General features: G+C 42.9%; 1 protein-coding gene across 1 annotated transcript; it reads right to left on the bottom strand.

The window, feature by feature from the left end:
* Nucleotides 1-38,854: 38,854 nt before the first annotated feature.
* Nucleotides 38,855-69,251, bottom strand: GLTP (glycolipid transfer protein). The gene is made up of 5 exons (XM_063457076.1): nt 69,011-69,251; nt 50,492-50,550; nt 43,630-43,763; nt 43,197-43,347; nt 38,855-40,696 (listed from the first exon to the last, which is right to left on the bottom strand). Exons 1-5 carry the CDS (start codon nt 69,111-69,113, stop codon nt 40,514-40,516), a joined length of 630 nt encoding a protein of 209 aa, XP_063313146.1. The 5' UTR covers nt 69,114-69,251; the 3' UTR covers nt 38,855-40,513.
* Between the last annotated feature and the right edge of the window lie 2,838 nt (nt 69,252-72,089).

Here is a 72,089-nt window from a genome sequence, read left to right as displayed (position 1 = left end):
GCGATCAGAGCACCCATTCTGGCGAATAGGCATTCTAATCCCTGCCGAATTGTCTAAATGCCACACAGTCAAATTATTATTTATTTATTTTTACCTGACTGCTACAACAACCTTTGCCGAAAAGAGTTCCATGCAGTCAGGGTCCATCCTCACTCATTTACCAGGTGCAATATCTCCATGGCGAATATGAGCTCCCTGGTGCTTTCACAGAGCGATTGTTTAGTTATGGGAATAGAAGCTTCCCTCCAAAAAGTGCTCCTCTAGCTCGCTGGGAAAGGGGTGAAATGGGAGGTGCAAGATAACCTTGAAATCCTGAAACAAGTGGCTGGACCGGAGTTCCAGAGCGGGTTTAGGTTGGTCCTGCTAATAGCGTCTGGACACTTCGACTCTCAGTGAGGGGAGGAAACTGTCTAGGGGGGTAGGATCTTAGTGGAATATAGTCCTTTATGACTGAGTTTGTCACATCTACCTTTTGGGGACTCCTGATGTAGACCATATTCTGATTGCAAACAGTTGTCCCTTGGAATTGTCAAAACAAAGGATAGTTATAAAAGAAAACTGAAGGACTCTGTGCAATATGAGCACTTAAAGGGACAGTATAGTCACCAAAACAACTTTAGCTCAATGAGGCAATTTTGGTATATAGATCATGCCTCTGAAGTTTCACTGTTCAATTCCCTGCCATTGAGAAGTTAAATCACTTTGTTTATGCAACTCAAGTCCCACCTCCCTCTGTTTGACTTACACCGCCTTCTTAAACACTTCCTGTAAAGTATCATCTAATGTTTACACTTTATGCAAATTCTGTATTTTTTTTTTTTTTAAATCTCCTGTTCTGTTAATAGCTTGCTAGACCATGCAGGAGCCTCTTGTATGTAATCTAAGGTCAGGAATTTCTTTTTATAACTTTAAAAATAAGTTACATCTGATTGAAAATGAAACCATTCTGTTTTCATCCAGGCTGTGTCAGTCACAACCGATGGAGGTGTGGCTGAGGCTGTATGAACAGAAACAAAGTGGTTTTACTCCTAAATGGCAGAGAATTGAGCAGGGAGACCTGTACACACAAACTACTTCTTTAAGATAAAGTAGTTTTGGTGACTATAGTGTCCCCTTAAAGACGTGTATGAAATAAGGTAATATAAAACAGCTGCTACACATTATGTGAGTTTCTCCAAAAACGAAACGCATAAACATAGGTAAAAATTAGTGAACTAGTGGCTATAACTACCACCAGTGCAAACAGTGGAGCTTTACAAAGATAACATTTACCCTTATGTAATAAGGCATAGATGATGTACAGCAGAGGCTAAACTAAAGAAAGAAAATACAATATGGTGCAATGTATGCTGTAAGTATGGATGTAAAATATAAAGCTACACACTCGCATGTATAGAGCCAGGTAGGACAAGCTCAAGTCATGTAGGCAGATTTGTCCTCGAATATGACACAGACCTTAGTCTATCTTTCTCCAAAAGGACTCAGGAGAGGGGAGTCAAAAAATAGCCAGGAATGGTATCTCTAAGTGAAGTATGTTAAAGGGACTCTAGTGCCAGGAAAACAAACCCCTTCAGCTACTTACTTGAATCCAGCGCCAATGGCTCTCTGCGCTGGGTCAGGCTCCACCCACACTCCTCCCCCGTCAACATCAGCTGGCGGGGAAGAACTAATAAGCATGCGCGGCTATGGCTGCGCGCACATTAGACCTCCCCATGGGAACATATTCAATGCTTTCCTAAGAGGAAAATGTGACGTGGGAGGTCTATGAGGACGTCCAGTGTCAGCTAACCGACCAATATTTGGTTAGGATTCCGGAAGCCCTCTAGTGGCTGTCTCATGAAAACATTGCAGCACTAAGTGCAATTGGGGCACATCACCCAAACCACTTCAATTAGCTGAAGTGGTCTGGGTGCCTGGAGTGTCCCTTTAATGTTAAGGTGGCTGATATATACATATACAAGTCCCCTGCTCACCTTCTCTAGAGCCCTTAGTCTTAGCTCTAGGTATAACCGCTTGAGTATCACTTTGAGAGGACATAACCTTTGCTTGGATAGGAGCAGGTCTCAAGGATAATTTCCTTCTTTAGCTTAGCTACATCTATCCCTTATTAAATATGGGTAAGTGTTATCTTTTCAGCGCCCCACTGTTTGCACTGGTGGTAGTTATAGCCACTTAGTTCACTATTTTTTTTTTAAAGAAGGATAGTTGTTCATACCTTACTGGATATAAGATTGGTGATGAACTTCAGGAAAAGCCAAATGGAACCGTCTCAAGATATACATTTCCTAGGAGCACACATCAACACAAGAGCAAATTGGGTTTATCTGACAGAAGACAAAATCGACAGGTTAGTAAACCAAGTAAAATCTGCAGCAGTACTCTGAAGTATTCCGGCAACAGAATACATTAGCTTACTGGGAACCCTTTCCTCTACGATAGATCTTGTCCGATGGGCCCACTGGAATCTAAGACCAGTCCAGGAAAACTTCTTGAGGCAATTCATTCATGAGGAACAGAACTGGAATAAGTCCTATTTCTTGCACAAGAAGTAGGATTTCACTCTACTGTGGTGGATGAAAGACTTCAATATCAGGAGAGGCCTTCCAGATTGGGAAATTGATAATTTTTTAACTCTGCTCCCCCCCCCCCAGCCTTTCCCACTGGCATCCGATATTTCTAACACAAACTGGAATCTCAAATCAATCTTATAGGAATTTCGGTCAGTGCAAAAAGCCTTGACCTCATCAAACATTTATTGAGGAACAAATGGGTCAAAGTCCGGGTGGATATTGTGACTGCTGTGGTAGAAATCAATCATCAAGGGGGTCAAAGAGTCATAGGCTGATGCAAGAAACAAAACCAATTATTGTTTGGACTCATTTGAATCTAAAAGGACTGTCAACTATTCACCTGCCAGGCAAAGACAACAAGGTTGCAGACTTTCTGAGCCAGATATATAGATAGATAAAGAGAGTGGAAATTGAACCTGGATATTTTTCGGAAGATTTGCCAGTAATGGAATGCTCCAGAAATAGACCTGATGGCATCTTTCTCCAACACGCAACTTAAAAATTTATATTAAATTATATACAACCCAAGGGTTTGAGGTCCAGATGCTCTATCCCACAAGTGGGGATTTTATCTGGGTTATGACTTTCCCAAGAGTCCTCAAGAGAATCTATATATATATATATATATATATATATATATATATATATATTATATTTATTTATTTTTTTAAGGAGAGAAAGTTGCATTTCTGCCATTTTGGCCCAGGTGATTGTGGTTTCCACTCAGGTTTTCACAGATAAATCCATGGGAACTACCTGGACAAACAGAATATGTTACAAAGCCGGGTCCATCACGAAAATGCATCTCAATTCATGGAGGTTAAAAGACAAAGGTGTGCATACTATGCTCAAGTCCAAAAAGTCATCTACATATCAAGTATACTCTAAAAGTTGGAAGGCATACTGTGAATGGGCAACATCACTGAGGAAGGAAACATATTCAATTGAATCAGATCTGCTGGAGTTTCTCCAGAAGGGTTTAGACAAGGGACTGAACTTCTGTACTCTAAAGGTTCAATTGGCTGGCATTTTCATCCATTACTAATGTCCAAGGGGCCTTAGACCCTTTGATAAAACATTATATGAGAGATGTGCTTCGAATTAGGCCACCTATTACAAATTTTGTGTAGGCTTGGGCTCTTCCATAGGTTCTTCACAGTCTCAGTTGCTCATTTTGAGCCAATTGAATCCTCCTTTACACGGGATCTAACCAGTGCCCCACCTACTCTATCACAAAGATGGCCAAAAGGTAGATTCTTACTTGTCATACAACTCATGCCGTACAATAGATTCGAAAAGCTATCAGACTCTTTGTTATTCCATGTTTAATCGCCATAAGGGTATGGAGGCTTCTGTCTCAACTGTCAAAAGATGGATCACTTCTGCATATAAGCCTATTTAAAAAAAGCATATAAAGTGGCAGTAAAGTCTAATCAGGAAGGCATTAAGGCTCACCCCACTAGGGCTGTCTTGGCACCATGGACATCTTTGGTAGATACTTCTTCTGATGCAATTTGCAAAGCTGCAGTTTGGTTCTCCTCCAACACATTTGTCAAACATTATCGATTGGCTGTTGTTTCCTCAGCTTCCCTGTCTTTTGGAGGTGATGTTTTGAATTTTGCTATGTTATTCAAATTCATTTTTCAGTTAAGTTTCCATTGGGGTTTTTTATTTCTTCCCACCCATTTGAACTGTGGAAGTCCCATAGGTGCTACTGACATGGATTAGCCAGGAATCCCTAAATGACCCCCCCCCCAATCAAGGGGACTAGGGGTGCCAAGCCCCTAGTCACCCCCCCCCCCACCCAAATCAAACTATCCCCTACCTACCCCCCTCACCTTAAAAATAGTGAGGGGGAAATAAAATAACTAACCTGTAAAGAAAAAATAAACTTACCATTTGACGTCTTCTTTTTTCTAAAATCTTCTTTCTTCAGCCCACCAAAAAGGCCAAATAAAAAGCCATCATACCCGTCGCACTTTAAAAATAAAAAAATAAAATAATCCTTGTTCACCCTTCGAGGGCACGCCGCATACTGAGCTCCGCAGGGCGGGTCAAGGTTTATAAAGCCTTGCCCCGCCCTGCAGTTAGACTTAGAACACTCTGATTGGTTGGTTTAAGCCAATCAGAGTGCTCTGTGTTATTTTACACAGCGTGGGAAAATTCCAAAGAACTTTCCCACGCTGTGTAAAATGACACCGAGCACTCTGGGTGGATTTCAAGCCACCCAATCAGAGTGCTCTGTGTCATTTTACACAGCGTGGGAAAGTTCTTTGGAATTTTCCCACGCTGTGTAATTTGACTCATAACACTCTGATTAGTGGATTAAGTAACCAATATATATATATTTTTTTTCTTTCTTTTATTTTTATTTTTGGTCATTTCGAACAAATGAGTTTGACATCGCCGCCTTAGTGACTGGTATCTTTTCTGTGATTTCAAGCATTTGGGATTGAAGCCTTTCTGGACAGTTTTGCTGTGCGAGTGCTTGTTTCCCTCTACTTTAATGTTTTCCTCTCGAAATTCACCTATGCAGACTATAGAATGCTTTTATTTTGTAAGGACCGATAGGGCTTTCTTCTGATCCTTTGTATGTATACATAACCACATTAAGAATGAATAACATATTTAAAAAAAATAAATGGAAGAGGTAAAAAAAACAGCTTGAGCACTTTAATATTGAACATTTTAAGTGTTTTTTAACTTGGCCATTTCATCTCAAACATCTGCTAGTTTGAGTGGTAAATATATTTTGTTTCAGATACATATTAAACTTTACAGGAATACCAAAACAACTTTAGCTAAATTAAGTGGTTTTGTTATACAGATCATCAACTGCAGTCTCACTGCATAATTATCTGCCATTTAGGAGTTAAATCACTTTGAAGGACCACTACATACCGAAAAAGCATTTTAGCTTGCCCTTTTTCTGTGTGTGGATGTGCTCTCCTAGAATGTGTGTTCCCCCCTTTTTAATTTTCCCCTTTCTGCAATTTTGACCGTAAAATCCTGCAAAAATCCCATACACTGGACCATCCCGATACCACATTTAGAACGTTTAGTTAGACTGCTCACACCTCGCTAATGAGGTGTGAAAACTACAGACCGCAAGTGTCAACCACGCGGGGTTGCTCCGGCGCACGGAGCCCAGTGTGCCGGACCACCCCGGCACTCAGTTTAGGACGTTTACTTAGAATGTTCACAACTCACTAACGAGGAGTGAAAACTGCAGACCAAAAGGGAACAAGTGGCGCGTTCTTCCCCTGGGTGGCGGACAGTTCCTATCACCGAACGCCCACCAGGGGGAGCATTCGGCCCCCAAACCGGCCTGTGGGCATGGTCTTTGATCCCTGTGTCAGGGATCATGCTACCTGCTCCTAACAGAGCTATAATCACTCGTCACTCTCAAACCTGAGAGCTGCAAGGCTAGGCTCGTAGCTGCCGAGGTGAACGCTCTCTCCGGCGGGTACCTGAGTGTGGGTATCCACTGGAGAGAGGGACGCGCGCTAGCGGGGAATCTCTTGAGCTGTGAGTCGGTCTTGAAGCTGCAGGCCTCCGCTGACCGCTTGGGAGCCCGTGCTGACCAATGGGAGGAGTAGCACCCATTCAAACTGGGTTCGCACCATTCTCCTGGTTTGTCAGCACGAATGAGCGCTGATTGGTCGCTGCGGGATGCTGACGACCAATCAGAGCAGGAGCACGTGTTTAAATGGGGTTTCGCGCCCTTTCTTCAGATTGGGTGGCGAAACCCCATTGTCCCTGGGCGCTGATTGGCGTGAATAGGGTTTGCGCCTTTCAGCGGATTGGTGCCATCGAGTTTTGCGCCTAGCTTCGTATTGGACGGTGAAACGTCTTCCTTCCCTGAATGCTGATTGGCGCAATTTGGTTCGCGCCCCTTTCAGCTGATTGGTTGTTGCTTGGTTTAGGCGCGAAGTTTGAATTCGCCGGACTAAACAAATCAACACCATGGAACTAATTTCGGGGATGTACAGAGGCTCGAGCACTAGACTCTCAACGCTGATATATCTGACTCTGTACATCCGATCCCCCGCTTTTTGCAGGGATCCTAGGTTGGGCCGGGGCTTTTCATCAGTTTTAACCCTGTACCCCATCCCCATCCTGGGGCGTTGAGATTTCCATCTTCCAATGGAGATACTGAGAAAACCTGGACTATTGCTGGCTTGTGAGAACCACTGCGTTAAGCAATAATTGTATGTAATCATTGAAATTGGTTTATCTATAAAATTGACTCCTCAAACCATACTCTGAATTTTGGCCCAACATGTATAATTACCTTATGGAATAACCCACAGGTATCAGACAGACAGGGAGGTTTGCTTCCTCCTTCCATTCAGTCCCCTGCCTCTGCCACAACAAACCTCAGACAAGCATCTGTAGGAACTCCAGCTCCTCTACAGACCTCAGATCAGACATGCTCACGACTCGACACACATTCGTACTAGTGCACAGATTCAGAGACTTCTCAATGAGCAGCTTCTGAAAGGCTATTTTTCTCCATGAAGAGACAATTAGTCTTCTCCAAAGGAAAAGGGGAAGGCTTGCATAGGCTGCAGGTTATAAGAACTGCAGCTTTTGCAAACTTGTGGCGGATCCTGTCCTATCTTGTTCGGTTGCCCATATCTCCCTTTGATTTTCCTGAATGTAAACTTGTTTTCCCCTTTCATACTACTGAACACCGACCTCCCATTGGCTCATTAACTTCAAAAGAACCCATTAACTCAAGTGCTCTCTCTGGGTGGCCTCCATTCGTATGACCGAACACACGTGCTTTATGGAATGGCGGCCATTTTGTCTCCCGAACACAGGCAGTGGTACCTGGTTGTTGAGCGCCTGGAACTAATTTCAGATTTCATAGCTTGCGAAATCCTGGAGAAACTGTGCCGCTGCCTGTTCTGCTCACAGACAAGCCAGGAGAGTGCTTTTTTCTGGGAAAACACTTGTTTGTCCGAGGGGAGCATTTGCTCCTTAAGAGCCATGTGAAAAATGTGTTTGTATTCGTACAGAAACTCCTGAAAGTTGACCGGCCACTGCCTATCTCTCCCTGGAACTATTTTGGGCTACCACCTCATGACCGGCCGGTCAGAACTTTACAACTTGGGCACTCAGATCCAGGCTATTTGGGGAAATAAGACTTGTGGGGTTCCTGTGTAGTTGAAAGGTGGTTTGGGGGGTGTTCTTGTATGGTTCCCTGTAACTGAGAGATAATTGAGTTACCAGTCTTTGACTCAATTACCTCCCACACACAGGGACGCCTCTGAGAGGTTTGTGCTGTTTTGTATGGCGACCCCATGCTGGGGTCCGTGCATAAAAGGCCAAATGTGGCACAATAAAAATCTGTTATACTCCCAGAACTGTGTGTTGTCCAGTTACTGGGGGAATGGTCTATATTCACTAAGCAGCACTTTGTTCCAGCTCCAGAGGACTTGAGCGGAGATATTCGATCTCAGCATTGCAGCTCCGCTACAAAGCTCTTTTGGGATATATTCCCAAAGAACACATGCATGAAAATGCAGTCACATATTGGGGAATATCTACTAAACAGTGATCTTTGTTTTTAAAAAAATAAATCCGCCTTGAGTGATCCTTTTAATGGTGAATTTTCCAGATGTTGCATGCCCACCAACTTCAAACATCCTAGATTTATTTTCTTCTGCATTTCTTGAGCACAGCAGTACCCTACATATATTGAAGTAGATTGTCATATAGTTGCTGGTAGAAGGGAATACATGTTGCAGATGATAGCATAAGAATGCCCAGAAGCATTAATCTAACTATGCTAGTGTGAGAGAGGAGATAGGTGACATGAAAAAAATAAACATGTGTGAAGCCACATACTGTAGAACTAAGATATAGTGTGGACTGGATTTCTAGTAAGGTGGTGTGGTTGCCTAAAAGAATTAGCTGTTCTCAACACAGCCATAGCCAATGCCCCCTAACAGAAAATTAACGAGAGATTTGGTAATCATAACGTGGACCTACCTCAGCTTTACACAATGCCAGTTTATGGGAGCTTCTTTGATATGCAATGCTTTATCCAGGGTATCTTCACAGTTTCTATGGAGTGGTGTAATCAACATCTGCGTATGGACAATAGGTGCTTCCACCAAACGGCAGCAAGGCCGGTGTAAGGATTTTTGGCTACACAGGCAAAGATGAATTTTGTTGTCCCCCTCCTCCCAACACACAGAAACATGCATCATCTTCTCTGAATATCCATGTTGAATTTTTTACCTCCTTTTTTGTCTTGTGTCTAGTAATTCCCATAGGCTCTTTGTGTGTCTCTTACTTTGCCCCTTTGTGTCTTTCTCCCCTTTCCCAGTATTGTTTGTGTCTCCTCCTCCCCTTCCATGTGCATCTCTTTGTCACTCTCCCTGCCCTCTGTGAGTCTCTTTATCCCCTAGCCCTTTTTGAGTGTTTATCCCACTAGTTCCTTGTCTTATCTTACCCCCTCTCCATTCCTGTGTCTGCTCATTTCCCTCCTTGTAGCATTGCTGCTTTAGAGAATCTGTCATATTGTGCTCTGAGTCCCTGAATGATTGTGCTGGGGATTGCAATGGGTTTATTAAAGGGATATTGAAAGCTGTCATCTGCAACATAGAGTTTGGAAACCTTTACCTTTCTAGGCACAAAAGAGTGAGATAGGTCTTCATTGTTAACCATTAGTAGGCTTTGCTGGTTAGCTTCTGCCAGAATGCATTCAGAAGACAGTCCAGACTGTCAGTCCCAGTTAGATCACTCTCACTACTACAGTGTAAAGCGGGTGGAGAATGTTGACGACAGCGGTCCATCATTTTAGTCAACTCTCGCTGGTGAAAAGCCAGCCAATCAAAGCACTCTGACAGGCAATTCTTATGTCTCTTAATGTTGCGTTTTGGTACAAAGAGCTTGTCCCTTTTCTGTAAGAAGGCAATATTTACATAAAATGTATATATTTGTCACTAACAGGGACAGATCAAGAACCTATTCTCGGGAGAGGCACTAGAAGATTTAACTGCAATGTGGTGTTTGTGTGTGTGTGTGTGTGTGTGTATGTATATATATACACTTCTATGTTTGTTTATGTGCCACAAGTTAAAATTAAAATTGTTTTCCTCATAAGCTGTTACAACAAAACAGATAAGGATTGAATGTTAATCCCTTTCATTTAAAATAATGGTATTATGTTTCTTAAAAAGCAAACAAAAAACAGTAGAATTTGTCATTTGTAACGGAGATTGGATATCTTTGCACAGTATATCATGTCTGTACTTAATCACTTTGCTTAAAAAAAAAAAAAAAGAGCTTGACAAAAATATACATATTTGCATTGTTTGAGACATTGCAATGAGAAAGGTATGTCACAATTGCACACGGACAGTGCAGAGGAAGGAAAAAGACAAAAATATCTTTTTTCTTTGACAGGCAGAATTAGTCTTTCTTCTCTAAAACGGTTGTCCTTAAAGTTTACTTGTGGTTGAAGAAAGGAAGTCAGATTTTAACCCCTTAAAGATGGCGGCACAATAAATTCTGATCAAAACAAGTACCTGGAATTTGCACTATATGTCTGTTCAACCATAATTTACCTCTTTAACCCCTTAAGGACTGAGCCAAATGTGCAAGTTGTGATCAAAACAAAACCTGGCATTTGCGCTATATGTCTATCCAACCGTAATTCACCTCTTTCATATTAAATGCACCCCCCCTTATTATATATAATTTTGTTCAGGAGAAACAGGGCTAACATCAAATATTTAGGTATTGAACATCATTTTTTTTTTTTTTTAATTCCTTATTTGTTCTCAGCCCTTCTCCGTGGAGGGGGCATGTCATATAATGCTTAACAACATTTTCATGCAGAGAATATCCAATTGTACACAACTTTGTCTACATAACATCTGGTAATATGCTGGCTGGTGAGCTGAGGGGTTTTATGTGTTTAAATAATCGCATTAATCTGATGTGGGTGTTCCGTCGTGTGTATGGTCTGTGACCTGCATATTCCCCGTTTGCTAGGTAAGTATCCCTATTTGTGGGGTGCATTGCCTTTCGCGTGTATGCGCATGGGTCGGGGAGCCCCTGCCAGAGGGTCAGAAGACCAATTATTATGTATTGTGTGACGCAGAGAATGTCACATAGTAGGGACAAGCAGGAAAGTTTTTGTGTAACACGCGGAGGGCTACATACTGGAACTATATGCTAGTGCCCCGGCCTGTGGTCGATTCTTTGTGGCCATGCGGGTTCATAATGAAATAGGCTCATAGCTTTTGGGGCTAGTTTCGCCTCTGTTGTTCCCCTGGTTGTTATGAGGGGGCAGAGGTGGGGGGGGGAGTTCGGAGCCACTGTGTCTGCGGGCTGTCTCCGCTTGGTCAGTGCGTGGAAGGGAGAAACATATCCCAGCTTTGCAGGTTTGTATGCATAGAATAAAACAATCATAAACGAAATCGTATAACCAAAACTGGTGAACTATAGGGCGCCGGGCACCATTTAGGTTTTTTTTTTTTTGTCAATCTCTTTTTTATTGAGGCATAAAATTATATGGGATACAGAATAAAAGAGGGGAGACGATAAAGTTTCATACATAACGGGTATAGTACAAAGCAGTTCATATCATCTCTGAGTAACTTTCAGCCTCATTTTATATTAAGAAGAGTAGTTCTGGTAAGTTTAGCGTAGTAGTAAAAGAAAGTGGTTAGACTTAAGTGATAAATCAAGCAGCGTTATAACTTCAGTAACACTAAACAGGCTAATAATGTAGGTATACGTTAAGCATCGTTATCACATAAAGTGGTTACATGTACTCTCGAGCGTGACGGCCTCTTTTTTATGAAAGTTTGAACTGTGGTATCACACAGGTTATATATTTAGTGGATTATCATTTAATTGTCAAGCTGGGACAACAATTTAACTATCATATTATCAAAATTAGGTAGTCGCTTTGAACAATGTTAGATTAGCTTCATAAAATTGTAAATCAAATGAGAAACATGTCGCTCTACTGAGTGAGTAATGTGGTTTAGACATTGGGAGGTATAACAAGAGTACCAGGCAGCTTGGCTCGGCATTCCTAGGCAAGTGCATTAATTCACAGGCTAGTGGCATTATTCAAATTAAATGTCATATGAGAAAAAATAAAAACAGGCAGATCGCAATTGGGAAGTTAGACCTCGCGTAGTACAAAATACCTAAGAACAGTAAAACAAGATGCATAGACATGTCTTAAACATGAACTGGCTAAGGAGGTAGCCACATTAAGGGTCGCCTTCATGTCTTCGAGGCCTATTTGACTGCCATTAAAACATATGTAGAATAAGACATTAAACAATATAGTCCATTGCAACAGGTCAGCTTTCCGAAATATGCTGTGTCGTCAGGTCATGATAGTCCCTCTCAGCCTATTCCTCTTGGTGGCAGTTTGTGTACCTGTTGTAGCCGGGGGCCTCTGTCGCTGCAGGGGTATGTAGCAGCCGCCTGCCCGCCCCAGGTCACTGTAGAGGCCTGCATCTTCAATCCACCAACTTGATATCTCAGCGTGGCCGGGTTGTCCCTTTGTCGGGCGCCGCGCGCCAGTGCTGTGGTGTCGCTGCGTCCAGAGGCCGCCTGTCTTCGGCCTGAGGCCTTGGTGGGTGCTCTTGCCCGGTTGCCATTGATCCCATCAACAGGATCGTGGGCCCAGGGATCTGCCGGAGCCTGTTCTCCCTGGGTGTATGGCAGGCTACGGAGGATTTCCTCCTGTTGAGCTCCCAGCTCAGATGAAGGGTAAGCGGTCACAGCGGCAGCGTCTTCCACGTGGGCGATGCGGCCTGTTGGTGCATTAGAGCCTTGCGCTTGGTCTGTTTCCAGGCTGAGGGGTTGCTGGACGGTTCGGGCTGTCTGCTGACGCTTGGTCTCAGGCTGCCATGGTGGTTGTGGCTGTGCTGCACGGGATTCAATCCGGCGCCAGAACGCCGTACAGATTCTGTCGAAGGTTTCATTAAATCGTTTTTCCCATGCTGGAGTCTGTGTGTTCTCCTCCTCAGTCGCCATTTTAGGTCGTTGTGGGGAAGTAACCTGGGGGGCTGGTAAGTCCTCTGTGCTTGGTAGTCGCTGGGCCCCCAGGTGGTACCGGGATAACCCCCTCCGGTCCAGGGGGGGGGGATCGGGTCGGTTCGGTTATGGCACTCCGACAGCGGGTGGCTGAGAGACCGGCCGTGTCTCCCCTCCATGTGGTCCGCCTGTCAAGTAGGCCGCAGTGAGTGTATCGGTCGCGGTTCGTGGACGGTGCTCCCCTGCCACTCGTGAATGAGCCCCCTTCAGTATGGGGTTCCGATTGTAGCTTTTGAGCCTCTGTTTAGCAGTCGATGAGCTTCTTTTTTGCCGTTTTTGCAGTGGGTATATGAGGAGCTCCCCTCAAACACGTCCGTCGGCCATGTTAGCTAGGCCCCGCCACCATTTAGGTTTTAAACATAATTTAATATGAATAAAATATAAAAAATGGGAGAAAGTAAGATTTTTTTTTTTTACATTTTCTTAGTTCTATGTAACACTTTAACGGTGAATGTCAAAATACTGTTTGCTTTTACTGCAATAAAATACACATATTTGTATTCCGCGATGTCTCACGTGTAAAACAGTACACCCTATGTGCAGCCCTATGTGCAGCAGCGGCTCTATACTTGGTGAAGCCCTCTTAAACAATATATCTCATACATACATAGACATGTGCACATTCACATACATACACAGACACATACTGTCACATACAGAGGCACATACCAATATACACAGTCACATACATACCGGGTTATTTACAAAAATGAGAATTGTCAAGAATTCATAGTGCATTTCAAAGTGGATGACAGAATAGTCAAACTGGAAGCATTGCATTCCTGACAATTGTTTTAGTGAATAACCATGTCAGACATGAATTAACACTAGAGATGTCCCGAACAGTTCGCCGGGAACTTTTCGCCATCGAACATAGCTTGTTCTCGGTCGCCGCGGCGGGCGAACATTTGCGATGTTCGGTTCGCCCCTTATTCGTCATGGAGGTGGGAGGGTCTGGGAGGGAGGGTCTGCTGCTGATTGGCTGGAATGTGTCTGCTGACTGTGAGGTACAGGGTCAAAGTTTACTCAATGATGACGAGTAGGGGGCAGACCGAACATCGCATATGTTCGCCCGCCGCGGCGACCGTGAACAAGCTATGTTCACCGGCGAATAGTTCCCGGCAAACTGTTCGGGACATCTCTAATTAACACACACCATCACAATGATCAGACACACATCATCATGGACACACACACCAAAACACAGATATACACACATTAACACATTTACAAACATTCATTAAAAATGGTTACAACTACATGTTTGTTCGTCCACCCATTGTAAAGCGCTGCGTAATTTGTTGGCGCTATATAAATAATAACATCATAATGTATAGCAGGTTGGTTGGTAGGTTAATTGAATTGGTGTTCAGGTGTGTTATGTGACAGGGCAGATAGATAGTTACTCAGCAGAGTATTGCTGGTGTTACACCACCTGCACTCAGCAGCTCCTTTGCCCGCCACATACTGGGGGAGTTTCTATGGCTGGGAGGTTTTCCATGCTGCAATCTGAAGCAGCCACTCACTCTCCTGAGTCCTACGGTGTTCCGAGCTGCGACACTCTTCCCTGCAGCACCCAGTCATTCTAGTGCTTGGTCACAAATGTCTCCTCAAATGATCCTGGTGGTACAGTGGTATGCTATATCCGTTCCCTGGCAGTCCGGTGGTGAATAGCAGGAAGCACACGTCCTGTTGTTTCAAATCATAATACCCACTCCTTCACGGCTCCTGCTTTCAATGTTGTCAGAGCGCAGGTTGAGAATCTCTGAGCCTGTTCTTTGACTCACTAACTGAGTGCTGGAACCACGAGGGAGAGGATATGATCTGACTACCTACTACTGGTGCACACCAGTGGACCATCAGGAAATTGTTTAAATTTAATATGCTGGTGTTCTCAACTTGCGAGCTGTGTTGGCCGCTGGGCGCCTCTGTTGTCATGGCGCCCTGCGTGACCACACAGTTTGCACACCCCTAAGGCGGGCCCTGCTGACAGACACACTGACACACTCTCAATGACACACACAAACACTGACAGACAACCACTTACTTGACAGACACTTTCGCTGACACACACATACACTTACAGACAGACACACACACACTGACAGTCACACTGACAGACACCTTTACTGACACACAATCACTGACACACACATACTCTCACACACATATACACTCACTGACAGACACACACACACTGACAATCAGATACATTTACTGACAAAAACACACACACTCTGACAGACACACTTCCTGACAGACACACACACACTCACTCATTGACACATACACACTTACACAGTCTTGCACACACACTCACAAATTCATTGTATTGTTTGTTGCTCCTACCTTAAGGAGTCTTCTGAGTCCTCTCCCTGGGGTCCAGGGACTTTCATGATCTTCCTGCTCCTCTCTCCTCCCTCGCACTGTTTAGTGATGCGGGGCCAGAATTACGTCATGTTCCGGCTCCCGGCAACACCACAGAGGGCGTGCAAGGGAGCAGGAAGATCATTAGCACAGACAGAGCTCCCTCGCCGCCTGCCTCCTTCCACACTCAGTTCCAGTATAGTGCTGCAGAGTAGGCACCTGCCGTCTGGGATAAGCAGGTGTCTACTCTGACTTGCTAAATAAACGCCGCTCCGGGGGCGCCCTTATGTGGCCAGCTGGCCACCTGCTTGGCTCCCTGTAACAGCCCATCAGCCTGCTCTGCGCGGCACCCCCTACGTCCTGGGCGTGGATCAGCCCTGTATACATATTAATATATATATATATTTTTTTTTTTTTAAATTCTTTATTTTGGTAGTGCATTATTCAGTACATAGCTCGGCATGAACATGTTGTTAGATTGCGTTACTGAGTGTCATGAGTAATAACGTTATACATGTTAAGATTGCTGCACATTTTTTTTTTTTTATATTAGACAAGAAATGGTTATCATGGCAACAAAATGGTTATATTCATCGCTTATGGAGGGAAACTGCCATATGCTGCCTATTGGATACGATAGTGAGCATTACAACATAGCTAGCAATAGCAAGCATGAATCTTTAAAGATTAAAAGGTAAAGCTGATTAGGTAAAGGTGATTGCCACCGGTGTTAGACCTGTCTTTAGGCATGTCCCTGTCCCCTGAGTGCTGCTTATTCCATCAGTGTTCTGAGATAACATAACATAGGGGGGGCACTGCGTGGTCGGCAAGTCCAGGGCTGGGGTCAGCCATCTTCGTTAGGTGATGAGGTATGGGGGTCCGTGCTTGAGTCTCCTGGTGTGGGCGAGCCGTTCGTAGGTTGGTGGCGCCTGGTCATCGGCTTAGGTTTTCTGTGGGTGCCGCTAATGTGTCGCTTCCGTCGGCCTTTGTCCAGGCCCAGCCTCAGGGAAGTCAGGTGTGTGGTGCTTCTGTGGGCTCCGTTTGCCGATGATACCCTCCATCTCCTGCCCCGGCCTGTTCTCCGTGCAATCAGAAGGCACTTGCATATTTATTTGATTTCGCCTGCAGGCATACGAGATTGTGTGGCATTGTGCAGTTTGCAGTGCCGCCATTTTGGAGGCCTGGCTCGTGGTGCGCGCCTTCAGGTAGGTCCGGTGCTGGGCTTTGTAGGGTGATGATTCCCTCCGGTGGGGACCGGGATAACCCCCCCGGTCCATGGGGGGGGAAGCGAGGCCTGTGAGGTGCATCACAAGGCTGTTGCGTGGCGGCCAGGTTCACAAACAGGACGGCGGCCGTCCGTCCCGCTCTCCACCCTCGTAGGCCTCAGACCCCGAAGTCCCATATCGCCCATGGGGGGCTCCGGCACTCCCGATCTCGGGGTCTGCAGTGGCTCCAGCTTCTGCCCGGATGCTCGACAAGTATTCTGGTCGCTCAATTTGCTTCATTTTTTGTCATTTTAGCTATATTGGACCAGCTTGATCGGGAGCCTCTACGGCCTGCGACCGGTCAGCATGGCGGTCAGGCCCCGCCCCCTCAATATATATATATTTTTTTAAATTATATATATATATATATATATATATATATATCTCACTTAAGAGCATATAATAATTTTGCCTGTTTTTTCAACCTGTTCCCCCAAACTGGATTGCCAGGATAGGTGAGGACCTGGAGGCTCTGGGGCTCGCAAACCATTACAACTTTCTATGACTCCACAACATCTTTTAAGCCCAAGTAATTACGGATGGCATAGAATGCTGTAACGACATTAAGGGGTTAATTCATTATGATTATTTTTTTTGTCAAGACAACAATTTCATTAGTGACCATGTGACATCTAAAGTCTGAAACCCTGTTATGTAAGGATTTGTGGCATTAAAGGAACACTATAGTCATCAAAGCTTATTGAAGCAGTTTGAGTGTATAGATCATGCCGCTGAAGTTTCACTGCACAATTCTCTGCCATTTAGGAGTTAAATCGCTTTGTTTCCATTTATGCAGCCCTGCTTGTCCCCTGGCTGTGACTATAGTGTCCCTTTAAATTCAACAGTGAGATATCTACATGCTATCTACCACTGAAAGAAGAGTGTAATGGATCTCCTATACTCCGGCTGAGTATATCTGTTATAAATCTCCTGAGTCCCAAGTGAAATAGTAATTATAGCTCCCAGTTCCCCAAACATCAGCCTAGACTTGATGAAGGGTAGAAACAAATGAATTGAATTGTATTATGGCCAAGTGGCCCACTTATATACACAACAGGGATACAGTAAAACATGCCCAGAACACTCCCATGAAATGGCTACGAATTTCTGTGTCAGAGTGACTAGGCATAAAAACCTAAAATATTCAAATACATAAATATATAGGAACCCCTACAAATATTATATCCCTGGATAGCCTGGATCAGAGCGCCCAAGTTTTCCAAATAGTGCTCAGATCCCAAGAATACAGCCGAATCGCCAGCGGGGTCGGGGTTTGACCGACCACACATGAGGTGTCTGCCCAAATCCGTTCCAGGGTTTCAGTGGTAGCGGTCGGTCAATTTCACAAAAAAATTAACGGTTCCCCTGAGCATAGGTAGTGTTTGTTTGCCTTATTAGTGTGAAAAAAACCTACCGAACAGCGCTCTCCTGGTTTGTTGTTGAAAGAAGCAGACATTCATATACTTTCACCGGTGTTCGTGCAGTCGAGTGTCCGACTTGTAGTTCCAGCTGCCTGCGTTCGTGCGACAAGATGGCTGCCGTTTTCTCCAGCACGTGGTGCCAAGAATGGCAGCCACATAGAGAGAGCACTTAATTCTCTGGTTTTCTTTGATGTTTAATGAGCCAGGGTTGTTCGGTGTTCGGGAGATGGTAGTTCCTGAATGGGGAAATCATGAATGGAGTTCGGTAACAGAGTATTGAACATAGGAGGAATATATCTTGGACATGGGCAAAATAGTGGGTTTTGTTACAAAGCGTGATTATGAAAGGGACTATTCAAATTGCACTAAAGTGTAAATTGTCAGGAATTCATAGTGAATCTCAAATTTTAGACCAAAATAGCAATGCTGTAAAAAATTTCTAAACCAGTTTTCAGTTTATCTAGTTTGACTTAAAATCAAACGTGGATTTCCTAAAAATTCACACTTCGTGAATAATTTTTAAAGGCACACTATAGTCACCTAAACAACTTTAGCTTAATGAAGCAGTTTTAGTGTATAGATCATGCCTCTCAGGTTTCACTGCTCAATTTATCTGCCTTTTAGGAGTTAAATCACTTTGTATGTTTATGCAGCCTTTGCCACACCTCCCCTGGCTCTGATTGACACAGCCTGCACAAAAAAAACAAAAAAAAACTGGTTTCACTTTCAATCAGATGTAATTTATCTTAAACAATTTTATCCCTTGCTCTGTAAATTGAACTTTAATCACATACAGGAGGCTCTTGCAGGGTCTAGCAAGCTATTATCATAGCAGGGGATAAGAAAATCTAAACTAAACAGAACTTGCAAAAAAGGAAGGATAAACATTAGATGACTCTTTACAGGAAGTGTTTAGGAAGGCTGTGCAAGTCACATGCAGGGAGGTGTGACTAGGGTTCATAAACAAAGTGATTTAACTCCTAAATGACAGAGAATTGAGCAGGGAGACTGCAGGGGCATGATCAATACACCAAAACTGCTTCATTAAGCTAAAGTTGTTTTGGTGACTATAGTGTCCCTTTAAGTCATATGATACAACTGACATTGACCATTGAGATAACTGACATGGACTATTCAGTTGACTGAAACTGTTTAGGGACAGATCAGACAGGGCAATCTTGGTATCTATTTATCGTATGCTCTTCAAAAACAATAAAAAAAACAAACGGGTTCACTTGGAAGTAAATGACCTCTCAAATTACCTCTTCTAGATAGGTAATCAGCTACCACGCTCTGTGTAACTGCAATCAGGGTCGACCTTAGGGGTGAGCGAGCCGTGCGGCTGCACAGGGCGCCGTGGAGCAGGGGGCGCCCTGCGGCCGGCACCGCTCACACATGGCTGGCTACCCAGGTGGAGAATTTCATTATTCTCCACCCGGGATTAGAAAAAAAACCTCCCAGCATTGTGGCGGGGCTTACCTTGAGGTAGGGGCGGAGCTAAATGTATGGCGGGGGCGGAGCTAAAATGACGGCTGCATGGGAAGCAGGAAGGCATCTCTGCTTCCCTAAGAACCAGACCCAGGATCTGCCTGCACTGCCTTCACTCCTCCCAGACCATAAAGGACAGAGGTAACCATGTATGACTGCCTGTATGTGAGTGTGTGTGTGTGTGTATGTGCAACTGTCTGCCTGTGTGTTTGACTGTCTGCGTGCGTGCGTGCTTGCGACGGCCTGTGTGTGGCTGTCTGCCTCTGTGTGTGAGTATCTGTGTGTGACTGCCTGTGTGTGTGTGTGGCTGCCTGTCTGTGTGTGTGTGTGTGCGTACCTGTGTGTGGAGGGGGAGGAGGGCGCTGCAAATATTTTTCGCACAGGGCAACAATGGGCCTGAGGCCAGCCCTGGCTGCAATTAATATGTAGCAACTTAAAATCTCTCCTGTTACAATTCATGGTGCTGGAAATAATGCAGAGGATCTATTGCTAAATATTTTGAGGAGCAGAACTTCCTGACTATTAATAGTCTTTATATGAACTTGCGACCAGTTCAAATTTGTAGAGAATATGATTTGGCTCTCATTTTATTACTACCCCTTTGAAATGAAAGGATTACTCCAACTTCTATGACCACTTCTTCTTTTAGAAGTTGTCACGGAGCAAGCAATCTGTAAGTGCAGTGCTCCAGCTTGAACTACTGAATATGCAGGGAAATCTGTAATTGTGCCCCCCTCCCCCCCTGCACACGTGATTAAGGCAGACCAGAACTCTGTTTTCTGTTCGTTTTGTTTTTGTTTTTCTTGCTCTCTTTCTCGAAGTGTCATTAAAGATATTAAACTCTGCACTGTGATATCTAAAACAGGGGCAGAGGCTTGGTAAAAAAAAAAAAAAAAGAAATACATACAACAAAATGATTTATTAAGATGTTGTTGGAAACATGCATAAGGCAATATGCTTTGGATTTGGTTTAGCTTAAATCACAAATGACTTAAAACCATAGTATGGCAGGGAATTATGGGATTTGTAGTTCCAACAATATCTGGGTAGTCCCATGATTTTCCACATAAAGAAAATTAAATTTGTACACGCAATCCGTTGGCCCATATTAACCAGGCCAGGACTGGCACATGGTCTCTCCTATTTACAAACCTCTGTGCAGTGGGATAAAGGTTAACAACCCCAGGTAAGGGCTGAACAGTCATCCAATGCGTCGTTCTCCATCGTGTGGTCTTTGAAAAAGTTGATTTCCATATTTATTTTTGCCTCTGGTGCCAGAGGGGTTTGTTAAAGGAACACTATAGAATAAGGAACACAAGCACGTATTCCGAACGCTTTTGTTTCCTAGTCCATAATTACATTCAGGGCCCCAGCCTAGTAACCTGTAAATCAAATACAGAAAAAAGGACTTTTTTTTTTCCTGCCCTGAGACTCCTATGCTGCTGCCCACTCCTCCTCCTGCAATGTCATCCTAGAGGTGTTGCTTCCTTGAATGTTCAATCAAATGCTCCTCATAGAGATGTAGAGGAGAGTAACATGTCCAATCAAATGCTTTTAATGGGGAAACATTGTATCGAATGCTGCTCAATGCATTTATATGAGGAGATACTGATTGGCCAGGGCTGTGTTTGGCTTGTGTTGGCTATGCCCCTGATCTGCCTCCTTGACAGTTTCCTATGGGAAAGAAGTGTGATTGGCTCAGTTCAACACTGCTAATGGTGTCAGGCAGGCAGACAGATCAGGGGCAGAGCAAGCAGCAGCAGACTGGAATAAAATAAAATGTTACTATATTTAGGGGGGCGAAGGTGGGAGGGAGGTCAGGCAAGCTAGATGCCATTTTTAAGGCTATAGGGTCAGGAATACAAGTTTGTGTTCCTGACCCTAGAGTGTTCCTTTAAAGGTCTGTTAAAAAAAATCAGCCCTTGGTGGACAAATCCAATGTAATTTAGACTTCTAAAAGTATTTAAAGGTTTACTCCAAACTAAAAGTAGTGTTTTCATTAAACACAGTTTTTGTTTAAATTAACAAAAAAACCTGCTCTAATATATATTTTATGATGCAAAATCCTAACATATTGGAAATGTTACATGTTAATATGATTGCAAAGAGCATTTCTGCACTGTAAATCTAATCCACGAGGTCCAGTGACTAGCTCAGCTTTGCAATATGGCTGGGATTATTTTTTTTATTAATAAATCCAAACCATCTGGTGTACTGGGCTGACGTCCAGCTATAGTGCAGAATGCAGAGACAGTGTTTTCTGCTTTGTGAAGGTGATAAATACAGACCGTGGCCAGTTGTTTAGTGTGAGCGCCTTATTGGCCAGTGCGTGAAAAGAATGAGACTTTAAGATGACTAGTGATAATTTCACTGTTAGAGTCTTTACAGAGCTGTTCTTTCGGTCCATTTAGGTCAGGAATCGATGTACTTTTTTCTTCGAGTTTGCAGCACATATTTTAAGGGTTAATAAGTGTTTAGAAGTTTAGAAAAATACCCCTCTCTGTCTCAGAGATTTTGCCTTCAGGTGGAAAGGAGCAAAGTGGAGTGTTAGTGTAGGACTCATCTGAAAGGTTTTGTCTTATATGTAGCAGGGGAGCTTACACTTTAGTTTAGCTTTTTATCACACAGCCATGTTACAGTGCTGCCGCCCACAATGTGTTCCCTATTAATGGTTAATAAGTGTGTAGTAGTTTAGAATACTACCCCTATCTGTCTCATTAGAGATTTTGCCTTTTAGCTGAAAGGAACAATGTGAAATGTTAGTGTAGGACTCACCTAAGAGGTTTTATCTTACATGTAGCAGGGGAGCTTACACTTTAATGACCATTGAAGTGATTTTAACCCCTTTAAAGGTTTCAGAAGTGAAAGGCCAGCATGACGTAAAATTTCCATTGTGTGTTCTTAAGGGTTTTAAAAAGCCCTCTAGTTATTCACCTGTGCATAGGAATTTGATTATTATTTTTTTATTGTATGTATTGGGACTAATCTGTACTACAGTCATTGCTGCTGGCCAGGAGGAGGACAGTTTGAGTGCAGGGCTTAATTTGTATGCTTATATTTTAAAGTTTGCAGAAGTAGAGTGTCATGCCAAAAGCATGAGTTGGTGTTTGATGTATTGATATATGTTAAGAGTTGTTTTTTTTGTAAACCTTGCGATGACATTTATTGTGGTCTTTGATCCGGCACCAGGCCTAGACCATAAAACATCTAGATAGCATCACTAGAGCTGAACACAAGGAATTGCATAGAGTGGGTGTTCTATCAAATTTCCCTACCTGTGAAAATCCCCTACCCTCGTCACTTCCGGGGAGGGGAATCAGCTGGATCCTGTGCTGCACATGCGTGCTAGCACTCCTGCTACACCTCCACAGCAAGGTCCTGGAAGGTAAGTAAAACTAGTTTTACACTTTCATTATAGTTAGTGCATTCACTAAGCTTAGGACATGGGACATTTAGGGTTAATGTTAGGGTTCAAATTAGGGTTGGGATTAGGGACTTGTTCATATTTAGTGCTATTTCACATTAGGGGAAAATCAATAAATTGTGCTTTTTCACACTTTATTTTTACCCTTACCCCAAGGGTTAGGGTAAGAATAGAGTGTGAGAGAGGTTAGAATCACTTACCTAACCCTAATTTGAACCCTCACTTAACCCTAAATGTCCCGTGTGCCTAAGCTTAGTGAATGCACTAACTATAATGAAAGTGTAAAACTAGTTTTACTTACCTTCCAGGACCTTGCTGTGGAGGCGTAGCAGGAGTGCTAGCATGCATGTGCAGCACAGGATCCAGCTGATTCCCCTCACCGGAAGTGACGAGGGTAGGGGATTTTCACGAGGTAGGGGAATTTGATAGAACATGGGCAATAAACTGCCAGACCAATCCCCTCTGACCCCCCCCCCTCCCCCCACATATAATGAAGGTGCTGGACTATCCTTTGGTCAGCAACTTCTAGGCGACCTATACCATCTAAAACTTCCACAAGAATTCTATATGGGGTAAATATATGTAACACATTTCTTGTGTTTTCTCCTATTTTTTATTTTATGTACTGTTTTGCAATTTGTTGTCTGTATGTCATTTACTTCTGTATTTTGTACTCAGCACTGTGAATCTTTTTTGTCAGATTAAATGTTTACTTAATCAGCTTGTGTCTCTGTTCTCTATGAGCTTCACTCTCCAGAGGAAAGCTCAGGTAAACATGTTACCAAAAAGGGTTAATTATATGTGTTTGATCAGTAAAAGTAGATCTGTGATTCTATAATTCTCCTGTGTGTGGGGTAACCTAAGACGCCCGGGTTTAAAGTCTTGGTGTTGGCAGTAAAGTGTGTACTAGGTGGTTAGTGTAGAAGGGATTGCAGGGGTTAATTGAGTGGTTGCTGGGACTAGCAACAGGTAACCAGGGGTCTGGTGTCATTAACCCTGTCACTTCCACACTCTCCCCACTGTCTCGGCTGGGCCTATAGCCCACGCTCGTCACATAGAGATTTGGTTGGGGGTGGGTAATGCATGGAATTAACAGGCTCCCAACAGTCTTGCGTTAGTTCCATGGTGCCCCGCAACTGGGGGCACAAAGGAATGTTCCAGGGCTTCACAGTGTGAGTGCATCTAATCAGGGCTGTATCTACCGCGAGGCAAACAAAGCACTTTCCAGGGGGCAGCAAAAAAACGCCACCCCAAATGCCCAGACTAATGCCTTGCTTGCCTCATCTTATGGGGATTCAAGAGCTGGCCGGCAGGCCACCTTTGGGGCCCCCCAGGGCAGGCAGCCAGTTGTTTCCCAGGCAGGCGGCGAGGGAGCACTTTCCCCTGAGCTCTTCCTGCTCGGCTTCCTCGCGCGACCCACAGTTATGCCGGACTATGACCACTCAGGCTCCCGGCCTCACTCTGCTGCGTGCGAGGGAACCGAGCAGGGGGATTTCACAGCTCCCCCGCTAAGCGCAATCACCCACCTGCCTTCCTGCCCAGAAGCTCCACTGGACCCTAGGTGAAAAATCCACCTAGCTTTCCCAAAAATAGGGAGGCTAGGTGGGTTAAATGAAAAAATCAATAAAAAAAAATAAGTGTGTTGGGGGAAAATGTGTGTGTGTGTGTGTCTGAATGATTGTATGTGTCTGTCAGATTATGTCAAATCAGTGAGCGAGAGAGCGTTAACAGGAAGAGGTTTGGTCTTGGCAGGAAGGGATGGGTAAATTTAAATTAGGGGTTGCCTGAGATCTGTCATGCCTAGGGCAGCACTCTCTCAAAATACACCACTGCATCTAGTATTGCGCATCTAATACTGCACATCCATTGCAGCGGGCACTAGGTACATACAGGAAACACTTCAGCAGCACTCCCTGATGGTTCCTGAAGACTGGGGGCTAGATTAACAGGCCCACCCCATTATGGGCATCTTCAGTAAAATTGATATAGTTATTGGCAGTGTTGCCTGACAGCTCTGCCTACCAATTTTCCAATTTACCATTTTCACTTATCCCAATTTAAAGCAGGTACACAGATTAAACAGACTGTAGTACAAATAATTATTCACATACCTTCACCCATGCACAGGGTCAGTCACATGCATACACCATTCCCTGGATGCGTCACTGGCAATGGCCATAATGGACAGGCCTATCTGGAAACGGGGCAAGCTAGCTATCTGAAGGGCTTTTCAGCCTGGTACTTAGCACAAAGCTCTCTCTGCATGCTTCTAGCACTCACTGCTGCCCAAGGTCAGTTCCCTTGTGGCCACAGGTCTGGGACACCAAAGAGCATAATATGGATGGCAGGACAGGACCCCGAAAGGGAGACGGTCATTCTGAAAGTGAGACTGCTAGGAGATCTGATAAATGAAGTGGGGGCAAGTGGTTTGGGTAGATTGAGGGCACAATCCAAGGTACACCGGTCCATTTGTTGCATTCAGCATAAAAACAAACCGATTATTTTAAAACTAATAGGGGTTTTGTTGTGGATGAATCAATTAGATTAAAGGTGGGTGCAACAAATGCATGAATATGTCTAATCTGTGGTATCGTGTAGAGGATCAGATTAGCAATGCACACCACAGTTCCCATTTAACATTCTCCCCATGTACAGGTTGGAGTTGCAGGTTGGGTTAGATGTTTTCCCATATACACCCATGCTATTTTGCAGTAAGTAGTAAATAGTAGAATTTACATGCTGCAGGATTCCAAAACAAATGCATTGCCTTATAGGACATTAAAAAGGTCATAAGAAAATTAGGTCTGTGTGGAAGCCATTGCTATTTGCATGAGGAGTTTTCTCCATAGCTGTCTGCTGAGCTGGGTGGAATGTTGATTACCTAGGGACACTCACCGGTAAGTGGGCATGCATTACATTCTCATAGCTTGCACATATGCCGGCAAGTGTCCCTGGAAAATATATTCAAAAACGTACACCATGCCCTCCAATGCTCCAAAGCCCAAGCGTAAGTTTTAACCACCCCACCAAACCATTGAGTTTAGCTCATCCCCAAACCACACCCTATACCAGGGATAGGCAACCTTCAGCACTCCAGATGTTGTGGACTACATCCCCCATAATGCTCTTACACCCATAATGCTGGTAAAGCATCATGGGAGGTATAGTCCAAAACATCTGGAGTGCCGAAGGTTGCCTATGCCTGCCCTATAGCATCCCTTATGGCCAACTCTACAACATTCTGTGAATTGCATTATGACACCATATCTTTGAATTAATTCAGATTATTATCTAGCCTTATATGTACAAACTATTCCTGCTGTATTGCACACACATCATTACCCAGTGTATCCACTGCATTACAAGCCTACAACCACAGCTTTAACTCAACACTGTATGTAGCGGAGTGCAATATTCTGAGTGCAATATATCTCCGCTGGTATATCAGGTATATCCACAGTCAGCCCTGAAAAGTAAGGCAATATCCCAATCCTCCCAATAACCGGACGAAACACAGTTTGGGAGTCAACTAACTCGCTTTATTCACAGGCTTGTAGATTTATACAGTTCACCATGCAAGGGGTTTCCTGACAGAAGTTTCAGGGCATTTCTCCCATAATGCAGTGTAATTCTCCCAGGGTGCATTGCTACACGAGAGGGATACTCCCACTAAAATGGACGATTAAGTGGATTATCCCCTCGTGTAGCAAAACTGACAATTCACATTAAAATCCGTTTTATACGGTACATTGACATAACCGAACGTTCGGTAGATAGCTGGGGTCTGAGCGCATCTTTTGTGGAAATACCGCTCAGATCCCAGCTGAAATGACCGAACGCCGCAACAAATACAGTTTACCTTGAAGTTCCCCTTAATCTGCCAATTGCATCTAGGGGAATGATCCTACCGAACACCGGGCTCCCGAACGGTCTGGAAGTCCAGCGGTGTTCGTGTCGTCGAGTAGCCATTTTCGGTTCCAGGCGCTCGACTACCAAACACCGCTGAAGAATAGCGAATCCAAGATAGCCGACCGCCGCATGGTCGGTAGCTGAACGACGGCCACCTAGGATAGCCTCTAATTACCGATTGCAACATTGTTGCAATCGGTTAACAAGCGCCACACGCCTCTAAGTGTGTGGTTTATCAGGGGAGCCCGTATTCGTTCCACGAACAGCCCAGATAGCCGCTGTTCGTCGAACAAAGTACTTGCATGCTGGTAGCTTACGGCTGCCAGCATGCGAATTACCATAGCCTAGATACACAGTGAAAACACATATAACACACAGTACAACCTACAGACAACCTTTCCTATATTATAGTCCAGAAGTGGCTAGGTTTGCCACAATGCTCCCCCAGAAACAAGCCGGCATACACAGTCTGATCCCAACGGATCGGCTTGGGGATGTCCGGGAGAGTACTCACAGATCACTTTTCGAGTTCATTTTGTCTAGATAACCCGTCGGCGTTACCGTTTTGTTTACCTGGGCGGTAATGGATTGTAAAGTCGAAGGGCTGCAGCGCCAAACTCCAGCGCAGCAGCCTGGCATTGTCCCCAGCCACACGGTTCAGCCACACCAACGGGTTGTGATCTGTGAGTAAGGAAAAAGGTTGTCCATACAGATATGGCTGCAACTTTTTCAGGACCCACACCACGGCCAGGCATTCTTTTTCGATGGCAGGGTAGCTTACTTCACGGGGTAACAACTTTCGGCTCAAGTAAGCTACGGGGTGTTCTCCACCATCTGCTCCCACTTGACTCAGCACTGCCCCCAATCCAAACATCGAAGCGTCTGTGTGAACAAGAAATCTTTTAGTTGGATCGGGTGCAGCGAGTACAGGAGCATTAGTTAGAGCAGTCTTTAGTTGTTGGAATGCCTGATCACACTCTGGGGCCCAGGTAACCTGTCGGGGAAGGTTCTTGCGTGTCAAGTCAGTCAGGGGTTTGGCTAGGGCACTATAATTGGGCACGAACTTTCTGTAGTACCCCGCCGTACCTAGATAATTGCCAGTACTTGAGTCTTGGTCCTAGGGGTGGGCCACTTGGCAACAGCTTCAATTTTGGCCAGTTCGGGTTTCTGGTGCCCGCTCCCCACCCGGTGACCTAAATACTGCACCTCTGTCATCCCGATATGGCACTTACTAGGTTTCAGGGTCAACCCTGCCTCCCCTATACGGTCAATAACTGCCCCTATATGCCGTAGGTGTTCTGCCCAGCTCTGGCTATATATGGCAATATCGTCCAGGTATGCGCATGCATACTCCTGGAACCCGTCCAGTAGCCGATCTACCATCCTTTGAAAGGTCGCCGGAGCGTTTTTCATCCCGAAGGGCATGACCCGAAATTGGTACAGGCCAAACGGGGTGACAAACGCCGACTTGGGGATGGCATCATCGGCTAGCGGAATTTGCCAGTATCCTTTTGCATAAGTCTATGGTCGTAAGATACTGCCCCCTAGCCATTTTATCTAGCAACTCGTCTATCCGTGGCATTGGTTAGGCATCAGACACCGTTTTGTCATTTAGCCTTCGGTAGTCAACGCAAAAGCGTGTGGTGCCGTCTTTCTTGGGTACCAACACTACCGGCGATGCCCAGGGGCTGTCTGAAGGTTCGATAACCCCTAGTTGCAACATCTCGTCAATTTCTGCCTTCATATGTGCCTTGACTGCTTCAGGGACACGATATGGGGTCTGCCGCATAGGTAGCTGTCCTGGGGTTTCAACTCGGTGAGTGGCCAGCAGAGTTTACCCAGGCAAATTGGAGAAGATAGCCCCTTTAGCTATGATCAACTCTTGTACCTGGGCACGCTCCGAAGGGTTTAGCCGCTCCCCCAGCTGAACGTCCTTGGAGGGCTCTATCTGGCCCTCTGATTCTAATAGGTCACGTCCTCTATCCTCTCATGGTAGGGTTTGAGCATGTTCACATGAAGCATGCGTCGCTTCCCTACCCCTGAGCAGGGGCCAATCACATAGGTAGTGTCGCATCGCTGCTCTACTATCTGGTATGGGCCTTGCCAGATGGCCTGCAGCTTGTCTGTGCGGACAGGTTTTAAAATTAAAACTTTCTGCCCCACTTGAAAGCTGCGGTCTCTGGCTCCCCTATCGTACCAGCGGCGCTGGCGTTGTTGAGACGCCTGGAGGTTGGTGCGTACAGCCTGGGTCAATGCCTCCAGTAGGTCCCTGAACTCCAGCACGTAAGATACAATGGGGTTACCATCGGGGCTACTCTCTCCCTCCCAATGCTCCCTAATGAGGTTTAATGGCCCCTCACCCTTCTCCCAAATAGCAGTTCGAATGGGGAGAAACCTGTCGACTCTTGGGGTACCTCCCTATATGCGAACAGCAGATGGGGTAGATAGCACTCCCAGTCCTTATGAGTCTCGCCAAACGTACGGAGCATCTGTTTTAGCGTCCCATTAAATCTCTCACATAACCCATTGGACTGGGGATGGTAGGCTGAATTGACTATGGGTTTAATACCACATACCCTCCAAAGTTGGGTAACCTCTGCGGTGAATTGGGTGCCCCTATCAGATATTATCTCCTGGTGGAACCCTACCCGGGAAAATATTTTTATTAAGGCTTCAGCTACCGTCTCTGCGTGGATGTTGGAGAGAGCAATGGCCTCGGGGTACCAAATGGCGTAGTCCACTACGGTTAAAATGTATCTCTTCCCGGAGGGACTGGGCTTGGGTAGGGGCCCTACGATATCTACAGCTACCCGGCTAAAGGGTTCCTCAATAATGGGTAACGGGCATAATTTAGCTTTATGGCAGTCACCTCGTTTGCCTACTCGTTGAGACACGTCACAGGAGGTGCAATATTGCCGTACATCTTTAGAGATCCCAGGCCAGAAAAAGGCGTGGGTCAATCTGTAGCGGGTGCGTGTCATTCCCAGGTGGCCGGACAGGGGAATGTCGTGAGCTATCCTAAGCAGCTCCTGCCTATACTTCTGGGGTACTACCAGCTGTTTAGTGGTCACGGTGACGGCTCCGCCTACCCCCCGTTCTGCTATGCGGTACAATAACCCTTTCTCCTAGATGTACCGCTCCCCCTCTAACCCAGCCTGATCGGTGTTCACTTTATCCCGGTATACCTGCAGCGTGGGGTCAGCTTTTACCTCTGCCTCAAATTGGGTGGGGGTATCCCAGGTCATACGTGTCAAGGGGGTGTCATAGTCTCTTACCTGAGCCGCGGTGCGAGCTGGTGGAGCCGTGGTGCGTGCCTGCTGCCGGGTGGTTACTGGGTGGGCCTCCTGATGTGGAGCGTGAGGTACAAAAGCAGAGGTCATCTGACCCTGGTCATTCCCCAGTACAACATCCGCTGGTAGGTTTTGCATCAAACCCACCTTTACCATGCCCTCCCCCGCACCCCAATCCAAATGAATCTTAGCAGTGGGCAATCGGTATACTGCTCCCCCTGCCACTCGTACTGCCACAGATCCGCCAGTGTGTGCTGTATCAGGAACCAAATGGGGGGCTATCAGGGTTAAGGTAGCTCCCGAATCCCAAAGTCCCTGGACCTCCTTCCCCTCTGCGGTCACTAGCTGGCGGTGATGTTGCCGGTTATCCGTGGCTCGGACCAACATCACCTCATGCAGAATCCCCAGGGGTTCCTCGGCTTGGGTGCTCAACACCTCATGAGCGGCTGGCTCCATTTGGTAATGGTGAGCAGCAGCCCTTGGGGCCAGGTTCTGTCTGACCTGGTTCCAAGCTTGTCTGCTCCGATTTTGGGTGCACTCACGTGCCATATGTCCCCACTGCTTGCAGGTGTGGCATTGTATGATCGCCCGTCCGTTGTATCGTGAGGGGGGTGGTGGATTCCCTGGTGCTGGGCGAAAAGGAGTCGCTGTGGGGTTGGTAGGTTGTAGAGGACTGGGTTGTCCCGTGGGTCGGGCGTACGTTTTAGGCAGTAGTCCATGGTGCCTCCTGGCATCAAAATGCTGATCTGCTAATCTGGCTGCTTCGGTTAGGGTGAGAGGTTTCCGATCTCTCACCCATTCTTGGGCTTCTGGGGACAAACCGTTAAAGAATTGCTCCAACAGCATCAGTTGTCGCAATTCTTCCATGGTGGTAGCTTGGCTGGCCTGTATCCACCCCTGAGATGCTTGATCCAGCTTGTGGGCCCACTCTGCATGGGAATCTCTTTCTGGCTTGCGCAGGCCTCTAAACTTGCGCCGGTATGCCTCTGGGGTAATGGCATATCTTTCCAATATCGCTCTCTTTACTTTAGCGTAATCCTTGCTGCCCTCTCTGGGTACAGCACGATACGCTTCCGCTGCCCTACCGGCTAGCTTGCCTGCTAGTACCGGCACCCATACCGTCTGTTCCAAATCATGCAACTCACACAGTCTCTGAAAATCCTGTAAATACCCATCGATCTCATCCTTCTCCTCACAAAACATTTTAAAGGCATGGTATGCTGAGTGATTCCGAAATGGATTCTGCTCGGGAAGATGCATTCCGCGGACTGTGTGCCATCACGTACTCCTGCACATCTGCCATCACCACGGATAGCATGTCCCGTGGTACAGGTTGGGGTAAAAATTCCAGCCTGGTCCTCATTTCCCTCTGGTATAGGGTCTCCTCCATGGCTGCTGGAGGTGTAGCGCTGCGGGCTCTGTCTCCCTCCATCAGCTCGGCAATTAGTGTAGCCTTGGGTTTGCTGCTGGCCATCTTTCCCCTGGCTTCCAGCAGTTCCTTTAACGTTTGTCTCTTTAGCTTAGAATAATCCATCTCCATTCACTTCGGTAGTCGGTTCTTTCGCTGTATTCTGCTTGCCATTCCCTTTTCTTATTTGGCAGTTACAATTGCACAAATTGCGCTTTTCGGCTGTAAGGTCGGATCTCGTCGCTTGCCACCAATTGTAGCGGAGTGCAATATTAGAATCCACGATCTCCGCTGGTATAACAGGTATATCCACAGTCAGCGCTGAAAAGTAAGGCAATATCCCAATAACCGGACGAAACACAGTTTGGGAGTCAACTAACTCGCTTTATTCACAGGCTTGTAGATTTATACAGTTCCCCATGCAAGGGGTTTTCTGACAGAAGTTTCAGGGGATTTCTCCCATAATGCAGTGTAATTCTCCCAGGGTGCATTGCTACACGAGAGGGATACTCCCACTAAAATGGACGATTAAGTGGATTATCCCCTCATGTAGCAAAACTGACAATTCACATTAAAATCCTTTTTATACGTTTTATACGGTACATTGACATAACCGAACGTTTGGTACATAGCTGGGGTCTGAGCGCATCTTTTGTGGGAATACCGCTCAGATCCCAGCTGAAATGACCGAACGCCGCAACAAATACAGTTTACCTTGAAGTTCCCCTCAATCTGCCGATTGCATCTAGGGGAACGATCCTACCGAACGGGCTCCCGAACGGTCTGGAAGTCCAGCGGTGTTCGTGTCGTCGAGTAGCCGTTTTCGGTTCCAGGCGCTCGACGACCAAACACCGCTGAAGAATAGCGAATCCAAGATGGCCGACCGCTGCATGGTCAGTAGCCGAACGACGGCCACCTAGGAGAGCCTCTAATTACCGATTGCAACATTGTTGCAATCGGTTAACAAGCGCCACACGCCTCTAAGTGTGTGGTCTATCAGGGGAGCCCGTATTTGTTCCACGAACAGCCCAGATAGCCGCTGTTCGTCGAACGAAGTACTTGCATGCTGGTAGCTTACGCCTGCCAGCATGCGAATTACCATAGATACACATATAACACACAGTACAACCTTTCCTATATTATAGTCCAGAAGTGGCTAGGTTTGCCACACTGTACTTTACATTTAACTCCAAATATGGTGCCTTAAAGTGGCACTGTTACATTATATACTTTGACATGTTAGCTCTATACAGGGTACTTGGGGCTAAAAAACAGTGTGACAAACAGCCATGGGGATTTTCAGGACCTCAGGACTTTTCAAGACTGTCCACCGACCACCTAGCACTGTTTGTGCCGAAAGACTATAATTAAAACCTCGTTACCCCTTTACATTTTTCTTTGTATTAAGGAAACCTCATTACATGTTTTGCAGGACGTATATCACTCGTAGAAATATATAGAGCACGCAGCCTTCTAGTATTTAAAATCTTACTTTTATTTCAGTCTGCTGCTACTGTCTCTATCCCAGATCTGCCTCCTTGGCCGACATCATCAGAAGTGATGATCTGCGCCAATCACAATGCTTTCCTATAGAAAAGCATTGAATTTGATGAGATTGCCAAGGGGGTGGGGCATGTGGCAGAGCCAGACACTACCCTGGCTAAATACCCCTTCCTCTCTTACTGGAGATTCTTGGCTGATATCAGCATATCCAATAGCTAGTGTAGGAACTCACCTATTGAAGCTTGCCTTGACGTGGCTGGTGAGCTTATTTATTCAAATGGCCATTGGAATAAAACTAAAGAGCCTCCATTTTGTTTAAATGTACATGGGGATTTAGGCCAGAGCGCAGGTAACGTTCTCTTTGTTTTTACTACCCTGGCCAATCAGCAACTTCTCATAGAGATGCATTGAATCAATGCATCTCTATAAGGAAAGTTCAGTGTCGCCATACAGAGGACTGCAGGGATGGACTATACTTACTAGAACAATTACAATGTTCTGGTGACTATAGTGTCCCTTTAATTTTTGACAATTGCATGTGTATATGTATGTATGTGCATATTTCTACTTGTAATGTATTGTGTTTGAATGCCCCACCCATATGAACCAACGCCAGTGCTGCATACAGTGTGTATTTACATTAAAAAGCCTGCAGAGACCGGCTATAGCCACCAGCACCACTACATTAAGCTACAGCGAGTGAGGTAAATTAGAGATTAGTGCTACGAATAATATACTAGATTGCCTACTTACAACCAGATGAGGATTATGATGGGCTCGGGCTGCAGTCTGGCTCCACTGGTCTGATGTAGAACAGGCTCTCTGGCAGCTCTTTGTAACTGTGGTCACAAAAAGTCAATGTTCTAGGGGAAGGTGAAGCAGCGCCATTTTTTTGGGCCCCTTGCACAGCTCAAGGTCTGGGCCCCAGGGCCTGATGGTGAGTTTGCCCATAAGCAGGTCCGTCTATAATATGAATAGGACCCTGGGCAAAGCATTTTCTTGGGCGCCCTGGGCTCTGTCGCTGTGCCCCCCTAACCCCCCATTACGCCCACCCCCCAATCACACTGACAGACATACTGACACATACGCACACATACAGACCAACATTAAAACATTAACAGATACATACTGACACACAAATATATACTGACACACAGACACATTCACTGACAGATATACTGAAACACACACATACACTGACAGGCGTATTGGACATCCACACACACACAGACATACTGACAACTATCACAAAGACCTTGGATTGCGTTCCTTTCTACTATATCAACATACACACAGACATACATTTAGCCACCCTCCAGGTTCTTACCTTTTTATGGAGGGTGGTTTCCCTGAGGTCCAGTGGCAGGCTGAGGCAGTTGGGAGTTATCTTGTAGAACTCCCGTCCTCCTTGCCTTCCTCCTCCCGTGCGGCTATTATCTCCGGTGGGAGGAAGTGACGCGCGGCAGTCAGTTCCTCTCAGCCGGTACAGGAAGGGGCCCGGTCGTGCTGTTTAAGCAACACAGCACCCGACCAGGCCCCTGCTGACACATGGTCACTGGGTGGCCCTTAGTGCATGGGCCACCCGAGGGCCTCCTTAGTTGGTGGGCAGCCACACCGCCGGGTACATTGGGGCTGCTCAAATCGCGGGGCCCACGAGGCAGCTGCTCTGGGGCCCCCCAGGAGCATCTGGGCCCGGGCAGCTGCTCCGCGCTAAAGACGGCTCTGCCCATAAGGCCACCTATATGTTCCACCCATGAGTTCACTCACAGGGAGTGGAGTGGGATGAATTACAATACCTAACTGAACATCAGATATTTTTGTTGAACATCAGTATCTGATCTCAAATGTTCTTTTGGTTGAATAGGCACATATTCCTACAGACATAATGTCTTGCTTACTAAACACAGGTGGACTGGTCCTGGGGTTGGGAATCAGACCTATTCCTATGTTCAACCGTTCTCCAAATAAAAAAAATGTAAAAAAAAATCTAGCTAAATAAAAACCTATTTAACAATATTTAAAGATCTTGAAGGATTAAAACAGATCTAGTGAAGTAATTTCTCAGCATTGTCATGAGGCACAAGTGTACACATTTAATTTGCATCTAACCACTGGGAAGAGCAAACAGAATATAGCACTTGAAACATATCACATGCAGAGACAAATAAAATTGAAAATTATTGCAGGAGCAGACCAATTTCCCATTTAATTTTTGGTTTACAATACCGATGTCCGAAATAAAGCTGGTACATTAATGTTTCTCAGCAGTCTTTTTTTTTTTTAACAATACAATGGCAGATCCATCACCAAACGGGGACACATTCCAACATTACTGTACTGATGTGGTCAAAAATCTATTAATTACAAAAAGGTAATGGCACTGATCAGGACTTATCATGCTGTATATTCTGGAAATTACTGTTGAGGAAAACATTGCATCATCACATGCAAGTTAGTTTGTGATAACAATTGCCTCCAGTGTTTCTCCCCTAAAAGTTGTACCCACCTCACTCCATTACAGGAACTCTGAGTTGTATTTGTATAGCAAGAATTGTATATATATAAAAAAAAAAAAAAAAAAAGCTTAGGCACACCAAGCAGTTTCCCCAACAAGCAGTCTATTAACAGGAACAAGTTACAGCAACATTTCAGATATTCGGATAGTCCCTACTGGGGACTCGGAACAGGCCTACGCCTATGGAGCTCACCCAGCACTTTGCGGACAGTGGGGCCTGCTGAGAGGGCACTTATGCTTGAAAGCCAAGACTACCGCCGTTACAAGCCCGACAGGATCAACCTTACTTTTCAGGCTGCTAAATACCTCATCAAGAAGGCATGTAAGTGCTCCCCAGTCTGGCTCATGCAGTCCGTCATTAAACCCTAGCAAGGGAGTGAGGACTTATGGTGCGTGCTGGACTTTGCCAAATTGTCAAGCTGGAGGTCAGAGGGGGTGAGAGACTCATGTGGAGCTACTAGGCTTACAGTTTCTCCCCAATTACATCTATGCTTGGCAAGCTCTGTGGCTGTGCTAGGTGCTTCTTGGAGCTCCTTGGCCTTGTGTATAACGGTTTTGCTTCTTAGACTAAAACTTCCAGTGGTACTTACCTGCATGTTATGCCTACTATCCCTGCTTTTCATGTGATTGCTCTACTATATGTTAACTCATGTAGGATACTAAAAGCAAATATACTATCTGATACCATTGTACAGGCCTGTGGATTTTTTTTGCGCTTTATAACTAATAAATGTGAATTTAGATTGTTTTCACAAAATTGTGCACTTTCTAGGGATGCCATACAGCTATTTTTGCTATATGCTTGTTGATGGCATCATGACTAGATTGTATTTCTCATGCACAACAAGAATAAAAAAAAATTTGCTTCCATCTATTATATTATTAATACTTTGATCGTGCAGTGGCAAAATCAGTACAACAGTAGTCATAGTGTGCACTACTCATGGCTAAATATCTGCACAATATTTTAAAATCATAATTTAAACCATAAAAACTTTAAATTAAAGCCACTGGGTGGATATTTAGTAAGAGACTGGTAAACACACACAAAGACTTATCTTGTCAACATAATAGTATGAGGCATATATGAGAACCAGCATTAGGTGATGACCCATTAGCCCACTTCAACAAGCAGATCCTAGTCTGTAAAAGACATACTCCAAGCGGGAAATAAAGAGGAATCACTGGCTGCTCCAGGTGTCCATATCGATGACCAAGGAAAGTCCTTCACCCGTGTGGAAGGCAATCTCTCCCACCTGGTAAGTGGTGGTAGATGGCTGGCTGGGTGTTAATCTTGGTAAATTTTCTGGCGGCACTTACCAGGCGCACCTAGATTTGGGTACACAGTTCATTAAAGGCATTGAGAGAAGTAGCCATAGCCTGAGCTGGTGTTTTGGATAACCGCCATGGTACAGGAGCAGCCACAGGGCCTATATGATGCCAGGAAAGACAAATCGAAGAGGTTCACCACTACTGCAGAGACTGGGATAACCGCAACTGCCTGGGGACAGAGATAAGCCAGGCAACACTGGAAAATCCAAAAAGGGGACTGTCTAAATAAGGGTCAGAGCCATCTCACATAAACAATAAAAAAAAAAAAAACTAGGTGCTCCACAGTGAGATCCCATAAGTTACAGGTAATTATCAATTTCAGTCCTGTAGCTCAGCCATGCAATGTCCAACTATTAGCTGCCAGGCCCTTCTTGATTATTTTGTCATTGTATACTTTTAACTTTTGTTTTAGCAATTGCACACAGCAATTAGTTACAAAGTCACAAAAAAATGTACTACAGCAGAATTATACAAGTCTGAGACTTAATATTAACACTGCAAATATAGCAAATGTTTACCAATTTAATCGGGTGTTTGGGCACTAAACCATTTAGCTTTAATATGGTCTTCTGATCATGGGTCACTGTTAACTGGAACAACGTGAGGCTCATGTATGTAGACATGGGAGCATTTTCACTTGACTGGTGTTTAACCCCTTAAGGACACATGACATGTGTGACATGTCATGATTCCCTTTTATTCCAGAAGTTTGGTCCTTAAGGGGTTAAAGGGACACTATAGTCACCTGAACAACTTTAGCTTAATGAAGCAGTTTTGGTGTGTAGAACATGCCCCTGCAGCCTCACTGCTCAATCCTCTGCCATTTAGGAGTTAAATCCCTTTGTTTATGAACCCTAGTCACACCTCCCTGCATGTGACTTGCACAGCCTTCCATAAACCCTTCCTGTAAAGAGAGCCCTATTTAGGCTTTTATTGCAAGTTCTGTTTAATCAAGATTTTCTTATCCCCTGCTATGTTAATAGCTTGCTATGCCCTGCAAGAGCCTCCTGTATGTGATTAAAGTTCAATTTAGAGATGGAGATACAATTATTGAAGGTAAATTACATCTGTTTGAAAGTGAAACCAATTTTTTTTTAATGCAGGCTCTGTCAATCATAGCCGGGGAGGTGTGGCTAGGGCTGCATAAACAGAAACAAAGTGATTTAACTCCTAAATGATAGTGAATTGAGCTATACACTAAAACTGCTTTATTTAGCTAAAGTAATTTAGGTGACTATAGTGTTCCTTTAAGGATTTTCTTGAGAGCACAAACACAAAAAAACTAACTGCCACTAGAGGGCTGTGTTACACTTGAAGATGGTAGTCTAAAGAGAAGTCATGCTGATTTTTGTATCCAATTTCATGCATAGTAATTTTTAGAAAGGAGACTCTAAAAGCTACCCAACTGGACAGCCAGTGATGTAGCCTCGAAGTGGTTAATCACTTGTAACGGACACCCAACCTGTGTTATTAGCAGATAGTTGTTAAAAGGACAATCAAGTTGCAAAATAAATGTGACTATAACAGGGTTACAATTACTTGTTTAGTAGATAAGCTCCATTAATGTGGGGATTTAAAAAAAAAAAAAAAAAACTGCAGAGGTTTTTGCAGCTAAATATTCCTATCAGTATATCAATGCTAACACACACACTATACCTACCTTATCTCCATTATCAATGCTGCTGCTATTGCTGCCAATTGAGAAAAACATCCACATAAAGTAATACACGGGAAAGTTTCCAGAGCTGCCACCTAGTGTCCACTTTATCACTGCAGCTAATAAAAACCATAGATCACAACAAACCAGTTTATGTGAAAAGTGGAGGGGGAGAGAGGTAAATAGGAAGGCTTCAGTGCCAACCCTTATTCCTTCCATTTCTGATGTAACCTACAGTGTAGTCATTTTGTCAAGGTACACAGTGTATAGAAATACATAGGTTCTTATGAGATTTTGTGACAGACACACAACATACCGCGAACAGAGAAAAATACAATATCAGAGTTTTTCACTAAAGTCAAATTATTATTATTTTTTTTTAATTTACAGCCAAAATTGTCAAATTGGTAACATTCTACAACTCTGCCTCAGATTTAAAATTGACGTTGTTACACTGGCAGAGTTATTCAGTCAAGTGAAAATTCAATGTGTTTCATAGCAATCCCATAAAATGAACACTTATCTTTTTTAAAACTATATCCATATATAGTTATTTGAGGAAATTCATAAAACAAGCAGGGAAAGTATTATCAATAGGGAAAACAAAAAACAAAGAAAAACATGGAGTCAAAATATAGTAATTTAATACAATAATGATTACATAAAACACACAATTCATTAAAATCAAGTCATTAGGTCAGAAATAGGAATGTCTAGTAGTCAGTCCATTAACATTGATGGAACTGGTGTTATGAATGACCATGTATGAAGACATCTTGTACCGTGAAGAAACGCCAGTCAAGCAATCAGAACATTATAAGAGCAGGTCTGAAGTCCGAATGTTCCTGCATCAAACTACAACTCCATTGAAGCGTTGCCAGGCACTCGCTTTTGCTAGCAAAGTCTCATGTGAGTCTCCAGTTCATACAAGGGGAGCAATCATGAAAAATTTACTTTTGATAAATTGAATCATATATTAATATATCATACAATGGAATGACCATAGCCACTTGGATTATGAATCCAGATTGTAAGATTTTATTTTATAAACTGCATGTGTGGTGTGTAAGTAGTGGTTAATGCAGTCAAAGGCGGTGTAACCAATTTTATTTATACGTTGGACGGGATAAAATTCCTTATCTTTGAAAACTAAAGGGCTATGGCCTGTATGACAATGCAAATGTATATAATATATGCCACAAAATATCAGTGTTTTCCCTCATGTGAATTCCTTTTAAAACATTGCAATATTTGAATAGCCCTGCTCTAATGTTTTGTAATTTAACACCAGGCAAAATTATATCACCCATTATAAAATGATCTTCGAGGTTAGTACATTGCAAAAAGAGAAATAAATTAAGTTTTAAGAGTACGATCAGCATGTGAATGGTTTAAGAATTATATAAGGCACTCTGGTGGAACACATTACCTAGTATACGTTTAAAATCTGCTGCAAAGCATTGCAAAAAAAAAAAGAGTACTTCGCTAAAGAGCTGCCAAATGTGTACATCTCGCATGCATAGTGCTGATCACCTGAACGAACAAACAAAACCACAATCTATACAAACCATATTCGACTGTCCAGTTTTGGATTCCACGTTCTCTCTTCTTGTTATAATAAATATAAGTTAGATAAGCAACAACTGCCCAGATTTTCAAATCAGAGATTTAAAAAAATTTAAAAAAAAAATACATTAATAACTATCCTGGTTTAGAAAAAGCAAGGTCCATAACAACAATTTTCACTAACTCGAGAAGGAATATTTTTCCAATGATCCAATAATTCTCGTTATTGCTGAAATAAAGGATGCTTTGAGAGCTGCAGCACCAAGTACACTAGTGATCTCATTCACTCATTAAGTGACATTAATACTAGCATTCAAAAGACAGTTATGTTGGTGCTAGTAGGGAAAAGGAGGCATTATGGGCATATTGTTTTCCTAAAGTAATAATATATTGGTAAATAATACGATTTATTCCACATTCATACTATCTCCTCAATAAGTATGGAAGAGATTGTCTACCGAATTAATGCTGAATAGATAGGGATTTATGTGAGGTATGTCAAAGGAACCACCAGTACCTACCATGTGGGAAAAGTGCACAAGGTGCACTAGGTATCTTTGTTGTTTACTTATTTAAATCCCATTTATCGATTTACTTTTGCTCTGTTCCTTTCAAGCTTACAGTGAACTCTCCTGGGAGACAATTATTGAAAAAGAAGTTAGGTCCTGAGCAGTAGCCAAAAGCAAAAATTGCTTTGGAGTCCTTGGGACAGCAGCTAGGCTTTATATTCCAGCTCTGCGTTCATCTTAATATACATGATATAAATGGCTTCAATTGTGGGTGTGTAGTTAACCAGGAATTGCCGTATTTTTTCTATACACTGCTCTTCTTTCACATTCTGTCCCTTGGAGAGAGCTTTCAGGAAGTCTGATTTGTAAGGAGCAGCAATGAGAGCAGCCTATGTATGGAGAAGACAAAAAAAGAACTGTCACATAGGGAAACATTGCGAAAAAAAGTCTTGGCTTGATTTACAACTCAGGTGCTTGAAAGCAAGGAATTGGTAGGCATAATCAACTTAGAGATAGAATCTCCCCACTCACTGCATTTTGTGCCGGCCATTGGGATAAGGGAAACAATATCTGGTAGGAGAGTAGATTGAAACAGGAGGTGGACAGACTTCACGTACAGGTAATTATTTCAGATGACTTAAAAGGTAGGCAGACAATGTAATAGAGCAGCAGGAAATGCTAGCAGAATGCTTGGTTGTATAGGGAGAGGTATTAGCAGTAGAAAGATGGAAGTGATCATGCCATTGTACAGAACACTGGTGAGACCTCACTTGGAGTATTGTACACAGTACTGGAGACCGTATCTTCAGAAGTATATTGATACTTTAGAGAGAGTTCAGAGAAGGGCTACTAAACTGGAAGAAATGAGATATAGTCCAAGGCAAAGGAAGATTTTATTTTTACAGTAAGAACAATAAGGATGTGTCATATTCTCTGCCTGAAGAGGTGGTTTTATCAGAGTCTATACAACTGTTTAAATAGCAATTGGATTAATACTTGCAAAGACATAATATACAGGAATATAATTTTTAATTAGTGGGATAATAGCTTCTTGATCCAAGGAGATATTGGACTGCCATTCTGAGGTCAAGAAGGATTTTTTTCTTGATGGTCCCATGTCTCTTTTCAACTATGTATGTAACTACTAAATTGGTTAATGGATTACAGAATAAAACTTACAAGGAAAGGTTAAAGGATCTTCACATGCATAGATAGCTTGGAGGAAAGATGAGACAGGGGGGTTATGATAGAAACATTTAAATACATAAAGGGAATCAACACAGTAAAGGAGGAGACTATATTTAAAAGAAGAAAAACTACCACAACAAGAGGACATAGTCTTAAATTAGAGGGGCAAAGGTTTAAAAATAATATCAGGAAGTATTACTTTACTGAGAGGGTAGTGGATGCATGGAATAGCCTTCTAGCTGAAGTGGTAGAGGTTTACATAGTGAAGGAGTTTAAGCATGCGTGGGATAGACATAAAGCTATCCTAACTATAAGATAAGGCTACGGACTAATGAATGTCTTTAGATTGGGCAGACTAGATGGGCCGAATGGATCTGATGTCACATTCTACGTTTCTATGGCAAGGTCACCAGGTGGCCACTAAAGTATATTTGGAGGCTCAGTGTATTTATTAATTTGGTTTGCACAGTTGCATACCAGCAGATGGGACCCGTATCCAGAGGAGATTAAGTATTTATAGTGACCTGTGTGTGAGTCTGAAAACATCAAAGTAATTATATTATAGTGAGTCATCACATAAGCAGTCTGACCAAGTTATGACCAACACAGAAGCTCTCATTGCCAACTAGTGGTCACAATGAGAGACACTACATGTGACAAACTGAATGAGTAGTTTCCCTCAAAAGGAATAGAAGCATCTTGGTCAGGGATGTATCAGTAAAACCAAAATGAGAGAAGGATTGTGAATGGAAAAGCTCTGTCAAAGCAGCAGAAGCATTTTTCATCATTACAAAAGTATGGTGCTCACCACATCCTGAGTCCACCATCTTTGGGATTTGGCTATAGCAGTAGTAGCTTAAACGTAGCCTGACATTGTCCATTATATATCCGAGTTGTGCTTATGTGTGTACTGTATAGGCAATCAGAAAGGCTATTTTATCCCTAGAAATATTTGATGCACAGACTGCACATGTGTAGTATAGAGCTTTCTTAACATCACACACAGCCTGATTCACTAAACAGTGACCCAGTCTGTCTATAAAGTGATCGCAGTTTATAGTGTGGATTAACCAGGTTAGATGGAAAGCTTGATCCAAGCCTTTCCAAGTTGTGGAAGGAATAAAACGCTAAAACTCCCCACAGATGTATGCCAATTTAATAATCACGGCTGTATGCCATCTACAGATCTTAAGAAATACCCTGGTAAAGGCAACTTAAAAAAAAAACAAAAAAAAAAAACAGACTTTATCCTGCAAGTTTGCAGGTACCCTTGGCCAAATGAGCACTAAGACATGACAGCTTTCTATGCTTATTTGGATGTTGAGCTGGAGATTCAGAAAACAATTGTGGTGAGGGAGTAAAAATAAAAAACACACCTTTGGAAAAATAATTTCACAGACATTAAAAATCATGTTCAGCTAAAAGGAAATAGGATGGAAGCCAAAAGACATCAGCAGCATTCCTCTCAATATAACAAATAAAGTAGGGGTGTATATCAAAAGCAGTAGTGAGTTATGGCGCTGAAAGTGGCACAATTACTTTCTGTTGATCAATCGACATTTAGTACTCGGTCGTAGAATGGTTTATACATAGTGCCATTAAAACACAATGTTTAACAATCTCACTGTTTGTTTGGAATAAAAACAATTAATGATAGCCTTCTAGGACCTAGAATCTAGGTACAGTGGTGGTGGCACTCACCTGGAATAGCTTCTGCACCACCCAGCCATGATACTTCTTTAGTGCAATTTCATATGCCTTTGTCACATTGACCTTCATAAGATTTGGGTTCTGTTCATCTCTCTCTCCATCAGCGACGCTCTGAAGTAGAACTTGTATGAACTTCAAACCTCTGAATAAACAGTGATACCATGTTAAAATATAAACTACAAAACTTCTAGCTCCAATAGAGGTTTCTCAAATTAATACAATTCTTTATTGTATATTTTTAAAATGTTACCATGGATCAAGTGAGCCCTATTACTTGACTTCTTTGGTTTATAAAACTCTAATCCATGCTTGGGTCCAACAGCAAGAACAAACAGAATTGCAGACTAAAGTCTTCCCCTAGTACCATGACCACTTTATTCGAAGTGCATGGTGCCCGCAGTCTGTATTTGCACCAGTCTCTTACCTTTTTAACCACATCAACCCAAGTGTTGCGCCAACCTTTGGCCATTCAGGTCCATACATTTCCTTTTCCCCTTCCAGTATCTGCTGCAATGTTTTGAACTTAGTAGGGTTGGATTCATACACGGTCTTGATTTTCTAACATTGAAAGAGCAAAAAATAGACAAGTTCTAATTTAGAACACAAAGACAATTATCCCATCAGTATAAGTTTGTATGCTCTAATTTATGACAGTAAAGACAGAAAATCATTAAGAATTGCAGTCAGTAGCACGGTACAAGCAGGCATGGACCCAAGATAATGTGTGGAGTCTTGCCCCAATTCTGCCACCTGCTGATGTGTTTATGGCAGGTCTGGAAGCAAGGAATAAATAGCTGCTAAAGGTTAGTGCCCCAATAACCGTTTGTTTTTGGTAGTCCAAGGCCAGTCACATTAATGAACTTCATGAGATGTGAGGAAATTAGTTATACAACAGATGGACACAGATAAGGAACGCTGGAAAGAAAAGGGAAACAATACAAGATGCTAAATATAATTTTTTTTTATTTTTTTTTTTAAATAGATGAGGACATGGAAGTGGACGTGAGAACTTCGTAGTGAAAACAAAAGTTTTTTTGCCACATACTTGTCAATCTGGGCCTTGAGTTCTTCTACCTGAGTCGCCATGTTATGAGCCTCCGCATGCTAAGACAGTTTGGTCTCTAGTGTGTTATTGCGGGTCCTCAAGTCCTGGAGGTCTGTGCGGAAAGAGTTGATAGATCTCTGCATTGATGCCTCCAATCTGGCAGCCATGCCATCCAGCATTGCTAGTAGCAGGCTTTGAGTCAGTGGTATATCAGGCGAGGCGGGCTTTAGGGCCTGATCCTGTGCGGTGTCGCCGCCATCTTGACAGTCTTCAATGAGCAGGAGGTGTTTGCACACACCCGATTTTGCTTCAAAGAAGTTTAATTTCTCGCTTTTTTCCGCATGTTGTTTTCCCTTGTGGTGTGACAACACGGTAGAGCCATTTGAAAGGTTTCGATCGAGCAGTTTTCAGTGGCACGGAGCTAAGCTTCCATGCAGCCTCTCTCCATCAGGCCCAGGACACACACCCCAAATTCTACAATTTTCAGGTTTGGCTCACCCAACCTCCTATTAGAAGGTTCTGACATTCAGGTCACTGAATCCCGCTATTGTGAGACACAATAGAAGCTTGCCACATGTAAGCTGAATGTTCAAATTAATTAGGCATAAGGCAGGGGTGCTCAAAAGATAGATCCCCCAGATGTTGTAGAAATACTACTCCCATGATGTTTGGCATGCCTTTAGAGTGCCTTCTGAATGACAAAAGCTTCATGGAAGCTGGAGATCTACAGTGAGGGAAAAAAGTATTTGATCCCCTGCTGATTTTAAACATTTGCCTACTGAAAAATAAATACTCAGTTTATAATTTTAATGGTAGGTATTTCAACAGTGAGAGACACAACAACAAAAAAATATCCAGAAAAACACGTCAAAAAAGTAATAAATTGATTTGCATGTCAATGAGTGAAATAAGTATTTGATCCCCATCTCAGTACGATTTCTGGCTCCCAGGTGTCTTTTATACAGGTAACGAGCTAAGATTAGGAGCACTCCCTTGAAGAGAGTGTAGCGGCCATATCTAAATTTTGCACAGTTGATCCCAGCAAACTCATTTCCTGTTGTTATGGAACAATTTCTGCTTTATTAGTAATTGGACCATTCCTTTTTGAGTGCAGTAGATGTAGACTGAAGACCGCCCAAAGGGGAGTGTTTTGAACTGTAAAGAAGTTTCTAAAATCCAATTATTATGGCGAACCTACAAAAACTTCAAGGGACCGCAATAGGAATATGTGGGTATACATCTCTGTATCCATTTCCACCATGACATTTCCTTTCTGCACAATCAGTTACAGAAGTATCAGTCTCGATTCTGAACCTCAGGAGAGGAACCAAATAATCAAAATTCATACAGGTATAAAAATAATGATCTGGCTTTGATATCTGGGAGTTTCCGGAGGAACCCTATAAAATTTGTGGTTCCCTAAAACCAAATCCCCAACTCCTTTTATCCAACAGGAACACGGTTTCTGTAAATGGAGTACCACCAGATGATCAGAAGATTAAAAATGAAACGAGAAAACATGGATTGGGCAGACTCGTAAAGAGCAAGCGGTGCCCTCCTTTTATTAGATTAAGAAACCAGCGATCGCCAGTAGTTTCTATGTAGGATTCTGCCTCCAATCTTCATGGCGTCAGAAACGTCTAGCCATGTCGGACCTAGTTCTACAACCAGGTTTTCAAAAAACTTGTCTTAAAGCAGAGCTTTTTTTCGTTTTCGACATTGGTAACAAGATGCCCCTTTTCCTAATGGGAGTAATCAGAGGACCTAAAGGGACGCTGATCTGCTGTCAAAGCCTAAATCACAAGGAGATAAGGGCAACAGATCAACCCATGATTTTGGCCATAATTTTCAAGTTTTATTAGTCATATCCATATAAAGTATGTGAAAATCACAAATGTAGCAGTAAACCAACAAGCTGCTTATCTGGAGACTTCAATAACCTCCATAAACGATTGTAATCAAAGTTATAGTTCTGGATACAGCTGCACCTGCCAGAAAAGCCTTTTACCAAAACCCAGCAGTCTGGAAAGATCGTCTGCAAGAGGTATCTCCTTTCTTGACGACAGGGTTTTTAAAGCAGCTACTTCACCTATGGGATTATGGAAGAGAAATGCATTATTTTCTGGATTCCCAGTGTATCTGGAGGATGTAACAGTTACCCATTTGAGAGTCAACATATTAAACGCTGGGCAAGAAAGGCTAGTTACCAGAGTTTTCCTCATTGTCTGCATATAAGACAGACATTGAGTTTGAGGAACAAATAACCCTCATTGAAGTTTAGCAGATTCATCCTGCCCCACGACTGATTCATTCCTAATGAACCTTCTTAGTACATCAGGTGGGAACCAACCCCACACAATATGATGAACCAGATAGGTCTTAAGAAGAGGTAGATAAACATTTGCCAAAAGCCACATTAGAAGTTATCGAAGGCCCGCTTCTCTTTCTGTTTCTTTGGACCATCTCAGGCACAGCAGCTGATACACTATATGATTCTCTATAAGAATCCAAAGATAGGAACGATTGCATATTCTCTGCTTAGTTTTACCCAAGAAATTGCAGCACCTTGGTTACATATACACACCAGTACCATATGGAGGAGAGTAGCACAGATACAACAAGTAAAATACTTTTTAAAGCAGAGGTATTCAATGCATATATACAGTTCATTTCCTGTGCAACAATTCCAATTCTAAAAAGATTTTCAAAGTAAAGATTAACTAATCTTACCTTGAAAACCTCTGGCCGTGTGGGGGGCTGGTGACACTGAGAACCCTCCTGACAAGCACCCTACTGCCAGAGGGAACTGCACAGCGATCCGTACTCTGCCTTCACTAGGAAATTCCGGTTCGCGCATGTGCAATAGCGCACCCGGAACTCTGGTGGAACGCAACACCATCCGCATCCCCCAGACATCAACCCGTGTGCCTCACCTCTATCAAAATCAAAATGTAAAGGGGGAGGTGGCGCCACAGGTGAAAAAACCCTGGTTATAAACTATACAAGCACATATACAAGACTCTATATAAAAGAGAAAATACATACAAGAGAAAAAAAATAAAAATAAAGAGTTCGAAATATGGATAATGAATAATAAATAGAGTCCAAAAAGTAGGTCCAAAAGAGTCAATGCCTGATAAATACAGCAAAAAGTCCAAATAAAACCTTGTATAAGAAGCCAATCACAATCTTGTCAGGGGAAATATTCCTCAGTAAGGTATGGGCATTGGATATTCGTTAAAATACGTATGAAAAAATAAAAAGACAGCAAATAATGGTGCAGTATATCCCAACAGGTACTAAGTACTATTTTGTAAGAGGTCTATATGGTCCTACTCACGTTTTCCAGAGCTATAAGACCAGCTCTAGTGTGGATGGCATACAGTGGTACAATCCCTACTCATGGGATACGTGAAGTTTTGTAGTAGATGGATATCTTGTTGGTATAAGGACCATATGAAAAATAAAAGAAACAATAATAGTGCTTATTGTATAAAACCCAGAAGTGAAATAAAATACCAAGTGGTTACTCACATTTTATTGAGCAGGCAGACTGCTCAATGGATAAAGCTTGAGTGGTATAATCCCCACCAAGGATTCTTTGGAGTAAAATTCTCACTGGAACAAGAAAAACTCTGGTGCCAGGTAAAAATTAATAAAAAAATAAAAAAAAGGAAAAAAGAGGGGGGGGTGGGCAGGGCTGGACCACCGAGCTGGATGGTCGCAGGCAAAAGAAGCTCCTGCTACAAAGCACCAAATATGACCAAAAACCATATCTTTCACCAGAAAAGCTGACCAATAGCACAGTGCCCAAAGCAGAAGACCTGCTGGAACCACGGAGAGGCTGGCTTATCAAGCTACGGTCCCCTGGAGGAGAAAAACTTGTTGTCCCAACTGGGGCCTTCTCCGGCGGTGAGTAGGGCAGACGGTTGCCACTCCCCTATCCTGCAATACAGCGCCCAGCCTGGAGCACGAACCTAAGCGGACCCAGCCCTGTCCCCGGGGTGGGGTGGTGGAGATCCCGGTCCTCACCCAGAGGCTTGGCAGCCAGAGCACAAAGGCGCCACCGTCACACTTGAGGATCCGACTGCATCACATAAGATGGCGGCTGCCACATGCGCCGGAATCAGCAGAGGGGAATACATTACAGTGGATCTCAGAACACCCAGTGGGACAATCAGGCACGGGCCCAGAGGAGTTGGTGGCGCTACTTCCCTTCACCACAGCCCAACAGGCGATATCATACCTGTACAAGCAACGAGCCACGAGAAAGGCAAGCAGCAGCGGAGGCCAAACCGAACGCAAAGCGGCGGATGCACCAGTATACCGGACTGATGACTCTGCCGCCGAGCGAAGCACTCTCACAGAAGGGCTGACCGCACACCTGCCCCACGCACTCCCTACAGAGCGGCAGGCCTGAAGAGGGCCACACAGTGACACCCAGCATATGCAACACCCGAACGTTAATCTCAGAGAACACTCTCCTCCCGATGCCCAACAGAGGCAAGCTCAAGAAACGCACCTGAAGAGACAGTTAGAACCTCAGCCTTAAAGGACACCAAACACCGGGTCACGCCGACATGCTGGAGCAGGCATTGGCCGACCACGTGTCCACTACCACCCGCAAACCATCGGGCTCACCATACCAACTGTTCCTGGAGCGTGTGCAGACTTACGAACTTTTGATCAGTCAGGGTGATATTATACTTGTAGATTGCTGCCTGGCCTTAGCATGTTTATATACTGAGCCTTTGAATATAGCTTACCGCATAAATCTTTTTCGTTTTAGTAAATATAATTATGGAGAGCAAAAAATGGGTCGCAAGAGAATACTGAGAACGGGCAGCAATTGAAATGGCCTGCCCTTCGGTGGGTCCCCGCTCAGTTCTCAAGCTGGTTTTTGCTCATCTTGTGCCATTACAGAGAGAACATCTCTGAAACATATCAGACTGGTCCCACGCATACGGGCAGTCCAGATCCGAAATGCCAGCAAGTTCCCTCTGTAAGAGAGACACAGCAACACCAGACGATCGTTTCAGCCTTGTTAGGCATCATCAGTGAGGCATAGCTCATATCTCCCTAGGCACCGTGAGCAAGGGGTCCACGTCTGGATTATCCCTTTAAACTTGTGGAGAGCAAAAAATGTGTTGCAAGAGAATATAATTACTAGCATTGATGGCATCTTAAAAATGCAGAACCAACTTTCACTTACGCATAACCTGCAATAGAAATGTCTTAATTTATAGTGTTAATTATATGTTCCCTCACTCTGCCTGTACCTGTAACTGGTATCCTGCCTTCACGGGTGAGCAACCTAGGAGTACTCCTGGATAAGCAACACCATCATATAAAACATAGTATTGACCTAGCTACTTTCACTAGTATCGCGTTATGCTTGTTATTAACCTTTGATAGCATAAAGAATGACCTAAATCACTAAGCATGTTTATATATAAATTTGTGCCTGATAAACATATGTCCCGCATGTCAAGCGGAGGAAAGAGCCTGAGGACTGCTTTTGGGGCACCTCAGACCTGTCTATCATTTTCGTGCACTAAAAAAAATAAATAAAAAAAAAATTAATAAATAAATAAAAAAAATTAATAAATAAATGAGTAAAATGGCTGACTCACAAGTTGAAAGTGGCCAAAATACAGAAAATACCACAACGTGTTTCTCCGGTTAGGGCTTTTTCATGTGGATAAAAAAAAAAAAAAAAACACAAAACCAAAAAAAACAACAACACCACAACACTTTTTATACCAGGGTTTATTTTGGACTTTTTGCTGTATTTATCAGGCATAGGCTCTTTTGGACTCTTTAGTATTCATTATCCATATTTCGAACATTTTTTTTTTTTTTATCTTGTATGTATTTTCAGATGCCTGATCCGTCCCGTGATGGGACAAGGAAGAACTGAGGTGGGTTTGCCGGGGTAAGCCCTTTACAGGGTAAAGGGGAGGAACTTTTCTTAATTACCAATCTTGCAGATTGTCCCAATTAGGAAGCATAACCCATAAGTACTGCCACCATATGTCAAAAAAAAAAATTACAAAAAAAGAATCTCGTTACAACATTAAGTTATTTTGAATTATAACATTGACAGATAAATAATCTGATTTTAGTAAGAAACTAGAAATAGTAAACGAATACAGGATGTAAAAAAATTGGGGTGCATAATTAGATTTCTTCATGTCTTTATGAAAAGCGTACAAATGGTTATGACCATCTAAAACATTACCGTTATATTTCCTGTGATATCAGCTTTGATTGGAGAAAATATTGCAGAGCCGAGGCAATCTGAAAATGTAAAAGAAAATAATTTTATCTTGTCATTATAAAGTTCTGGCGTAATATCTATATCTATATAACAATTATTCAGAGAATTTCTCAGGCTCATCTTTGAGAGGTTTCTACACTTTGAATAGAGTCCACCTGTGGCAAATGAATTTGATTGGACATAAATTTGGAAAGGCACACACACTATATATATATATATATCTCTATCTCGTGAGAGCGAAAGAGCATGATCTGCAAAAGCATATAAGAACAAAAATCAAGCCAGAAGGCTCAAAAGGCACGGCTTGCAGAGCTCAGAACCAGGATTGTCTCAAGGCAGAGATCTGGAGTAGGCTAGAAATAATAAAAATCTTAATTGTGGCTGCATTGATGGTTCATAAAGCACAGTGGCAAACATAATTCTTAAATGGAATAACAGGGGGAAAGGGACCTTGGTAAGCGAGGTGACCAAAAACCCTCTGGGTGAGCTCCAGAGAGGTGCCAATACTGCTGAAGGACAACCATCCCTGCAACGCTCTACTGAACTGGCCTTTATGAGAGACTGGTCGATGGAAGCCTCTCTCCACTGCAAGATGCACAAAAGTCAACTTGGAACTTGCGGGGAAAAATAAATATTACGTAAAGGACTACTTTCATACTGTGAGAAACAAGATTCTCTGGTCTGATGAAACGAAGATTGAACTTTCAAAGCACCATGGAGGGCACCAGGCTACTAATCACTGCACAATACAATCCCAGTAGTGAAGCAAGGTGGCAGTAGCATCATGCTTTGGGGGGGATATTTTTCAGTGGAAGGGATTGAGAGACTGGTCAAAATTAAGGGAAAGCTGAACGCAGCAAAATCCTAGTTTGCTGCGGTTGGCTCTGCTCCTAATCGGCCTACATGGCTGACATCATCAGAAGTGGTGCTAATAAAGCCAATCACAATGATTTCTAATAGGTAAGCATTGGATTGTCTGAGCCTGTCAAGAAGTCAGATCAGGGGCAGAGCCAGCACAATCCAAACAGCTCTGGTCAATGCATCTCAATGAGGAGAGTTCAGCGTTTGCATGCTGAAGACACTGAGTGTCAGTGCTGCACAGCTTGCAGGACAGACCCAGGAAGCACCCGGTCTGTCTCATTTGCCCCTTCCACAGTCCCTCTGTGGCTCTTTTGCTTACAAGCTTATGTAAAAGTGAGAATTCAGTGAATTTAAATTTTAAAGAAAAATATCCTAGATTAATACAAAATGGACTTGGGGAATTTGTAGGCTTATTTTTTAATTAATTTTGAATTTCAGCCAATTCTCACTTTAGTAGTCTCCCCTGACGCTTAAACACTATTCAAATGCAGCCAAAAGGAAGCAAGAAAATGTGCTTTCATAGACAGACACCTGCTTCCTCTATGCAAACGCTGGACAACTGTTTCTAGTCAACCTTTGACACTCCTGCTTTTCAGTTACTGCTCTAGCATCCATCTGAATATTTAAAAAGGTACAGTTAAAAACAGATTTAAGATTAAAAAAAAAAAAAAAAAAAATGCAACAACAAACCCTGGATGGCCAAGTACAATTACAAGTGTCACAATAAATGTTACAGAGCAAACCAATGAATCTATATTGCTTAACTTGGAGGATTCTAGGCACCAACAAGTTGCCAGAGGAAAGGGGACTGAATACAGTGGATATATTTGATGTAACAGTGAAAGCAATATACAGGTTAGGTCAAGTGGTTCTCGTCTTTCATCACTTCCTAGGTTTCTAACACTTGGCTGCTTTCACACCCATGGTTTTGCTCCGACATTCGAGACTCCAAGTCTTGACTTCCCCCACAGTGGAAAAACACCATGTAAGTCCAGTCAGAGAGCAGCCATCAGTATCCAAACAGTGAATAAATTATGAATTGAATCCCAGTTTCTGCAGCTTCAGGTCAGAACGCCATTGCCTTCAGTATCAAATTTATTTCATTATTTCTTTTCTAGCGTCTGCAACAAAAGGCCGGGTTACTCTATCAGTCACCTGCACAGAGTGGGGCTGATCTGCATCAAGTAACCTTGTCGCATCATTTGCTTATCGTCAGATAATCTGAACGTAAGAGGCAGGAGCGGCATGTAATCCCTTGGTGTCATCAGTTAACCTGTCACTCTAAGACGAAAGAAAAAATACCTTGAATCTGGAAAACCGTCAAAATGAGCTACAGTTAATTGCTCTCTCAAACTAGAGAGCACAAAAAAATATATATATATATATATATATATATATATACTTTCAGCAGAAACTCCCTTTCTCAAGTCTAAAGTGCAATAGACTAATTTCATCTGTTATTTTACAGCTGCATCACTGGAATATATATATGGCATACAGTGATACAATCCTCACTTATGGGATACATGAAGTTTTGTAGTAGATTGATATCTTATTGGTATAAAGACCATATGAAATATAAAATAAACAATTGTGCTTATTGTATAAAATAAAAAAGTGAAATCATAAAATACCAAGTGGTTACTCACATTTTATTGAGCAGGCAGACTGCTCAATGGATAAAGCTTGAGTGGTATAATCCCCACCAAGGATTCTTTGGAGTACAATTCTCACTGGAACAAGAAAAACTCTGGTGCCAGGTAAAAATAAATAAAAAAAAAAGAGCAAAATGGCTGACTCACAAGTTGAAAGTGGCCAAAATACCTTCAATAAAATACAGAAAATACCACAACGGTATTATATATATATATATATATTTTCATATTCATTCCAGTGATGCAGCTGTAAAATAGCAGATGAAGTAAGTCTATTGCACTTTAGACTGGAGTTTCTGCTGAAAGCTAATCATTCCAAAATATTGTGTTACTAGTGAAATATCTGTATGTAAAATATTAAATTTGCATTTTATATACACAGATATTTCACTAGTATAATCTATATATTTTTTTTTTTTAACAGGAATTTTTTTTTTCCATAATCTCTCATACACATAACATATTTACTGTATTGGATTGGTTTTACTTCCTGGTTGTACCATTAGATGACTTGGCTTCCCTTGCTGTGTAACTTGCAGAGGTCAGCCAACAGTCAGGAACATTGCGAGTTGGGAGACTAATAAAAGATGGTAGAAGCATATTATGATAACCTTTAGGTGGGTTTTTATTTTTGCGCTTTATATTCGCAACAGGGAATAAAGTCAATAGGAAATTCTTCCCTACATTTACACGACAAGGCTAATTCATATAAAGAAATTGGAAGTCAGGTACATTTGGAAAAGTAAATCGTCCCACCAAATCCAGAACTGTTGGAATTTGTATTAGAATTGCAGCGTTTTTTGCAATTCAATGAAGTTCTAAATTGCCAAGTGCTAGTAGACTGTGACAACGGACCTCGTTGCACCATAACCTAATAATTACTTGAAATATCTCTTTTAAAAAGGAACATACTGTATCATGCTACAACAGTGGGAGCACTGCATTAGCAATGTGCTAAGCTACCACTATGCTTCTTCTGGTGAATTTTGTGATACAGTTATAGTGATCCTTAATTTGCAATATCTAGTTGCTATAATTTGAAGGACCCACTTTCCCCCAAAAGACTGATACCAGACTAGATGTGTTAGTTCTTGTCTGATAATCTTTATTTAAAGTTTTAAAAAATTAGCTTACAAGTTAAAAAAAATAAATATATATATATATATATATATATATATATATATATATATATATATCTCAGGCAGTGTTTTTTTATTTATTTATATTAATGAGGCATGTTACAGCTTTCGCCTTTCACTGAGGGCTTTGATCCTGCATCACAGACCTTTAAGTTTCAGCTCAGATGTGAAAAACACTTGAGTTTCATTAAACCCTTATGCTGCAACACGATATACGAATACGTCAAAACCCCCAGGGAACGAAGTACATTTTAAACGAGGTTTATCACTCTCTTTGTCTTGCTTCGAAAGCACAATGAGCAATATCTTGTCTATGTATGCATGCATGTATGTATGAATGAATAAACTAAGCAGATAATGGGCAGGTTGAAAACATGTGCATGCTAAGACTGTTACTCACAGGGAGTTACCCAAAATTTAGAACAATACACTGCAAGCTCCCATTTAAAGAATATTGTGATGTGATACAAACAATTCAAAAACTAGCACTACCTGTGTATCACTGCCTCCATGCTTCCAACACTTCATATATCAAAGGACTTTATAATAAATGAAAAAGTGTTTAATAAAAAAAAAAAAGAATATATATATATATATATATATATATATATATATATATATATACACATACACACACACACACACACACACACACACACACAAAAACTGGCACGTGTACAGGACTTTAATGAAAGGGGGAAAAAAATATGTTATAATGAAGCAAGCATTTAGCATAAAATGAGAAGCCATTTCTCATGTCTGTACAAACTATGCTTGAATGCAAATTCTACTAATCTGAAACTCTGTCTCAATACAATACCATTTACAGTTTCTTTCATAAGAAGCATACATTTTAGAAATCTAGATTTTTGACATATACAAACTGACATTTCTCAGAAACAGCAAATCATATTCCCAAAATGAAAGGGTCTCAGCACCAAAACGATTTTCTTAATATGAAGTGAATTTAGTCCTTAGAGTAGGTTTCTTTAAATTTACCCCAGCAGCCAAAAATGGCAAACTTTACTACATAGCACGTGCATGTGCATATTGAGGCAGCAAAGACACTTTAGTGAGGTCATTTGTTGGCTTTCTGGGATTTGGTGTGTTAGGCAACTACATGGACTTGCATAATTCACATATTGGTAATTAAAGGAGCACTATAGGGTCAGGAACGTTAAAACCACTATATAGCCCCTCTTAAATATAGTAAAATCTTACTTCCATTCAAGTCTGCAGCTGCTGGCTCTGGCCCTGATCTGCCTGCTTGGCTGACATTAGAAGTGATTCTCTGAGCCAATCACAATGCTTTCCACTGGCAGAGACTGTCAAAGAGGCAGATCAGGGGCAGAGCCAGCACAAATAAAACAGCTCTGGCCAATCAGCATCTCCTTAGAGATGCATTTTATCAATACATCTCTATGATGAAAGTTCAGTGTCTCCATGCAGAGGATGGATACACTGAATGGCAGTGCTGCACAGTGTGTAGCACTGCCCCAGGAATCACCTCTAGCTGCCCTCTGAGGAGTGGCCAGTGGAGGTGTCACTAGGCTATAATGTAAACTCTGCATTTTCTCTGAAAAGGCAGTGTTTACTGCAAGAGGCCTGAAGGGAATGATTCTACTTACCATAACAAATACAATAAGCTGTAGTTCTGGTGACTATAGTGTCCCTTTAACCCCTTAAGGACACATGACATGTGTGACATGTCATGATTCCCTTTTATTCCAGAAGTTTGGTCCTTAAGGGGTTAAGCCTACTCCACTCACAATCCAGCACCTGTAACCAGCATCACACCTCAGAGCGCCCATAAAAACTTACCTTTACGTCCCCTGGGGCTCTGGAGCTAAACCACGAAAGAAAAAACAAGTGGTACAGCAGCTAACCTCACCGTCTGCGGCGGATCTCTTTATGACCTAGCGCATGCCACAGGCCCAGCAAGATAGCCGCCGGCCAAGCTTGCGTAGCTCCCAGTCTCCGGCCTCAATCGTGTGACGTCACGATACCGGAATTATCATCAGCAGCTGTGTCCCTACACTCCCACTAACATGAGCGCAGTGATTGGATGTATCACGGACGCCATGCACCAATCAACTACCAGTAGGTGATATTTAAAGTTTATACTTGCAGCATGTTTGTACCAATTGATAAAGCCGAATTACACAGGCGAAACGCGTCTTGGACGGAGCACTGACACTTGAGTATTGATTTTATGGTTTTAAAGTTGTATACACAATAAATGTAATATTTTTAAATCAAGTGGATTAGTGCAATATTTAAGCTGCTGCTAAGAAGGGTTGTGTCACTCTATATTTGACACCACGTCTGCATACTTGGAGCCTGGTTACTGGCTCCAGACAAGGTGAGAAGCCAATTGTCACCAACATTTAACTATATCATTGTTTAAAGGATTTCTACACTAGGGTTAGCACTGCTTCCCTTTTCCGCTTTTGTTTCCATTTCCGAGGTTGTTAATCTACCGTGGATAAACAAGGATTTCTGGACTATTTCTACATATCTCCTGAATAACACAGGAGTAAGTGTTTTGTTTACTGCTAAAGCGCTCCACACTCTTTTGCACTATTAGGCATTTATTTGCACAATAGTGTTCTTTGTATGAAAATGTATAATGTATAAGTGTGGGGAACACTCTGTGGGGCTCTTAAGTGTAACCAGATGTGTCACCTCCCATTACACTGGGGCTTATTGAGGAGATAGGAGATTACGTCATCTAAGGACTTCTATCAACCCCTAATCATGGACCGGAGGTGTGGGGGGGGGGGGGAGGGGGCGCCTCTCCTGTCCCCCATCCTTCCCTCCTTTTTTCCCCCCTCATCCCTGCTCCCTCCCACATTAGATAATATTTCAAACACAAGTTTACTACATAAATAAGTTAATTTAAAAAAAATAAAAAGGGGGAATACGAATTTGCAGACCACACCCCCCAGACTTTACCTTTCTTCTGATAAACTAGCTTCCTCTCACCTGTTATTACTTAATACCGGCTATATGGGTGCCTTCAGGTACTCAAAGTTCACTGAAAACAAGCTACAAAATTGATAAAAGGAATGGAGCATTTTAGTTATGAAGAAAGGTTAAAAAAATAATCTGTTTAGTTTGGGAAAAATGGCGCCTGAGAGGGGATATGATAACTTTTTGACTGTATTCTGGCATCCCTGGCTTTCCCTTATCGTTGTGTCTCTTTCTGTATCCCCTGACCTCGGCAAGTATCCCGACTACTCTTTTGTACGTTAAGTCCGGCCATTCTAATGCCCGTAATACGTTACCTATTAGTCATCTGTGTGACACAATTCTACGTGCTGGATCAACTAGTAATCTCTGAAAAGGCAGTGTTTACTGAAAAAGGCCGGAAGGGAAGCTGTAGTTGTTCTGGTGACTAGTGTCCCTTTAACCTGTAAATGCTTTTCTCTATTTTTGCTTCTTTGTCCTTTTTGCCAATTTATGGTTTAGCATCTTACTTTATAGATTTTTGGGAGGCAATTTGAGTTGCGCTGAAAAGCTTTGATGGATCTTCCCCTGCAGACAGGGCCAGCACGTGGTCGCTGTGGGGCACCACCAGAGTTCCAGACACTCCCCATCGATACCTGATGCTGTGGTCTCTCAGGAAACTAGTTGGCTGGAATCTTCTCTGCTCCACCAACACTGCAAATGGTAAGTCACTAAATATTTTAATCTTGGTGTTCTCCACAGCAACAGTAGAGTGGCTTCTGGAGTGTGTCAGGAGGGATGTCTTGATCGATATGTCCCGTGTGACCACTATGGTGTCTTGTGGTGCGTCAGCAGGAGCGGTGGAGGCCTTTCAAACTCTGAATGCTGACACTATGGGAGACACTCCACTCTCTCCCTGCGCCTCTGCCACTTTATTAGCATAGTCTATCAGGGCCTCTGGGTTCACAGAATCCTAGGGGTGCCTTGGAAAAATACTGAAATATTAAGGGTGCCTTGAACCTAAAAAAAAAAAGGCGGAGCCAGCGCCTGAGCGAGAAAGTCGCAGCTTACCGCAGCTCCGACGACCGACCCGATAATTCGGCTAAAACGGAGGCTAAATCCGCAACGGGGTCCCGAGAAAACATCCCCTTGCATGCCCTGGACCATGGGGGAAAAAAAGCATAGAGCGGAACAGAGCTCCGGATCCAGAGATATAGGCGCTTTCATGCGCCCGACTCAGCGATACGAGACTGCCAAGATGGCGCCGGCAGAGGCCTTTACCTCGCAGTCCTTAGACGACAACAGCCTACCAGACACTGTGCCTGCACAGTCTAAGGTACAAACTAAGCCCCAGCAGCCACCAGACCTAGGCGACCTGGCACCATCCACGAAAGCTGATATAAAGGCTATGATGATGGAAATCAGGGTGAGGTTTGATGCCGATATGGCACTTGTTAGAGGGGATGTAAACACACTTACAGGCCGCGTGGCCTCAGCGGAGGAGACACTTAGAAGCACTAGGGTGGTGCAAACTGCCACAGACGCAACTTTAGGATCCCTACAGAAAGTGCACTACACTGGCAGCCCAGCTAGCAGGCATGGAAGATAAAGCAAAAGCGCGCAATGTGCGTATTAGAGGGGTACCTGAAACTATCAATGTAGAATTGCCTCACTACTGCAGAAGTCTGATAGCCACTTTGTTACTCCCAAAACAGACTAAACAGGTTGGAACTGACTCTTGCTTTCGACTTCCTAAGGCCACAAAGGCACCACAGGATGCCCCAAGGGATGTACTACTTAAAATGGTTCGGGACTCTGACAGGGGGGGCAGCACGGGGTTCCCCCGCAATTACTTTTGAAGGAGCAAGCCTGACACTGTACAGGGACCTGTCGAGAGACACCCTCACGTGGCGCAGAACCTTCCGCCACATTACGCAGCACCTACGAGAGAACTCTATCCCTTACAAATGGGGTCCCCACAGACTGATTGTGGAACACGACGGAAAGATACCTCCTAATGAACGCTTCAGAGCACCAACTTTCTTCCAATCGATAGGTATCCCAACGCCAGCGGTGAACACAGGTGCCTGCCCACCGTGGAATCTTGCAGAAGTCACTCCCTTTGCGCCCAGGAGAACGGCACTAAGGGCGATGGACCAGCAAACTTGAGTTGAGCGGACACTCACCCCTACAGCATTATATAATGTACTTTGTCGTGGGGACTACAACTTCCAGCTGAAGGTCTCTTAGGCCCATTATTTACACCAGTTTTATATGCATGCATGACTTCTCGTTACGTTTGACATTTACTCCAGCGTTAATGTTTACTTTAGCTAGACACTCACAGTTCAGATTAGGAGATACTATCTCCACCCTGGCTCCGTAAGCGGACTGCCTATGACACGACCTACGTAAACCCCCCCCCCCCCCCCTACCCCTACGCAGACAGAGCGGGGTCTCAACCAACTAGTCTATACCTCCACACCACGAGGTAGATGACCCACCTGGAAAACTCAGACCGACCAAAGGGCCCACACAAAGCCACGGGCATCCACAGGCCATATCGTTTAAACTCCCCCCCAACATAATTACCCTAGGCAAAGCATGACACCCTACATTGTTCAGCAGGGCACACTGAGCTTAGTACCCAAGCCCTCCCAGACATATTACTGTACTTCTTCCATACAGATGAGAGGAGGATTAGCCTGACTAACAAAACAAAAATGGGTAGACGAAGCACCTGTGCGACTTTATAGCATACAATGATGATCTAGTATGTAATATGTTACATGATCTCTTTGAGAACATGCTGTAATTGATTTTCTTGACGTGCAAAGCCACAAAAATAAAGAATAAAAAAAAACAAACAAAAAAAAACCCACACACACCTCAAATCTCCTACAGCTGAGTCACTGCCATAAGCAAAATGTAGCTTTCTGGAGGACCATATTAAGACTTTGTGCTGCACATTATCTGTTCATTGTAGTTTACCCACCTGTGTATAGTTTTATTGTATTTATCTTTAATCTCCACCTCTGTTATTGTAACCTTTATTACTAGCTCAGCGCACGGGACATACACACACCTTTACCTTTTACGTCTTGTCCCATATGCTAAAGTTACTTTTATAAGACCGACTCCATATATTTGGGTTGTTTACTTAATTTATTCTCCTATATGCATACCTCTTATGACCTTTCTCTGATGTCTACACTCTTTCCCACTTTTTTTTTTTAAATTGATACCTTTCCAAATATTTGTTTTTGCTTGACTAACCCTCACCTTAGATGCATCTCCCTATTCCATCACAATACAAAATATAAACATTCAGCCTGTGATTGGATAGTTAGCTGAAGACACTAATGTGTGATATGGTTAGGAGGGGGATTGTCTTTCCATTGTTTTACTAAAAATTATTTCTTGTTAGGAACCAGAGTTGAATTTGCATAAAATGTCTATATTTGAGCTGTATGTCATAAAAGTCTATGTATACATTAGTAGCAATGTACGATATTACATTGGAATATAGCATATAGAAAAGTATACAAAAAAATAAAAAATTAAAAATAAATTAAAAGGGAACACAGGTTTGAATTCCTAATGCTACAGCTTTCTCTAATTTGACAATTAAAAATAAATAAACTAAGGAATACTATAAGCACTAATCATTTACGCTCATGGAGGGCTGACTCTTTAGTTGAGAGAGTGTCAGCTGAGCTGACACTCAAAATGAGGGAAATGGTTTGACTTTAATATATATTAATGTTGGAGGATACCAGGGAAATACTTTGGGATTTGGGAGATTTTAGTGTTGTTCCTTTAAATAAAATATATTTTTTTATTCCTCTGTTGATCCCATTTTTTTATGTTAAAAGCCATATATATAAATATTTTGAGAGAACGGAAGAAGCAAAAGTGATGATGCTGAAAAGCAAAGAGCACACATGTAAGCACTTGTAATCAAGAACAGGAAAGCTACCGCAAGCCAGACTTTCATTTTAGCCTCTATGACCTGGCTTAATTCATTGAAAAGTGTCTAGTCCCACAATAGTTCACCGTTTAGTAGTTATTCTCATTCCAATTAATTTTCTAGCCTCTCTGCTAAAAGTTGTTGGATGCTTATTGGATACGGGTATGTAATATACGCAGTAAAATAGAAAGCAAAAAACAAAACATGAATAAATAAATAATAGTAATTCTGACAGTTAATATAATTGACAATAGTCTGTCTCGGTTGAAATGGCATTAATGGGGTATTTTAAGAAGCTGCGCTGTACCCTTTACGGTTTTTGAAGGTTGGTGGTTTCCTTTGATATCAATGTAAGTAGAAAAAACAAACAAAACCTTTTTTTGGCCTGGAATGTTCCATTTTAGTATAGTTGTTTCAAGAAACAAGGTCAAATATCACGACTCCATTTCAACATGTGACCTTGACCTTTCAGGACCTGCATCACATTAGGACCTTAAAGTATTTGCTCCATTTTCACCATGGATAATCTGTCCTGTCTATCAATCCTTTATCACTGTAACAGAATCTTTCCAAGGAAGCCGATCACCCTTAAAAGCAACAGTTTTGCTTATTTGTACCTGATGAAATATTAATTTCCCCATTCAATTTCACTACAAGAAATTTGTACACATCAGCGTGATCCAATCTACAACTGAATATTTTCAAAATTATGTTTGTAAGACAATATCATAGACGTGATCAATTATAAAGGTTGCATAAAAGCAGAGTTCCATTTACAAAAAGAGACTTTAGAAAGGTGAATCAGACTCTTCTCACAGCATGTCCAGCACCGTTCCATCCAAGGATACACCAACACACACACACACACACACACACGTGTAAGGTGTGCAAGGGTAGAGGCTAGCGATTGAGAAGGACTCACAAGTATCAGGAATTTCAATAAACAGCTGCTATAAACGGTTTATTAGCTAAACTCCAAATTGCAACCAACTGACTTTAAAAATGGCAAAGTTTAGGTAAAAATATCCAAGCTGTGTATGTAGTCAATTTGGAGAATCTTTTAAAAAAAAAGTCAGCTGTTCCTAAATTTTGCCATTTGGCTTTCAATTCAGAATTTAGTGAATTAACCCCTTAGTGTAACATCTTGCTTAAAAACTAAGTTCACCAGAATCACTACCGTTTAATGTAGTTGTTCTGGTGTCTAGCCTGTCCCTGCAGTATTTTTAATGTAAACACCGCTTTTCATTGCTGCTTAGTAACACCTCTAGAGACAGTCACTTAGACAGCCACTAAAGTCCTAGGTCAGAGCTGCACAGTGTGCAGCACCCACGTTCAGCGTCTCCAAGCTTTGCATGGAGGCACTGAATGTTCCTCATAAAGATGTATTAATTCAATGCATCTCTATGAGGATATACAGACTTTCACTGCGCATGCACAATATCCTCCCAGTGCCTTCCCATGGGAAAGCATTGGTTTAGCGGAGATAATTGATCATCTCAGCCATGGAGGCGGGACCGGTATCACTAAACAGCGCAAGACAGCAGAGAGGAGCTGCAGGAAGATTACTGCTCCCTCGTGCGCCGCCTCCATGCTCCCTGCAGTGGCTGGCCACCTCCATTCTAGCCGCAGCGGTCAGTTTCCGTGTTTCCTGCGCGGCTTAGTTAAAGGGTTGACAAATCCCAGGCGCCATGGCAAAATTTCTAGTCACCAAGGCGACCTGTGATTTGTTGAGGATATACTATATCCTGATGACTGAAAATATGATACTGTAAAGTTACTTAACATTGGTGAATAAATTTGTAAATTAAGAAGACCAGTGAGTGACGTACTTCGAGTGTACAATATATACACACACACACACACTTTTATTTACAGGACATTAATGATAACATACAGTTACTATGTATTCACACATTAACTTGTGGCTATTTGTGTTTTATAATTTATTCAACAATGGATGCTGAGCTTTCTACACTCCATAATATAGGTTGGATCCAGGATTTCTAAACATCAAGGAATACTCCAAGCACCATAACCACTACAGCCTGATGTAGTTGTTTAAGATGCCAGGAGTGCCCTGACACTCTCCCACAGTAAGCAGATAAAAGATCATTTGATAACTCACCTGGGCCCTGAGTACCTCCCCTGGTGCACCAGGTGGGCACACTCCATGGGTTGTTTGTTGATCCCGAGGAAAGCCCCAGACATGGGCTGAAACGTTGATTTTATGGAATAACCTAAATAAAGATTTCTACAAGACCGTGAGTGCTAGCCCATATTTTATATAATTTTTGTATATTTTGACTGTGGCTATTTTTAGCATTCAGCACTGAAAGTGTTGCAGAGTTAATCTGAGTGCAAGGACTGTATTGTCATGGTATGTCTAAGGCATGTCATCCATAAGCAGAGACTAAATCATAGCATTATTACCACTGCAGTATTTACAGTATTTAAAGGAAAAGAACACACCCGTGTAATTATTCCATTGGTAGTCAGTGTATGATTAAGTTCCTGTCCAGGGACAAAATACTTTACAAATACCATGGGGTGTCCAGACAGTATTTTGCAGTTTAAGTTTTGGTAATACAGTTTTAAATCTGGGATTCAAACCTGGAAATGCTTCTCCATGACACACACGGACCAACATTTCCACATTTAATAGAATATATACACCAAGATCAGCTACATTAAAAGCACCTACCTAATATCAAAACAGCTCTAATGTGTTGAGGCATGGATTCTACAAGACCACTTAATATGTTGGTGGTATCTGGCACCAAGGCATTAGCAGTAGATCCTTAAGGTCTGCAAGTTGCGAGGTCGGGCCTCCATGGATCGGATTTGTTGTTCAAGCACATCCCAGAGCTGCTTTAATTGGATTGACATCTGGAGAATTTAGAGATCAAGGTGACACCTTGTACTCTGTCATGTTCCTCAAATCATTCCTGAACAATATTTGGAGTGCGGCAGGGTGCATTATCCTGCTGAAAGAGGCCACTGCCATCAGGGAACACCACTGCATGAAGGGGTGTACGTGGTCTGCAACAATCTCTAGGTAGGTGGAAAGTGTCAAAGTAACATCCACATGAATGCCAGGACCCAAGCAGAACATTGCATAACACTGCCTCTCCTAGCCACCCACCTGATCTAAAAGAAATGTGTTTCATCAGACCAGGCATCCTTCTTCCATTACTCCATGGTCCAGTACAGATGCTCACATCCCCATTAAAAGGTGCTTTCGGTGGTGGACAGGGGTTATCACGGGTACTCTAACCGGTCTGTGGCTACGCACACCCACACTCCGCAAACTGCAATGCACTGTGTGTTCTGACACCATTCTATCATGGCCAACATAATGTTTTTCAGCAATTTAGAGCTACAGTATGTTTCTCTAAAACTGCAATAATTGGAAGTGGTCTGGGTGACTATAGTGTCGTCATTTGGTATTTTGGTACTTGGTATTTAAGCGAGAATTTAAAGTGAATTGCAAATTCATGGGGGGCTATTTTAACATTAAAAAAAAAAAAAAAAAAAAGGACATTAGAGTTACCTTGATCACTTAATATAAATGAAGTGGTTTGGGTGTAGTGTCCCTGTCCTTTTAAAGCTGTAGTGGCCATCTTCCTGACAGCCCTAGAGGCACATCCATGGCACTGACTGAGCAGAATTTAGTCACATGATGTGGAAGCCCCCTTAGGAAAGCATTGTATACAATACCACACATGCGCATGTGCTCCTTCATGAGGCTCATTGGATCAGACCATCGTAGAGGAAGCCGTGCGTTCTTAATAACGTTGTGGGAGACAGAGGCGAGCAGGAAAAAGGCAAGTTAAACGGATATTATACATGGAGGGGGACCTATATAAGACTAGTGACAGTGACACTACAGCATTAAGAACACAGGTTTGTATAGTGTTATTTAAAATTTACTGGGAATTCTCAAATTAGCAAAAAGGTTTTCTGATTACATTCCATCTTTGTGAGAATGTTACGTAAAATGTCATCAAATAATAGAATAAGCAAAAGAGAAAAGAAAAACCCCACACATGTCAGCAACACAGACATAGGAAAATGTTTTCCTGGCACCATAGTGGTCCTTTTAATAATATTTTTTCTGACTCTATAGGGTCCCCCTCACGCCGGGCTCTATCGTGAGGAAGGGGATAATCCCTTACCTTTTTCCAGCGCCAGGCTCCCTCGGCGCTGGGGACTTTCCTCGTCATCGGCTGAATGTGCATGCGCAGCAAGAGCCGCGCGTGCATTCATCCAGTCTCATAGGAAAGCACTCATTTCTTTTCTATGGACGCTGGCGTCTTCTCACTGAGGCTCTAGCGGCTGTCTATGAGACAGCCACTAGAGGCTGGATTAACCCATTTGTAAACAAGCAGTTATGTAACAAGCAGTTATGTTTACAGCAGAAAGGGTTAATTCTAGATGGACCTGGCACCCAGACCACTTCATTGAGCTGAAGTGGTCTGGGTGCCTATAGTGGTCCTTTAAAGTATTGGAAGAAAAAATGAATAAAGCCACCCTCCCTCAACAAATAAGATTTAAAAAAGAAATGAGAGATAGAGATACACACAGTAGCGGGTCTCCGCCAAGGACGGATTCCAAGCTGGAACAGGGGAAAACCTCAGCGCTTTTGCACCAGTCGTCGTGGCTTGATTGAGTTCATCCTGGAGCAGTATAGGGGACTAGCTCTATTCTCTCCCAGGGACTGGACGACACATAGTCCTGGGAGCTATAACCCTTTCCCCGACGATTCCTCCGCGAACTGGAACAAGATGCTTAGCAGTGAATAGTCCTTTCCCCTCCCAGTAACTAGACGACACATAGTTCTGGGAGTACAACTGACTTTAATGAGCCAAACTCGTCCTTTTATGCACAGACCCCAGCATGGGGTCTCCTATTTAGCACAAGCCCCTCCCAGGAATCTCTGGGCCTGGGAAATAATTGAGTTAAAGGGACTCTCCAGGTCCAGAAAAACAAACCATTTTCCTGGCACTGCAGAATCCAGCAGTGCCTCTCTCCCTCCCACTCCCATCCCATGTTTCTGAAGGGGTTAAAACCCCTTCAGTGACTAACCTGAATCCAGCGCTGATGTCCCTCGGCACCAAGTCAGGCTCCGCCCATGCCCGTCCCCCGCCGACAGCGGAGACCTAATGTGCATGCGCGGCAGTGGCCATACGCGCACATTAGACCTTCCCATAGGAAAACATTCAATGCTTTCCTATGGGGTTTCCGGCGACGCTGGAGGTCCTCCTGCATAGCGTAAGCAAATCCAGCGTAGTTTAAAACACTTTTTGTGTTTTAAGAACCCGGAAGTCCCTCTAGTGGCTCTCTGATAGATAGCCCTGAACTGAGTGTCCAAGTTCTCCAAATAGCACTCAGACCCATGAAATGTAGGGTGGAGACGTCACCATGTCAAAGTTCTGACCGGCAGCACACGTGGTCCTATGCCCAAAATAGTTCCAGGTCGATTGCTGCTTTTGCCCGTCAATGTTCGGAAGCTCCTGCGGCCGCAATACGGGGTGCTCCACCTGGCTCTTAGATAGCGTTTGTTCCTCTTAGCATCAGGCACCTTCCCTCTAAAAAGTGCTCTCCTGGCAAATTTCAAAATGGTTCAAAACCATGAACACAGTTGTCCAGGAACTGCACGGTCATCTCATGTCAAAAACAATTCCATAACATTTGTGGTTAAGTCCCGCTGAGGTGACCGGGAACCCACAAAGTTCTCATGTCGAAAATAGTTCCATAGCGGTTGCGGCCTGAGAACGATTTGTTGGTTTGGTTCATGCGAATGGCCACCAAAAAGCTAGCGTTTGGTTACATTTGCATGAAGGGAAAGTGCCAAACCAGGTGCACCAAGGGAAAGCTGTTAATGGCGGCTGGGCAGGGTAGCTGTCAAACGGTGTCCTAGACCTGGACCATAGTCGGTGGGCAGGAGGCCTGGCAAACGTACAAGGGAAGGAGCGTTTGCCACATAAACACTTAATTCTAACCACTTGTTCAGTTAACCAACTATAGTCGAGCACAAAAATATGCAAAATAAAAAATAAAAAAAAAATGGCCGCGGGCGGTGAGGGAGCAGTGAGCTCTGATCTCCCTGCTCAGCTCCCTTGCGCGCACAGCAGTGATGCAGGAGCCGGAATATGACGTCACTCTGGCTCCACTAGGAGGTGTGTGAGGGAGATCAGAGCTCCCTCGCCGCCTGCCTTCACTGCTCACCTGTCTCTCCCTTGCCGCCCGCCAAGCTGCAGCCATCCCCACTGGACCACAGGGAACTTCATGCCAGTAGCCCCACTGGACTCAAGGGACTCCATGCCAGCACTCCTAAAGGTAGGTGGGTGGAGTAAAAATTGTATGTGTGTCTGTTAGGGAGTTTGTATGTTTGTCAGTGAGTGTATGTGTGTTTGTCTGTAAAAGAGTGTGTGTGTGTGTGTGTGTGTGTGTGTGTGTCAAGGTTTGTGTATGTGTCACTGTGTGCATCTGTGTGCCAGTGTGTGTGTGTCAGATACATATACACACACACACTGACCCAGAGATACACACAGTCGCATACAAACACAGATATACCGTGTTAAGGTGTGTGTATCTGTATGCCACTATCTGCCAGTGTGTGAATCTGTGTGTCAGATTCATACACACTGGCACATACAAACACAGACACATACACACACACACACTGTGTGTCAAGGTGTGTGTGTGTATATATATATATATATATATATATATATATATATATACACACACACACACACACTGTGTGTCAAGGTGTGTGTGTATATATATATCTATATCTCCCTCTCTCTCTGTGTTTGCATGTGCCAGTGTGTATGAATCTGACACACAGATACACACTGTGTGTCAAGGTGTGTGTATCTGCATCTGTGTGCCACTATCTGCCAGTGTGTGTCAGATATACAACTGGCACATACAAGCACAGATATACACAAAACGGCGCAATTGATTGTTGATACACTATGTCAAAGGGTTCCTCGGGAAAAATTGGAAAACCCTGGTCTATCAAAATGCAGACCTGCAATCTCATAATTAGAAAGGAGGACAGTACCTGATGAAATTAACAAGTAATGCCCATGACATTGAGTGTCAGACACCCAGTAAGCATTGCTAGCATGTACTCTGTTTTGTGCAACACAGAGGGGCCATTCATTGGAAACTACTAGGAATCCTTTGTTTCTACCCTTGGGATAAAATATTCCACCCAAACTGTAGCTATGGCAGATCTCTCACTTTAGCACCACATAAAAAAGGCTTACGATGACATTTGTGGGAATTGGTTAATGAATCTCTGGTAATTAAATGGTTTCTAAAATCATACATGTAAGGTATAAAATCAAAAGTTGACTGTACATTAGACTATACCTTGAAGGAAAGCAGGGGGATATTATACAGATATAAATTAGAGAGTGTGAAATTTATTTAAAAAAAAAAAAAAAAGGCCAAACAAATGCAGGTAGTATCTGGGACACAAATACAAGAAAAACTAATAAATTACTATTTTTATGATAAGATTTAGTGCAAGAACATAGAACATTATATATTGATACAAAAGAGCTTCAAAAAAAGTTAACGATTATCTGAGATAGCATTAATAGCAATTCGGGGGCAAAGTTCTTAAAACTGAGCAATTAGCAGGACATTGTATAGATTATCATGGTATCTACTCCACTTTTAGAGAGCTTTACAACCTATATCCCCCCTCCATCCCCCCACACCCTTACCATAACTCAAATATGTTTTAGAAAACGATATAAATGAGGGTCTCCTAAATTCTTTAACTACATGTATGATAAGTGATCAGGGTAAAGGACCTATTATCATAGATACAAAGAACACTCACTTTAATAAGTATGGGTTCATTCTAGTTTCCTAAAGTACTTACCAAAGAAAGATGGCAAATGAGACACAGAATCCAGGAAGCTGACTGTGTCTACCTGTTTATCAGCAGGTAAGGGTTTAAACTCGTGCTCTACAAGCAGAGCCATGATGGTCAGACTCCAGTATACCCGGTTTGTGTCACCCTGCTGTCCGGACGCCAACCAAAGCGGAACTCTTTCTCACTCGCCCTTTGCATCTTTAAAGTGACAGCAAGAGGCGGGGCTAGTGGAACGCGTCTGGACCAATCAGCTGCTAGAGAGACATCCAATAGAAAAAAAAACACCACACTGAAACGTCATCACCCTTGGAAACAGCGTTACCAATCGTAAAAATGGAGAGTGAGAATCATCCAATCAACGTCTCCGGAGAGCATTAACGCTATCAGTGCCAAGGTGTTAATGTGTACTTTTAGCTACACAGTGTCTGAGGTGGAGGTGGGGTAGGAAGGGTTAAGGTGCCGTGTTACAGCTTATTAATAATACACAGAGTGAGATGGTCGGGTTTATAGTGAGAATTAAATATTTAGAGGGACTTTTACATTAAGTCCCTGCTGTCTGTGATCAGGACACATCGCTGGGCTCATCACAGGGACTTGTATTTCCACCCAACACACTGGACTAGAGTTTCAATGTATCAAATCAGAATTGAGGCCAATCACTGGATTGACAGGGGTTAGTCACCAGACTAACACCAACCTGAGCATTCCAAGTGAATGCCAAGGTCAAAATAACTGAACTTTATGCATTATCGAACAGGAATATATTCCCTAAAGTGAGAATTCAAAGTGAAATTCAAGGTCAAAATAACTGAAGTTTATGCATTATCGAACAGGAATGTTCCCTAAAGTGAGAATTCAAAGTGAAATTCAAGGTCAAAATAACTGAAGTTTATGCATTATCGAACAGGAATGTTCCCTAAAGTGAGAATTCAAAGTGAAATTCAAGTTTATGGTCAAAATAGCAGAACTGGAAAACATTTTCTAACTCGGCTATTCTTCCAGTTGAACTTTTTTTTTTCATTTCATTATTTATTATTTTTCGAAAATTTATCACAATAGAAAATAAAAGACTTACATTTCAAAAATATAAACAAATATTATCACTAGAGCCCCTAGCATATAAAATTCAGAACCACAAAGACATAAAAGGTGTCCACGTTAATAACACGGAATATAAACTATCGATGTTTGCGGATGATATTCTTATCTCCATAACTCAACCAAACCGCTCCCTACCACATCTTATAACTACCCTAGATGAATACAGTAAAATTTCCTATTATAAACTAAACCAGACGAAAACCCAGGCACTACCAATACGACTCCCCCTGACGGAAATCGTAACACTTAAAAATTAACACTCCTTTGACTGGAGGCAAACGTACCTTATATATCTGGGAGTAAAGATAGCAGCCACATACAGGAGCATTAGCACGCTTAACTTAGCTACCCTACCACAGATGTGCCAACAAACGCTACACAATTGGAGAGATGTCTTGTTGTCATGGCTTGGCAGGATTAATGCCGTAAAAATGATTATACTCCCAAAGCTGCTCTATATCTTTCGGATGCTTCCGATACCCCTTTCACCCACACTGAGCAAGCAAATCCAAAATAAAATATCAAAATACGTCTGGGCAAATAAGAGACCTAGACTTCCTATGTCTCTCCTACAATCCCCTACTAAAGAAGGTGGATTGGGGCTCCCCAATGTGGCAACCTACCAGAGAGCCTCCGCACTCCTTGAAAACGCGATTAAACTTCATGCACCAAAACACACACTTCAATGGGTAGATATTGAAAACGAATATGACCCCAAAAACTCAGCGATAAACTATATGTGGACACCCAAACACTTGAGGGACAAGCGAACGACACTTCTACCCCTCACTAAATATACAATATAGTCCTGGGACCACCTCCACCGCTTTCACACGGCCAACTCGACCTTCTCCACCTGGGCACCTATAACAGCCCTTAACTCTATCTCCCCATGGTTGTCCCTGCACAAGTGGAAAGAACTAGGGGTTACCCGTATCACAGATATTTGCCAACAAGGAACCATAATACCTTTTCCGGAATTACAAGACACATTCCGACTACCACCATCCTTTATTTTCCCATATCTCCATTTAAAGAGTTTGATATCGAACAGAGTATCATGTCCTCCGCCATCCACGCAAGATTCACATCTTAACCTCCTACTCCTATATAACCGTTGTCACCACACACCAGTGAAAAACAAAACCTTATCTGTATGCTACAACACACTGAGAAACCAGACGATGCCCTTAGACTTCAAGTACCGCACACAGTGGAAAAGAGAATGTACCTATGCACCCACAAATGATCAATGGTTAACCTTGCTTCAAGCTCTAAAGGCATCACAACATGCTACTTCCACACTGAAGCTCACAAAAAACTAATTTTTAGATAGTGTTATGGTACTTTTTAGTAGTAAACCAAAATGTTTAAATGTCTATCTGTTCCTGTCCAAATTAATAAAATTGAATTGCGTATATACGCTGAAGTAATTAAGTCTGACACACGAGGTTCAGGTTAAAATAACTTCGAGAAAATTTATTGGCAAGTGATTAAAAAGCGGGCGCGCAGGCCCTTTTAAGAGGCATTTTACGTCATCATTGATTATTAGAATATCAGCGAATAAACATCATTAATTGGATTAATTGTTAAGTGTCGGGATTAGTGTCCACCTATCAATATTATTAATTGGCTCAAAAACTAAGTGGTTAGTCCCGTGCCCACCCACCAAGAGGTGGGATTGTTCTGGACACGGGTGGGGACAAGGGGGTCTTGAGCGTCATTTTACACGGTCGGTGATCTCAGGCCTCGTGGCCAGGTGCAAGGTCTCTTATGAATAGAACATTTCATTACTACTGTGTTCTCATGGCCTTCAAATTATACTATGTTGCAAATATCTTAACTCGCCTTCATTATATTCATAATTCATAGTACATTTACATGTGAGACCTGTAAACGCATAAATATGCCTGTTACACTCCCTTTACCTCCCCTTTTTCCTTTCTGTACCCCTATTGTGAAGAAAAAACCTCAATAAACTACA

Source organism: Pelobates fuscus, chromosome 5, assembly GCF_036172605.1.
Source record: "Pelobates fuscus isolate aPelFus1 chromosome 5, aPelFus1.pri, whole genome shotgun sequence".
Taxonomy (NCBI): domain Eukaryota; kingdom Metazoa; phylum Chordata; class Amphibia; order Anura; family Pelobatidae; genus Pelobates; species Pelobates fuscus.
This window is presented reverse-complemented; position numbering and strand designations above follow the sequence as displayed.

Coding starts and splice junctions, on each gene's coding strand:
- GLTP (XM_063457076.1), bottom strand. CDS start 69,113: ATGGCTCTGCTTGTAGAGCACGAGTTTAAACCCTTACCTGCTGATAAA. Junction 50,551..69,010: donor TCATTTGCCATCTTTCTTTG/GTAAGTACTTTA, acceptor TTACATTTTCAG/ATTGCCTCGGCTCTGCAATA. Junction 43,764..50,491: donor ATATCACAGGAAATATAACG/GTAATGTTTTAG, acceptor TTTCAATGTTAG/AAAATCAAGACCGTGTATGA.